General features: G+C 39.2%; 1 protein-coding gene and 1 long non-coding RNA gene across 3 annotated transcripts; one reads left to right on the top strand and one right to left on the bottom strand.

The window, feature by feature from the left end:
• Positions 1-29,641: 29,641 nt before the first annotated feature.
• On the bottom strand, positions 29,642-41,181 carry ISL1 (ISL LIM homeobox 1). 2 transcript variants are annotated; one of them, XM_025388131.1, is made up of 6 exons: positions 40,606-41,181; positions 39,581-39,770; positions 36,573-36,832; positions 34,375-34,661; positions 32,924-33,091; positions 29,642-30,864 (listed from the first exon to the last, which is right to left on the bottom strand). In XM_025388131.1, exons 1-6 carry the CDS (start codon positions 40,631-40,633, stop codon positions 30,748-30,750), a joined length of 1,050 nt encoding a protein of 349 aa, XP_025243916.1. In that variant the 5' UTR covers positions 40,634-41,181; the 3' UTR covers positions 29,642-30,747. The 2 variants fall into 2 exon arrangements, with proteins under 2 accessions (XP_025243916.1, XP_025243917.1); XM_025388132.1 differs by lacking the exons at positions 39,581-39,770; positions 40,606-41,181 and adding an exon at positions 37,687-37,851.
• On the top strand, positions 40,973-50,523 carry LOC112626237. The gene is made up of 2 exons (XR_003119846.1): positions 40,973-41,331; positions 45,219-50,523. It is a non-coding gene; the product is annotated as an uncharacterized LOC112626237 (long non-coding RNA).
• Positions 50,524-72,089: the final 21,566 nt, after the last annotated feature.

The following is a 72,089-nucleotide window of genomic DNA, read 5'->3' as shown; positions in this document are numbered from 1 at the left end:
TGTTCAAAAAATGTTTTATTCATTTTTTTTGTACATAGCTCTTAGAAACCTGCTTATCTGTTTTCCACGCTACAATAGACTAAGATTAGCAAAGTGAAACATTGGTAGGGGAAGGCTCAGAGCACCGATCACTTTGGCTGGCACACAGTGGCACTTCTATAATTGTTTATTTGTTATCATTGCGACTGTCAGCTAAGAGCAGGACATTTACAGTCACCTTGCCTCAGCCAGGTGCTTGAGGAGGCACGATAAAAAACAAATTGTAAAGAAGTAATCATGAACCTCAAAGCCAGTATCATGCAAATAAAGCCCTACACATTTATGTAGACGTTGAGGAACTCAGAATATTTACACACAATAGGAGTGTGTTCAGTGTATAAAAACCAATGGATCTAGGCTTAGTCTCCAATCAAGGTCTTCCTCTCATAAGCTGTGTGAGCCTCAGAAAACTGTTTAAAACTCACTCTGTAACCTCAATGGCCCCAGCAGATAAAGGGAGATAACAATAACTACTTTGCAAGGTTGTTTTGAAGACCAAATATATGTGTGAAGTGCCTAGCACATAAGTGTATTTTTTTTTATTATACTTTATGTTCTAGGGTGCATGTGCATAACATGCAGGTTTGTTACATATGTATACTTGTGCCATGTTGGTGTGCTGCACCCATCAACTCGTCAGCACCCATCAACTCGTCATTTACATCAGGTATAACTCCCAATGCAATCCCTCCCTCCTCCCACCTCCCCATGATAGGCCCCGGTGTGTGATGTTCCCCTTTCCATGTCCAAGTGATCTCATTGTTCAGTTCCCACCTATGTGTGAGAACATGCGGTGTTTGGTTTTCTGTTCTTGTGATAGTTTGCTGAGAATGATGGTTTCCAGCTGCTTCCGTGTCCCTACAAAGGACACAAACTCATCCTTTTTTATGGCTGCATAGTATTCCATGGTGTATATGTGCCACATTTTCTTAATCCAGTCTGTCACTGATGGGCATTTGGGTTGATTCCAAGTCTTTGCTATTGTGAATAGTGCCACAATAAACATACGTGTGCATGTGTCTTTATAGCAGCATGATTTATAATCCTTTGGGTATATACCCAGTAATGGGATGGCTGGGTCATATGGTACTTCTAGTTCTAGATCCTTGAGGAATTGCCATACTGTTTTCCATAATGGGTGAACTAGTTTACAATCCCACCAACAGTGTAAAAGTGTTCCTATTTCTCCACATCCTCTCCAGCACCTGTTGTTTCCTGACTTTTTAATGATCGCCATTCTAACTGGTGTGAGATGGTATCTCATTGTGGTTTTGATTTGCATTTCTCTGATGGCCAGTGATGATGAGCATTTTTTCATGTGTCTGTTGGCTGTATGAATGTCTTCTTTTGAGAAATGTCTGTTCATATCCTTTGCCCACTTTTTGATGGGGTTGTTTGTTTTTTTCTTGTAAATTTGTTTGAGTTCTTTGTAGGTTCTGGATATTAGCCCTTTGTCAGATGAGTAGATTGCAAAAATTTTCTCCCATTCTGTAGATTGCCTGTTCACCCTGATGGTAGTTTCTTTTGCTGTGCAGAAGCTCTTTAGTTTAATTAGATCCCCATTTGTCAATTTTGGCTTTTGTTGTCATTGCTTTTGGTGTTTTAGACATGAAGTCCTTGCCCATGCCTATGTCCTGAATGGTATTACCTAGGTTTTCTTCTAGGGTTTTTATGGTATTAGGTCTAACATTTAAGTCTCTAATCCATCTTGAATTAATTTTTGTATAAGGAGTAAGGAAAGGATCCAGTTTCAGCTTTCTACTTATGGCTAGCCAATTTTCCCAGCACCATTTATTAAATAGGGAATCCTTTCCCCATTTCTTGTTTCTCTCAGGTTTGTCAAAGATCAGATGGCTGTAGATGTGTGGTATTATTTCTGAGGACTCTGTTCTGTTCCATTGGTCTATATCTCAGTTTTGGTACCAGTACCATGCTGTTTTGGTTACTGTAGCCTTGTAGTATAGTTTGAAGTCAGGTAGTGTGATGGCTCACGCCTGTAATCCTAGCACTTTCGGAGGCCGAGGCGGGCAAATCACGAGATCAGGAGATTGAGACCATCCTGGCGAACATGGTGAAACCCTGTCTCTACTAAAAATACAAAACATAAGCCTGGCATGGTGGCGGGCGCCTGTAGTCCCAGCTACTCGGGAGGCTGAGGCAGGAGAATGGCGTGAACCCAGGAGGCGGAGCTTGCAGTGAGCAGAGATCGCACTCCAGCCTGGGTGACAGAAGAAGACGCCGTCTCAAAAAAAAAAAAAAAAAAAAAAAAGGTTTTCTCTTTTTAAGGTTTTACATTAAAAACTATAAGCCTCAATGATCCAGAGACTTTATTCAGGTAGAATTCTTCATTCTTAGAGAATGTTAGACAAATATAGCATTACTACCTATGAATTAGAAACACATACACCATTTTTAAAAGCATTGTAAACACAAGTTAAAGGCAAATATTGGATTTTAGTGATTATTTCACTATATATTATATATATATAAAATCATCAAGAGGTACTCCTTAAATATGTATAATTTTAGTAGTTAATTCTACCTCAGTAAAGCTGGGCAACTTAAAACATAGAAAAACATATACGAAAAAGGATTCATAACCTTAATATGTAAAGCTACCCTAAGAGTTAATGCAAAAACATTGTGGAACAAAATTAGAATGAATGACAACTGGTGTATATATGTATATATATTACACATATACATTGACTAGGATGTGGGGAAATAGGCATTTTTACACACTGCTAGTCTGCCTGTAAGGCAGGTTCCCAATTTATATCAAAAGCTTCAAAATGTTTATTCTTTCATCCAGTAATACTAAAGAACATATTGAAGAGTTAATACAAAAGAATATTCACCTCTTATAGACTGAAAATATCATTGTTTGTGTTCAATTAATATGAAAATGGTTAAATGAATTGTAAATGACGGCTTACATTATGTAGTATATATTAATTTATACAATTAAAGCATGTACACACATGGTCCAAAAAACATGATCATAGTATAACGTTAAGGGAAAAGCAATAAAACATGTATTGAATATTGAACATCACAATAACAGTAGATAAAGAAGAAAGCATACTTTAAAAATCTACATGCACATATAAAAATTTAGATGAAAATTATATGGACATGTGATAACAATTATTTTGAATTATTCTGGGTGATTCTCTATTTCTTCGTTTTGCCTATTTTAATTTTCTGCATTCTTTACCTTTACCACATAGCCCTTTTACAATAGAAAACATAATGGAAATGAATGTATATTGATTTGTATATAACCTACTTATAAACAATACCATTTATTAGAAAATGTGTAAAGTATATCTTCAATAATCTTATATTTACATATTATTTGTAATTTTCCAAACAATATTGTCTTAAGACCGAGTGACTTGAACAAAGTCATTTCACAAATAAGGGAGACAGCTCTATCATAAATGGAATTCTTCTTAAAGTCCATGACCCTTTCTGCTATACTGAAAGTTGGCTTCCACTTAATCTCTGCATGGCAGTAAAACAAGTGAACTTAATATTAAATAACTATACTATCACAAGAATTCTATTCTGGATATTTTTAGAGCTATCCAGCATATCATTATTTTTCATTTAATTCAGTTTTCTTCATGACAAGTTTGGACTACAAATTCTTTTCAGAGTGGAAAGTTCAAATTAAAATATCAGTTGTGATTCAATGAAGATGCTTTACTTTCAAAATATTTAAGACAAATATTTTCATTAAAACCAAGATGATTGGATGATAGAATATGTAAATGTTGTGGTAAGTTCTATCATTTAGTAAAAATATTTTAAGCCTCACTACACAAATTATGGAATTTTATATTGCATAAAAACTTTAGTCTCCAAAATATACATGTGCACATGCATATTTATAGAAATATTTAAAACATATGTAACAAGTTCAAGGATCTTATGCTATAGTTTGTCAACATCCATGATAAACAATCCAATCTGTTGACAAGCAATCTCCAATAATTATTGACAATGATAACATCCATTACACTCTGTATTCTAATGCAGCTCTCAATGATGAATTGCTATGGATTTTGTTACATTTAATTTCTTTCCATATCTACATAGGAACTCCTTTAGGGTCCTTTTCCTTTATGCTCCCATATGCTCACTTTAGTCTAGGTTGAAAGCCTCCAGACACACAAAATGAATTTTCTGTATATCTTTCATTATTCAGAAAAATTGCACAATTTACAATACACCCACCACCCTACCCTCCAAATGGTTGAGCATTTAACAAATAACCTATGAAAGCCAGACCTCATAGGCAAGTTTCACTTGAATTTACTTCACCCCTAATTGTGTACAGATCTCTTCAACCATGGTGCAAAGAGCTCTAATGGTCTACGGGAAGAGTTTCACACAAATTTTATTTTACCTCCCCTTCTTCCTCTGCCTAGGACCTATAAAGATCTCTGACTCACCTCTCTCAGCAACATCTCCCCTTGTTTCACTCTTGTCTAAAATTTTCAGTAAGGATGAGAAGGAAAGGACTTCTTTAGTTCTTTCTTCTCTGGGAATTCTTGAGTACTCTTTCCCAGACCACAGGAAGCTAAATCAGAGTCACATAGAAGTTGATAATGATGTCCTAAGCATTGCACTACTTTTCTCTCTTTTCTTCCTCCTTTTCTCTTTTTCTCTTAGCCTTCATCTTGATTCTCCAGTTCACATAAACACCACCAACCCTTCTTGAGATCCATCCCCCACAATATGGCCTAGCTTTAAAAGAAATAAAGGAGGTCTCCCAATAACACACACTCTAGGTCATTGCAGTCACTGCTGTGTGTGTGTGTGTTTGTGTGTGTGTGTGTATGTGTGCCTTTTTAAAAACCACTCAGTACCACTGATAGAGTCCATCTCAGCCGTACATGGCTTAGCAAGCGTATTGTATATGTCTTACTTTTAATTGGTTTTATTATACACCAAAACACAATTATACATAAGCAATCACAAGTTTATTCTTTTTAACAGATTCAACCCAGTTGCCAAAATGCTTAAAATCAGGGATTCTACTGAATTCAACCAGATGTTTTTAACTTAGGCATGGCAAAATCAGAATTGGACAGACCCATGAAAAACCAAAGTAAAGACAGTTTTGGCAATACCCAATTTTAGAAGGATTATCTAAGTCAATCCCCAATTCAAGTAACAATCATTATAGCGTACTTAGATTTTAGTACTAGTCTAACTTTATTGTGTGTTACAATAGCAAAATAAGATGAATTGGGTGAGAACTCAGGAAACACATACACAAAAAATTTAGAAAACAAGGGGAACATGTAAAATAGGACATAATAAAAAGAAAATTACCAAATGAAAAACCAGAAATATGGAATAAGTGTTTAATGAAATGTTCAAGTGAAAAATTAGTAAAAGGATGTTTTTGGAGGGTATGGAACTCAAAATGGACTATGTGGATGAGAAACATTTCAGGGAAGAACACGAGAAAGGACACAGAAGTAGAAATTAATAATCATATAAGGTTCTGGGAACTAAAAGCTATGAGGAGTCACTGAGTTCATTCACGTATCTGTTTCATACACATCCCACACCATGGGAAACTGAAAGTGGCTACAAATTCTTCCCTCTCCATCAAGAGCTAGTCTCTCTCTTTCTACATTTCATTCTTTTTAAATTTTTGTCAGTACGTAGTAGGTGTATGTATTTACATGAGATGTTTTGATACAGGTATGCAATGTGAAATAAGCACATCATGAAGAATGAGGTATCCATCCCCTCAAGCATTTACCCTTTGAGTTACAAAGAATCCAATTGCACTCTTCAAGTTATTTTAAAATGTACAATTAAGTTATGATTGACTATAGTCACCTAATTGTGCTATCAAATAGTGGGTCTTACTTCTAACTACATTTTTTTGTACCCATTAAACATCCCTACCTACCCTCCAGCCTCCTACTGCTTTTTCCAACCTCTGGTAACCATCTTTCTTCTCTCCATGTTCATGAATTAAATTGTTTTAATTCTTAGATGCCACAAATAAGTGAGAACATGTAATGATTTTTTGTTTCTGCGTCTGACTTATTTCACTTAACATAATGATTTCCAGTTCCATCCATGTTGTTGCAAATGACTGGATCTCATTCTTATTTATGGGTGTATAATACTCCATTGTATACATGTACCACATTTTCTTTTTCCATTCAACTGTTGATAGACACTTAGGTTGCTTCCAAATCTTAGCTATTGTAAACACTGCTGCAACAAACACAGGAATGCAGATACTTCTTTGATATGCTGATTTCCTTTCTTGTGGGCATATACCCAGTGGTGGGATTGATGGATCATAAGGTATCTCAATTTTTAGTCTTTTAATGAACCACCAAACTGTTCTGTATAGTGGTTGTACTAATTTACATTCCCAACAACGGTATACAAGAGTTCCCTTTTCTCCATATCCTGCCAACATTTGTTACTGCCTGTCTTTTGGAGATAAGCCATTTTAACTGTGGTGATTTCTCTCTACCTTTTACATCAAAGTTGTTACTGTTGTGGTCCTTGGGCCAATCAGCAAACAGAACACAATCTGAGATTTGAAAAACACCTGCACGTTACCAGCCTTTTGCTATAACTGTTGTCCTGAGACCACCACCAATGGAGAAGAATACAAGCTATCCGCTGGAAGATGAAAGATAAAAGACCTCAAGGGAGAGAACTGAGATGACACAGACAACCATCAGACAGCCCCCCAGGCAAAACCCTGCCAACTGCCCGTGATGTGAGGCCAGCACTTGCCACCTGCCCAAGGACACCTGAGTGAACCCCACAGACACCTATGGAACCAGCCTAGACAAAGAAATGCGCCAATCCACAAAATTGTGAACTAAGTGAACGGTTGTTGTCTTAAGCATTAAGTTTTGGAGTGTTTTATTTAACAGCAAAAGCACACAAAACACACACACACACACACATTTCAGTTTTTTGTTTCCTTATTCAAAATTACTGCCATCCAGTTAACTAAATAAGTCTCCAAACTGATCATCCACTTTTCAGTCTTTCTAATCCCCTTAACCACTGCTATTAGATTAACTTGTCAAAAAATAAATAGAATTTTGGTCCTCTCACTCTTCTGATTTCAAACTTCAAATAAGAATTCATCCACTCATTCAATATTTACTGATCACGTGAAATGTACCAGCCACTAATCTAGATGTAGAAAATATAAATGGTGTAAAAAGTCCCAGCTCCATTAGACAAATATTCTAGCTCATCATTTTCTACAGTAAGGAATCTCCAATCTGACTTCTTGTAAGAAGGGAGAGATTCTTACAAGAAGCTGGGAGAGTTTTATAATTATTTACTGAAAATAAACAATAAAATGATAAACCATACATTGTTTAAATAGTGATCTATAGAGAGAGGAAGCAGATGGGAGGAACAGACTTGATTACTCTGACAATAATTTGTTTTGCAAATTTAAATTTGGAACCCTATAAATATTCTATATGTTATTATAAAACAAAATTAAATTTATAAATTCATCTCTAAAAATGAAAATAAAATAAAATAGATGAGCCTTGACATGTAACCAGTTGGTGTAATCAGAGAAATGATTCAAAGTAACTTTAAGGCAGAGCAAATTGGCTGTCTTCCTCTAGTGGCATATGCACTAGAACAAAAAGAATTTTTTATAAATACTTTCGAGTGGTAAGATAATTAGAAAACGTATTATTAATACTGTTAATCTAAAACTTCCATTTGTGCATTGTAGGACAAAGCAAACGTTTCATTATATAATCTCATTCTAATATTCCTAGTGTCACTGAGAGCTGGGATTCTGGAGAAAACCTGGAAAAAAGGAGATACCAAAATAAAACCCTACAATGAATTTGAATCAAAAGTATTGGATAAATTTTTTAATTAATTTTTAAAAATTTGTGGGTGTTCATATTTATGGTGTACATGAGAGTTTTGATACAGGCATACAGAAACCCACATTTATGAATGAGTAAAATAATTAGAACACTGAGCACTTGATGATATTTAAAAATTATTGTTTTATAATGTGTAGTAATGGCATTGTGGCACTTTAAAGTCTGTACTTAGAGATACATATTGAAATGTTATGGATGGAGTATTATAATCTCAGAGATTGGCTTCAAAATAATATAGAAGGTAGGGGGAGCTGTAGCAGTACAAATGAAACAAGACTCGCCATAAGTGTCTAATTATTGAAGTTAGGTGATGGGTGCATGAGCATTCACTATATTGTTCTGCCTACTTTTTTATATGTTTAAATTTTTTTCATAATAAAAAGTTTAAAAAACATGTATTGATACAAAGGCCCCACCCCCAGAGATTCTAACTTAATTGGTCTGGGACTCAGGTACTGAAAGGAAGGATGGAAGGGTGAAAAGAAGGAAGGAAGAAAGAAGGAAAGAAGGAAGGAAGGAAGGAAGGAAGGAAGGAAGGAAGGAAGGAAGGAAAGAAAGAAGGGAGGGGAAAGAAGGGAGGGAAGGAGAAAAAGAGCAAGCAGGCTCTGTGTGTGACCCTACTGCACTGTTTGGGCCTAGAACCATTTGCCTACACTCCAGTCATTCCATTTTTTCCAGCGACTCGGGAATGTTTGTACTTCTCAGTGGTTCTATCAAAATTAACTGGGCTCCATGTTAAACATGCTGATTCCTGGGCCTCACCCCAGAGTGACTAAAACAGACTCTTGGAAGGTTGGAGTGAATCCTGGGAATATGTACATTTCATAAGCCCTGTGGGTGATTCTGCTATAAACTCAAGATGAAAACCACCCTTGTGCTCAACGGAGCAGGACTCCCATTGTTCCCTGCCCACAACCCTAGCCCTATCACTCTCGTGCCTTTGTCCATTTTATTCGTTCCTTCTCTACCTGAAATGTCTTCGCCTTATCTTTATCTAAATCATGCCTGCTCTATAACCAAGTTCACAAATCACTCGTCCATGAAGCCTAATCCCTTTAGGGAAGTGATTCCTTCCTCCTGCTAACTCAGTTTTTTCCCCTGTGCATAGGATGATATCTGTTTATATACAATGCTTCAGCTCCTTTACTCAGCAAGAAGCTGCTTTAGGTCAATGGGCCTTTTTTTTCATATTTTTGTAATTTAGGCATTGTTAAGACATATGCTGAATCTATGACTCAATGAAAATATAGCAGTGGATAGCATCCAGAATACAATGCTTGCCCATTACATGCTCTTCTTTTAAGCGCTAGTTAACATAACTCCACACCATCCTAAATAGGCAAGGAAGTCCCTCTCAGGGAAAGACGGTAGTGAGAGGAAGACGACTCAAGATAAATGACTATCAACATTTCTCAAGAATCAGCTAAATCAGCTATAAAACCTTAACTACTTTCTAAATCAAAATGCCACACTTACCATTTTTCCAAATGAAAGAAATTGGTTTAAAGAAAAATATTCCAAAGTACTATTTTACTTATAATAACTGTGTCCAAAAAGTGTTGAGCATCCTAAGAGGTTATGTTTTATAAAAACGTAAATAAATATGCCTTTATGTATAAGCGTACTTCCATTTTATAAGGCTTCTAAAGAAAAGTGATATATTTTTATAAACACCTCTACTTCAGATTCCTAAAGGAAAAAAAAAAAAAAAACTTTAAACTTTGACAGAGAGGTTTATCGTTATAAATTAGTGGATAGCCCTCACTGAGTGCTGACTGTACACCAGGTGCTATGCTCAGCAGTTTACATCATTCTCTCACTTGGTCTTCTCAACAACATTCTTATGAGTTGGGCTTGTTTGTGGTTTATGGAGGAGAACAGGGGGATCTGGAGGGGTTGGGTAATTGCACAGTCATTGAACTGGCAGAACTGGCATCAAGGCCCTATATACCTGATTGTTTCTACAGACTTCTGCTTTCTTGGCACTCTGCTGTCTATCAGGAATAAAACCACCAAGAGCTGGGGAAGTGGGCAGGGAGAAGGAAGGAGGGTGGACTAGAGGATGAGGGACAAGGTGAGCTGAAGGCTTGGCTGTCAGACAAATCTCAGTTTATATCTTACTCTTGTCCCTGTATGCACCTCTCTGATCTTCAGCTCCCTTCTCTATAACAATATGGGCCATTTGGAGCTGTTTTAAGGAGCTGTGTAAGATGATGCATGTGAAGTCCCTGGCTTAACAAACTAGAGGTATTGGTAATAACAGCCAGTGTCACCAACTTTGGCATTGTCATGAGCTGAGGGTCCTTGCATATTTCTTGTTACTGGATTATCATATAATTCAGTGAAAAGCACTGACTGATTTTTCAGCCTGTGCAGATTCTGCTGAAGTCACACAGATATCATCTAATTTGTTGTTATTCTTTGGGGAGATTTTGTATCAAATATTGTAAAGCATTAGGTATAAAAGAGAGTGTAATATTAAAAATGTTTCAAACTTTCATCTAATTCCAAACCCATGAGTTAAGTAGCTGTCAGTAATCGTACTTCACACAATCTGTCATATAGGTCAAATGATCCACTCTGTGCACAAATCATGCCCAAAGGAACATGGCCCTGGAAGAGTCAATACAGTACACCTGTCACAATTAGCCTGTCTAGCAGTCCTTTTGCAGCCTGCTTTGCTTCACCCAGGGATAATGGTGGTCATTACTTTCCTAGAGCAATCCTTCCAAAAGGCTCAGGCCTGACAAGAAGGAATGGTACTGAGAGGGCAGTGGGACACTCGGCATACCATTCCTCCCTCATCTCTCTCTCTCTAATTGGATTGATTTTTCCATAAGTGTGTCTGAGTAGGGATATACCTTTTAGAATATTTAAATTAGGGGGAAAAAAACCTCTTCTACAATCCGTCTGTACCATCCATCCAGCAGGTACACATGGAGTTTTCTGGAGTGGTCTGAATCCATGATTAAATTCTAGGAGAACCCAATACTTAGATACATACACTTTTCTGCCTTCAAACTGGGGTGGAGTTTGAGTAACTGAGTTGGTGGTCAGAGGTGCCAGGAGAGAGATTAGCATTCTTGATAAACTATTACCTTGTTATTGGTCAATTACACAGATATTATTTGTAGAAAGAAGTTTACAATATCTACATTGTTTGTGAGAAACATAAATTATTGACCCAAATAAGCAATTTTTTATTTATTATATTTCTGTGTATAATCTTTAGTCTGCAGGGGGGGAAATGCTTCACTAGCACCTTCCTAGTGATATGAATTAAAGGAAAAAAGTAATAAAATTAATTGTCTATTTGTAACTTAGAAATAACTACAAATATTTTGACAGAATGATTCAGAAATCCATAGTAATAAGCATACTTTCTTTTCCAGGAAAACATGTGGTTCTCATACCTCCACAATGGTTGAAAATATTTTGCTCTCTGGGGGAATCTTGCACATACTAATTTACAGAGATACTTTTATTCTCTTTTTATTCACAGAGAGCTAGGATTGAAGAACCTATCTTTTTAATGTAGTGTGAACATTTCTTAAAACTTAAGATCATTTATGTTTTTCTAAAAGATATGTTTAGATGTTTACACTTTAAATAATATAGCTATTTTTTACATAAATACAGAAGATACAGGATACAAATACAATATTAAATGTACAATCTTGCTATGGAGCCAGCACTAAAATAGGATTTTTATTGTTAAAATCTTCCTAAGAGCACTCTGCATTGATGAGATTAAACTGCTGTGAAGTCTGTTTTATCCATCCCTGAAATTATTTTGTCAGTTTCTTTAACTATCTAAGTATTTTTTACAGGTTAGAATTAAGAACCCAAACCTATCATTAGTAGTCTTATAAATTCTTAGTAGAAAATCTGTACACCAAAGAAAGGAAACAGAAAATTTCTTCTTAAGTAGAGGATGTCCTACGACTTCAAACAATGAATAAATAATGTAAATTATACACTTTTCAAAATTTACATTTTCTCTACTAGAATGACAGAGGGGAAACATTATAGCCAAATATGCAAAGAAACCTCGGTCACGCTTCCAGTACAAGGGCTTAAGCTTTCTTCGGTGTTCCCGCACCATTCTACAATGGTTGCTGAGTAACATTAGCATAATCCTGAATTATTAAGAAAATTAGAGGTCAGATTTACTTTACAGGAGAATTCAACCTATCTGGATCAGGCCTGAGAGGGTCATAGCATTCCAGATGTGTGCCTGGTGGTAGGTGTAAAGTGCACCATATGTAGAGAATGTGCACAGTAAGGGAAAAGACAAATTACCCAGAGCTATTACTGTCATTAGTTCCATCAGCCCGGGAAGCCCTCCCACGGCATTTTCAGTGTAGTGTGTGGAGCAGGCCTGGGGCTTATCACATCTCGCAGGGGGTCGTCTTCTGCTGGGCACAGTCACATAGTTTGACATTTCAGTTAAAAAAAAAAAAAAAGTCTAGGCCCTCATTCTCCATACAGGCCTCTGTTTCCCAGCTTCACAACCAGTGGCAAAAATAAAGGGAGAGCCAGTCCACTGAAGGCTGCAATCATTTATCTGATGGCAGAACTGCTAGCCTTTCTCAAGGTGCACACTATTCTTTCACATAATCAGTTTTAAGCCAGGGACAATAAGCCTCTGCTACTACATTGTACCAGAAGCTCCTTTGGGGGTCGTTTGATTAACTTTTTGAATATTTCACCATAATTAAAAGGTTAGGGAACTATCCCACAAGAAATGTGATGAAATAATGAAACATGCACAATAATGCTAGATGAAACATTGCGTTTAGACAGTACCATGGGAACCAATGAGAAACGCTTAAGGGACAACTGATGTAACTAATTATTTGCTAAAATTCCTTTAATGTTGCATATTCTCCTCAGTTAAAGGAAACTACAAAAGTATTAATATATGTATATAAGCATTCTTATGAAGGAAACAGTGAAAAAAGAAAGAAATCAAATGTAAAAACACAAAGTATTTCCCACTTCATCTTTAGGGAAAAACATAAAGATTTAGCATCCATCTCAACAGACAGAAAAAAGAAAGATGCAAAGAACACCAAGTAAATTCATTCAAGAGAATAATGCGTTTCTCACACCTTCTTAATAATATTAATAACAATCGCACGTATAGGGTTTATTGCATAGTAGGTACACATCAGATTTATCCTGCAAGCATTTATCTTGCATGTGGAAACTGTGGTTCAGAGAAACTAAGTAACATGCCCAAGGTCAAATAGCAAGTATTCATATCCCAGACTGCCTGACTCCATGCCCTTAACTTCTGCTACAACCTCTCTTTCTCTCTCTCTTTCACTCTCTCTCTCCTCTCTGTCTGTCTCTGTCTCTCTCTGTCGTTCTCTCTGCTGTTCAGAATCTTTAAGTCCCAGTGATAATTTTGAAGTAGCCCTCTTCTCTGTTTCTTGCCTTGACCTTAGCCTCTAATAAAGCAGTACAGATTTCATCTGGCATTGGAAGGTCTGATATTTACTCATACTTTAGTTCATATCCAGTAAATAAATATTTCAGTATCTTCTATTCATTGTGACGGTACAAAGATTGTGAGATACAAAGCTGAAAAAAAAAAAAACATTTTGGGAACCTACAGACATGTCAGGAATACAAATATGCAAACAGCCAAATGCAGTCTGTCACAAGAGCACATGACCTATGCTCCTGAGAAACTGGCATCTGAACTGAGAAACTAAAGGATGACACAGGAAAGGCAGATGAATGCTGCAAGGTAGCAAAAAAATCTCTGTAGACCATGAAAGGGAAAAAAATAAAAAGAAGTTAAAAACAAAAGCAAACAAAACCAAAATAAAAGACCATGGTACATTCCAGAAACTTGAAAGTGATCCATTTAGCCAGACTTAAGAGTGCGATAATAACCATCAGAACTTTTGTAACTGGAACATTTTTAAAGACCTGGAGGGTTTGCTTTTCCAGGAAAAAATGATTAAAGATCTCAAAAGCAACACATAACACTTTTTAGGATTTGCCTTGTTGCATGTCAACAGTAAAAACTGCCTTAATGAGACAGCCATTGCTATACATTGAGCTCTGCAGAGTTAAGTGCCAGGACAAGTGAGAGGTGGACAGTCCCTGGACAACTCTTCTTCACTGAGAAAAAAATAACTAAGCATGGTCAAAGGAGAGCCTTAGAAGCCAAGAGGCAAATGTCATCATATGCATTCCTCATGAAATCTTGCCGGGAACAGCACAAGAAGCAGCACTCAGATGTTTCCGTCAACTTCCCAGAATTTTTTAAGAAATGCTCAGAGAGGTGAAAGACCATGGGTTCAAAACAGAAAGGGAAATCTGAAGATAGGGCAAAGGCAGACAAGGTCAGTTTATGAAAGAGAAATGAAAACAAACATCCCTCCTACAAGGGAAACAAAAAAGAAGTCAAGGATCCCAGTGTACCCTATAGGCCTCCTTTGGCCTTCTTGTTCTCTTCTGATTGTCACCTCAAAATCAAAGAACATCCTGGCCTATGCATAGGTGATGTCGCAAAGAAACTGGGAGAGGCGGAATAACACTGCTGCAGATGACAAGAAGCTTTATGAAAAGAAGGCTGCAAAGCTGAAGGAAAACTAAGAGGATATTGCTGTATACTAAGCTAAAGGAAAGCCTGATGCAACAAAAAGGGGAGTTACTTAGGCTGAAAAAAGCCAGAAAAAGAAGGAAGAGGAGGAAAATTAAAATAAAAAAGATGATGATGAATGATGAATAAGATGGTTCTAACAGTTTTTCTCCTCTGTCTATAAAACATTTAACTCCCCCCTGTATACAACACCCTCCTTTTAAGGTAAAAAAAAAAAAAAACCCTGAAATCTAAGATTAAGATTTGTTTTTAAACTATTCATTTTGTGTATAGTCAGCACACTGCTGAATGTGTCTTTAGATAGACCTGTCCTGGTAGCATTTTTAATAGCCATTAACTTTGCCTGGTACAGTATGAGCGTTGTAAATTGGCATGGAAATTTAAAGCATGTTCTTCTTGGTGCACAGCACAAATTAGTTTTATATGGGGATAGTAGTATTTTCACCTTCAGTTGTCTCTGATACAGCTTATATTAGGAAATAATTGTTGTGCCGTTAACAGAATACTACACTGTGATTGCAAAAAACAAAGTTACAGTTCTTGCAGTTCTTTTGTTGACATTCTGAAAGCTCCTAAGTAAGTATGAATTTTATTTTTTTCTTTTTGAGATGGAGTCTCACTTTGTCACCCAGGCTGGAATGCGGTGGCACAATCTCAACTCACTGCAACCTCCACCTCCTGGGTTCAAGCGATTCTCCACTCATGTAGCTGGGATTACAGGCCATAAGTCACTATGCTTGGCTAATTTTTGTATTTTTGTAGAGATGGGGTTTCACCATGTTGACCAGGCTGGTCTCAAACTCCTGGCCTTAAGTAATCCACCTGCTTTGGCCTCCCAAAGTGCTGGCATTACAGGCATGAGCCATTGCACCTAACCAACTATATATAATTTTGTATTAAAATAAATAAATAAAAACTGCTTTTTGAATAAGCACATCTAACTTAAGTGTTGCTGTGCAAATTACTAATGCAGTTAACTTAAATAATTGCTGCTTGTATCCACAAATTCTGTGAGGCCTTGGGCATGTTATCTTGACTAGAGATGATTTTCCTGTTCTGCAAAATGGAATACATGTATGTCTTAGTTTGTTTTCTGCTGCTAGAACAGAGCACCACAGACAGGTAATTTACAAAGACAGGAAATTTATTTGGCTCACAGTTCTAGAAGTTGATAAATCCAAGAGTACAGAGCTGTTATCTGGTGATGGTCATCCCATGTCAGAAGATATCACATGGTGAGACAGAGAGAGGAAATTGGGCCACATTCATTCTTTTTATCAGGAGCTTACTCTCGCTATTACCAATCCTCTCTTGCAATAACACCATTAATCCATTCATGATGGTGGAGCCTTCATGACCTAATCCCCTCCTAAAGGTCCTGCCTCTCAACACTGTCACAATGGCCATTAAGTTTCTAACATATGAACTTTTGTGGGACACATTCAAACTGTAGCAACCTATCTTACATGTTTGCAGATGAGAATGAGAAACAATGTAAAATTATCACCTAGCCAGGGGCCTGACACATAGATGATAACCATTAAATGGTAGCTATAGTAGAAGAGTTTAGAAAGTCAAATGTCTTTAAATCTCAATTTAGTGACAAGAAGCAGAAAAAGTCATTTTCTCATTTGCTTCATACTTGGTCCTCAGTCCTGACTGGTTGTTCAAATATGTGAATATTTCACTAAGAGCAGAGTTTAATTTTGCTAATGATTCCAAAGCCTTCCTGACTTTCCCCTACTTCATGTTTGTTTGTGTTTTAATAAGAATATATGCTATGGATCAACAGCTTCAAGTCAAAAGTCTTGACACATTCAAGATAAGAACTCTAGGGACAGCTAGGACATTCTTAGGCTAGCAAAAGGTGCCCCAAAAGTTCTTGTTCACTCTGTCTTCTAGCTACCCATCGGGCTTATGAGTGGCTTACTATAGAGCTAATCAGTTCAATGCCAAGAGGTCTGGGAAGTCTTGTAGAAAGTCCGACTGTCATGAATTTATCTAGGCATCCTTCTGAGACAGTTAATTGTATTATGCCTTGTAAAACCTAGACCTTTATTTAATTCTACAACTTTCCAGGATACGTCGTATATGTATTCTTGCTAAGCAATAGTGAATAATTAGGACCACCACCCTGAGATAGTGAGTGATGAGAAAGAAAATGATTCTCATTAACTCTCAAGTTTAAAAATACATTTTTTATATCACTAATTTTGAAGAAAAATAGTTTTTTTTCCTTTCTAGAAGAACACCAGTTTGGTGAAAATGAATGTAGTTTGAGTTGTTGCATTTTTTTTCCCCCACATATGGACAACCAAGATGTGTCTTTGAAAACAGAGAATTAATATCACAATATCAAACTAATACAGTTAGAAGAGGTAAACTATTTTTCCATTATTAATATACTTTGTACATGATGTGCATTTTAGAAATCGCATGGGTGAACACTGAATGATAGCTCATTCAGAAAAAAATCAAGACTTAGATTAGAAGACTTTTACATGTCAAATGTGGATTCTACAAGGAACGGAATAATTAAAATATTTATAATTATGGAAGTACTCTCATTTTTATTGCTTTGTATAATTTTAGCATAATCAAAATTAGAGCTCAAAGGAAAAAAGATGGAGTCCTTATCATTCTGGAAGGAAATGGTATTAAAGAAGTCACGATAACCAAACATTTTTAAAACTGAGTGTTTTCAATTAGACTCATCAAATTATTTTGCTTTATCTTGACACACTTATCTACACTACTCTTTATGCATTTTCTTACCCATCAGATGGGTTTTTCCTTTCTATGTGCTCTACACTGACCCTCAAAAATCTTCAAATAAATCTTTTCTTCTTCTATTCATGTCCACGTTTACTAGAGACTTTATGATTTATCTTCTTGTATATACTCTAAAGTATTGGGTGGTGAGTCACTAACTTTTAAAAGTTATTTTGAATTACAAATAATAGCTAACCTAGTGTGATTGTATGTGCTACTAGGTTTAGTCTTTACTTCCCCCAATGAGCTTGCATTCTAGGGTGCACCTATAGTTGTAGATGCCCTATCATTTTGCAAAAAGCAAAGAACTAAGAGAAACTATACATTCTTGGTAGGTATCCATCCCAGGAGAGGTAAATTATAGCAGATAGTATTACTGATTTTCTATTACCATGGACACCTCAGCAACACAAAATGATACTTTACCCTCTGATTGCCCAGTGTTATCAGGCTTGCAGAGTATCAGCTGGATGATATGTCGCAGTACAAAATATATAAAAACTTTGCTTCTTGCCACCTGAATTTCAAAGGCTCAACAGATTAAAAACTTATTGTGGTTTTTAAGTCTGTTGCTTGTTTTCAAAGACTTTGCAGCTGAGTTTTTAACAGTATGGTAATATATAGTTCAAGGAATATAACCTTCTGATGAAACACCACATATTTTAGCCTAGTGGCAACGAAACCAAGCAAATTGCTAACTTCTTAAACAGTTTTACAACATGCCAACGGACATTTCTCTTAGATTTTTGCCTAGACTCTTGTAATTATTGGATAATTGCCTCTCCATATTCACTTTCTTTTGACAGCTTAGTTCTAGCCTCTGGGAGTTTAACATCTAATTGGTTTGTTTGCTGAGACTGTGGAATCTTGAGTCTTCTTGAACTCAGCAAAGTCAGACAGCCAAAGGAGTTAAAAATATTTTAGTTAGTTCTATCCTCTGGAACCCATCCAAAAGGGTTAATAGAAGTACCAGCCTTTGGTACTTCTTCAGTCATTCTTCACAAGCCTGGTAACTAGACTCAGCAAATGTTTGGTTATTAGAGTAGAGCTCTATAGAATCACCTCACTCAATAAATGTCCAATAACAATAGTGAAGAGTTAGATGAACTATATTTAAAATATTTTCTCCCTAATTCCCCTCCTAAATCTGGCTTCCATCTTTGCCTCTTTATGGTATCCAATGACCTCCATTCAGCCAAGTTCAAAGGCATTTTCTCTGTCCTTATCTTCCTTGATCTTTCTGATGTATGGGGCACAGCTTTTCATACCTACCCCTTTGAAGGCTTCTGGCTTCAGTTCCTGAGACATTTCTATTGTCTTTTATTTTTCCTCATCACCACCCTGATCTCTTCACTTATTTCTCACATTTATGTCTTTCTTTTTTTTCTTATACCTTTCCAGTCACTTTTCTTTCAATGTATCTTGGAAGAATTACTACATTACTTGTGTCTTTCTGCTTTTTCAACTTCTTCACGGATTCTTTTATTTTCACTGTGATATAAGAGAATAACTTCCAGATACATAACACTGATCTATTTCTTTATATACAGTCTTAGATACAACAAGGGTATATCAAAACTCAAAGACACAGCTTCAATATATTAACACAATTGATGCATACACATTTATCTCATTTTCACTTTTTTTGAGCATTCATCACCTCTTCAAAGGCCACCTCCTCAAAGAAGCATTACTTGATATCAATCTCTATATCCCCTTCCTCTGAGTGACTTTTCCTTATAGTGTCTATCCCTTCCCTCATTATAGTATGCACTTATTTGTATGTTCTTTGAATGCACCACAAAAATCTAAGCTCCATGAAGGCAGAACTTTTTGTTTTGTTCACTTCTATATAACTAGCACATAGAATAGTGCATGACACATAGTAAACACTAGAGAAAAATTTGAATGGATTAATGAAACAGTGAGCAAGTAAGTAAATCCACATTTCCTTCAGATGCTGTAATTCACATTCAGAACCTCTGAGTTACCCTTGACTTCTTAATGCTACCTTAATGCTTTAGTCTATATCTGGCTTAGTCTAGGCTAGCGAAATGCAATAAATAAGACACAATAATTCAGTGGCTTAAAGAAACTAAAACATATTTCTCCTTTACAGTTTGAGCTGAATGTTTCAAGGTGGCAGGCAGCTCCACTCCCTGATGTTATCTGGGACATTGGTTATTTCTGTCATGTTGATCTTCTGTATGTATACCTTTGCGAGTACCAGCTAGTTGAATGGAAAAAGAGAGCATAAAGGAAGCATACTCACTATCTCAAGACCTAAGTCTAGAATGACCCATAGTACTTCTTTTGTATTAATGCTCTAGTGATATAGGATTTTTTTCACATCAAAAAACAAATCTGTTTAGATTCCATTAGCAACATGTAGTCATGTGACCCACCCAACTAACTGTAAGGGAGCCTGGCATATGCAGCCTATCCATATGCTTATAAAGAAGGGAAAAACAAATTCTGATGCACAACTACCAGACTCCCCATATGAGTCAGTTCCTTGGAATTTGTCTCAGATCAATTTCTTCCTTTCTCTTCATGCCACCCCATGCCTGAACCACTAGGATCCTTCACTTGTTATCTTCCTGGCCTTCAGTCTTTCATCTTACCGCCCTATTTCATTTCAAAAGCCAAATAACTTTTCTGAATTATAACTGTGACTTTTAATTCCTGGCCTCAAAATCCTGTGGCTAGCAATTCCTACCTATAACAAGTTCAAATTATTTGGGATGAATTTCAAAATTCTCTTCAGTGATCATATCCTCCACAACTTCATAAAATTAGGCTCTAAAAATTGTTAAAGTCCAGCACATTTTACATACACAAGCTAATGTTCATATGGCTTTCTCTCCTAGAGTTTCTTAAAGTGGAGACTTAAATTTTCAGTTATAGAACATCACCGTATATTTTTCTTCAAGGCCCTGTGTATAAGGGGCTTTTTGAACAGTGTTTCATGATGTAACTGAAAAGTCACAAAATAAAACTGCAACCTAGATTTGATGTAAAAAACAAATCTATATTACCAGAGCATTAATACAAGCAATTATTATAAATTTCCTCAAGCAACAGTTTCTCTGTAATCATTTTGCAAAGCCCGTCTTTTTAAGGCAATGGTTCTTAATATGTGCTCTGGGGAACTCTAAGAAGGTGTTCCTGAAATATTTTCAGGGAGTCTGTGAGGTCAAAACTCTTTTCAGGATAATGTTGAGCCATGCGTGGTAGCTCATGCCTGCAATCCCAGCACTTTGGAGGCCAAGGTGGGTGGATCACTTGAGGACCGGAGTTCAAGATCAGCCTGGCCAACATAGCGAAACCCTGTCTCTACTAAAATACAAAAATTAGTCAAGCATGGTGGTGGGTATCTGTAATCCCAGCTATTTGGGAGGCTGAGGCAGGAGAATAGCTTGGACCCAGGAGGGGTCAGTGAGCCAACATCATGTCATTGCACTCCAGCCTGGGTGATGGAGTGAGACACTGTCTCAAAGGAAAAATAAAAAGTTAAGACCTCATTTGCCTTTTTACTTTCATTCTTTCACAAGTGAACCTGGAGTTTCAGAGGCTACATGATATCACTATAGTTTGAATGAGGAAGCAGATACGAGAATTCAATTGTCTTCATTTGAGTCAGATATTTCAAAGATTTGCAAAAGTAGAATTCCATTCTTCACATTAAATTTTTTTATTTTGTTAAACTATGGTTATTTTTATTAAAAAGTTGTTTACATTATCATATAGTGTTATTTTTTATGAATTAATATTTGTAAATTATTTTAATATATTATATGGTACCTACTCATAGATATAACTCCCATAAATGAAACCTTTGAGGTCCTCAATAATTTCTTTCTTTCTTTTTTTTTTTTTTTTTTTTTTTTTGAGTGGTAGCAAGGTTTATTGTGAAGAGCGAAAGGACAAAGCTTCCACAGCATGGAAGGGGACCCAAGCGGGTTGCCACTGCTGGCTAGCATGGCCAGCTTTTATTCCCTTATTTGTTCCTTCCCATGTTCCGTTTTTGTCCTCGATAATTTCTAAGAGTGTAACGCAGATTTGGGAGCCACTGCTTTAAGGTGATAAATTATAGTTTTGCTACAGTTTTTGGCAACCATCCCTTTCCCTTTCATCTTCTTTCCTCACTTTCTAGAAGACTGGAAATCACTGAAAATGTTGGTAAAATAATTTTCATTATCTGATCTAGCATAGTCCTCACTCGAGTCACCAAGGACTTCTTTGAAGTTCTGCTATTACACATATGAAGGAAAAACAAGGAAACTAAGAGTTGTTCTGAAAAACAGGTACAGAGGTCATTAGGAAAACGGGCTCTGGTGGCTCTCATGCATAACTGATGACTGCGAAGTTCTTTACAGATAGAAAAGTGTTACGCCATGGCAGAAACAACCACTATGCACCTCTCACTCTAGAAGAAACTGACTCCTTTCTTGATGTTCCCTATAAGGAATTAAAAGTCTGTGTAGTGCTTCTAGAATATTTTAGCTTGAATAACCAAAACAACATTGAATGTGAACAACATTCATCATTTATACTCTTGGACTATCACTCAGTTCTATAATGTTAGAGAATCTAGTCTAATACCAGTCACTTAGCTTTGCCCTAGAGAAAACTCTAGGCCACAGCCAAAGGCTGCCACAATACACATTAGGAATTCATATGTTTATCCACAAGACTGATTTCACATAATTTATCACTACTACAAAATGAAAACATAAACAAAGCATCACTCAAATTCCAGTAAATAGTTCAATGCAAACAACTTCATATGTGGTTAAGTAAGCAGTATAGAGCAACTTTGGTTCTAGATCTCAGCAGCAGAGAAGTTACATCATCTACCTAGTAGCAGTATTTATGAACTATCAGTTAACTAAGGGGTTACTCCTAAAATTCTAAAATGTGAGAACAATATTTTCAGGCCTTTTTCCGCCCCCCCCCTTCTATAATGCATTTGTCTTTAAAGTCAATTTCAGTCCTACTGGAATAAGCAGTTTCATATGCTTATTTTCATTTATTAGACTAACATATTCCCACGGCCTAGATGGGATCAAAATTACTTCTTAGGTGGTTTTAGCCCCAGCATACTTGCTACAAAGAAACTGCTGGCTGAAATATCTCCAAGCCCTTTTTTGCACATGACAGACAAGGACATTTTCCATTAACATTAATGAGACTTATGAGTCCTTCCTGATGGGATAACAGAACTAAAAGGTAAGTTTTTATCGGCAGTAAAGCATCCTTCACCCAAGTGTTCAACTTCTAGTAAATAGATAGAAATTTGCCCATGTATAAACTGTTAACGTGATTAATGCCTTTGAAGTTACAAAGATTTTAAGATTACATCATAGTCTTAAAATATGAAATGTGCTTGATACAAAAACAGAATTCTAAGTAGCAATCTCCAAAATATCTCCATATGTTACGGAGGAAAGTAAATGAATTATTTCAAAATTTACTAAAAAGTTTTATTCTTCAGAAACTGCCAATCCATATTTTCCACATGTAATCTTTTTAGATATCAGCCATTCCATGTTAGTGAAAGTAAACTGCTGTATTTTAAAAACAAAATCACTCATTTTGTTTTGTAAATGAAACACTGTTTTTTAGGTTGCCAGCCTATTTTTAGTTCAACTATTTCTTTTTGAGAACTGATCTCCCATAACACAAATTCTTGGACTACTGAAATAAAAAATTAAGTAACCATCAGTTATGCTTTTAGAGTTGAATATGAGATTTTTACTACTTGGGCCCCCAAATTTTTCCATACTTAAAACACACTGTTTCAAAGTATATATTATTTTTACAAATCTAATTCATTTTTTTTTTTCTGTTTCTTCCTAATCCTTCCAAAAATCAGGTATAAATTTTTTTGGTTAAAACTACTTGTAGAGTAAACCTCCTATTTATAATTAATAAACCAAATTAATAGTTGTTCTAATAAATAAGAATTGAAAATTTTAAGACAAAACATGTCTTTACCTAGGTGCAGGCAATTTTTTTTTATGGACGGAAAGGAAACTTATTTAAAACTAATCGAGAATGTGAGTAATCAAAATTAGGAAAAAAATAACAGAATAGAACCTGCACAAGTAACATTTGGCAAATCATATCTTTACTGTGTGCATTGAACAAGTTTACTGTTTGTTGTTACAGAACTCTGAGAAAATAGATAATACTTTTTGAAAGAAAATTAAAAAGCAAAAAGTAAAATCTTTCATAGCCTTTAAAAGTTAATTCCCACCATATTTTACTTTATCATATTCAGTGGCCTGTCTAGTATTATCTCTACATACCTGCTAACTTTAACATGTTTCAAACAACACATTGTATTTGTGACAGGCCAAAATAAACAGTAACCTTTACCCATGAGAAAAAGAAAAGTCTGTGCCTGAGTTATTGCTAAGGATTGTTTTCTGAAGAAAGAAATAAATATTAATTTAAAAAATCTCCCCACAGAAATTCTTCAATTTCACAAAACCTGTGTTTTGCCTTGTTTTGTCGTTTTTTTTTTTGTTTGTTTGTTTGTTTTTGTTTTTTCCTTGTGACCCACAGCTGTGACACAGAAAACAGGCAAGGAAAACACGAAGGTGTGGATTTTGGGTGTCACCAAAGCTGGGAAATCTGGTGTTTGTATTAACACCACGTTAAGATCATAACCAAATTACTCTCACCTACATCTATAGGTAGTTTTCAGACAGAGGCAGTATTACCTATTCTATGCCAATCTCTCTCTTTCTCTCTGTCTGGCGCACACACACACACACACACACACACACACACACACACTTGCAAACTAGAATAGTCAGTTCTCAGATGTAACTAGAAACCGCCTTTTCTTGAAACAACAAAAAACAAATCCCATAGGGAAGGGCCAAAATTATAAACAACTTAATCTCAATTAATTTGGAATTCGAGCCACAAAATCCTTCACTATAAATCTCCAAGCCCAGCTATTTGCTTCTCCAAAATGGGCTTTACAAAATCTGTCCCAATAGTTCCCTTGTTCCCAAGTAGATAACACTGCCAGTCTCTTTGTGATGGCAGCTGGTTAGAGAGCACCAAGGCTTCTATGATGTCCCCTGTAAAGTGGTCACGAAAACACTGGAAAGTCACGCCACTTGTTTATACTCGTGGGGAAAGGGCGATGGCTACGCAGGGACACCTTGTCTAAGATGGTAACACATCCTTCTCGGTACATCCGGGGAAAAAAAAAACTCAGCTTATTACTGAACTAAATGTTTTTATTGACTGCCCTTGAGTCAGAGCCCACTGACCCTGCGAACCATAAATGGCTTTGGCGCAAAACTGTCATTTCCAGGCGCAAGAGGAGATACTGGATTAGTCAAAGACACCTCGCCTAAGCTTTCTTCCACTGTCCCTCCACCCTTCCGCCTCGGGCTTTGGAAGCAAGAAAGGGACTGCAGTAGGGTACCTCTCCAGGGGCCTGAGGGCGCAGGGACAGAGTTGTGCGCAGTTACACGCGCGGTGCTAGAGTGGAACGCGCTGCTCAACGTGGGGACCAAAACGGACCGGCGCTGGCGCAGGCTCACACCCAGCGTCTGTGGCTGCAAAGCGGCCAGGTCGCCGAACCAAGAAGACAAATGAATGTTATGCAGCATTCTCTATTAAACAATAAAGTGAGCTGTAAAGTCTCAGGTGCTGTGTTTGTTGTGCAGTCTGCGTCGAGCGGTGGCTCAGGACCCGGGCGAGCCGAGCAGAGTGGGCCAGGGAGCGCCTCTTCGGCTGATTCCAGGGAAAGATAAGGAGCCGCCGAGCCACCAGCTCTGTCTAGACTCGCGACCTCACAAGTCAAGCACCTTGTTTGGATTAGCCCTCCAGATCTGCGAACCTGATCAACTTCTGAAAGAGAAGGGCCCAGAAATACCCTTATTTTTCTCTCTCGGACCACGTCGATTGTCCCTGCTTTAAGGGATCAAGGGCTGACTTGCCCGCGGAAGCGGCGGGGCTGGTTAGACTAGTGTCCCGGTCCCCGATTCCCAGCACTTCCCACCCCTAACCTGAGTGCGGACAGGCGCTGCCCTGCCTGCTGGACTCCGGCCACCCACCTGGGAGTAGAAGCACTCGGACAACCCGCAAAATTAAGCAGCTAATTCGGTCAAATCCACAAATAACATCACTTCAAAATGAACACTAACTTTTAATCAATGGAATGGAAAGAGGATTCCAGGCAAGGAATAAGCAGCTCTAAGGCTAAGCAGAATGTGACATGGCTTCGGAAAGGGAGGGTCCATGTGTCTTTCTTCCCCACCTGGCGAAAAGCAATCTTACCCCACATCTTTCTTCCAAATCCAGGTGGTCTCTTTGGGGGGCTGTGTGTGTGTGTTTACATACACATATAAATGATATAAAGAAAAATATAAGTATGTGTATATATGTATGTATATATGTAGGTATGCACACACACACATATATATAATTTTCTTTTTAGAACCTTTCGCTTATCAATGCTGAGCGCTCTTGCAGACAGATAATTAAGCAGAAAGATTTGCAAAATAAATTTTTAGAAATTAGAATCAAGGAGTCGTAAGTGCAGTTCCGGGAAGAGACTGGCTTCCTTGAGACACAGAAACTGGCTTCTTGGAGCCAACAGCTTAAGTACCATAAAAATTAAAGGATGTGATAGTAACAATGCTCACAGCAAACACTCAGCAGCCTTCCCTGCCGCCCCTCCCCCTCCTTCGCTCCCTGTGAACCAACTTCTCTGTCTACACTTCAGAAGTCTCTGGGAGGTGTGGAGAGATCCTCCATCATGGCTTGGGACATTGTAAGCTGTGAAGTTTATGTTTGTGGCGCCTGGGCTCAAACAGCCATTCAGTGGCTTGCTCCATTATCAAGAAAACAACAATCAGAAAAGATCAGTAAACAAAATCGGCTGCCAGAGCCTTGAATTAACTACTTGCATTTTAGTTTAAAAATACCAACTCATACTGTACAAGTTACTTTTCATTTTAAATAGTTATTGAGAATTCAAGATGTGGGGCCGTTTTTTAAGAGAACACTTTTAAAATAAATACACAAAAATTGCTCCCTCCTTTTTCTTCTTGTGCTCCCCCCCAAAAAAAATTTGCCCTGTTGCGACGTAAATCTTTAGTTGTTGATTAGTGAAAAGGAAGTAAATATTCCTAGAGAAATAGAACTCAGGCATCGTTTGGATGATGAATCTCACTTACAAAAGTTGACTAAACTGAACTTTACCAATAAGAAAATAAGTACTTTCTGCTTAGACAGTTCACTTGTTTTAGGAATGAGATTACAAACCCAAAGTGGCTGGGTGCCATCCAAACATAGCTCTTTAAACTTTTTTCTTTTTTTTTCTTTTTTTTTTTTTAGAAAAAAGAAAAGGCTAAGTAAAGCCACATGGGATTTACAACAGTTACATTTCATGAGATCGATCTTATGACTTAAAATTCAAGGTGCTAGGGAAATACAAAGCACTTCCAAGGTAACCTGAAAGCACACTGTCTTTTTAGCTAGTTTCAAAAGGATAAGATACACCAGAAGAGAGGTCAACATTATGAATTTAACAAGTTGATCAGGGTGAATAGCAGCCAAGCATCACAAAGTCATCTATTTAATCTTGAACTCCAAGAAAGTTGTCAATGGGCAAGTGGGTACACATACCCACACAGAGTTATGAGTAACCAGAAACCTTGTTTCAAAGGAGAAAAAAATCTTTAAATATGATTCTAACTTAGAAAAGAACTTTTTTGATTTGTAAGAAAACCCAAGTTCATTTGATGAATGGGATAGAGGGAAAATAGGCTGAAATGGAAGACAGTATTGTGCCGAAACTCTAGGGGAAACAATATCCTGTCTTTAAGACTATGTATACTGATATTAATTTTCTGATTTGAGGGGAGCATACTAGATGGTTTTAGCTGCATTAAATTTTAGCTTGCAGAAGCTGGAGGAAATGAATCATAATGTCCAGAAGGAAGAATTCAGAGTAATAAGGGAGGGACGATCAGAGATAATAACGAACAAGAGGAATTTCATTACAAGAGCAGAGCTCAAAACTCAGTCTTCAGAGGTGTGCAGAGAAGAGGAGAGTATGCAAGAGATGATTTGCGAACAAAATGACATCTCTGCTACACATTTTAGAGTGCAGGCTGAGGAGTCTAAAAGGGGAAGGAAGACACACCTTCATATAAAAAAATGAAAGAACTAGAATGCTATTGACTCATTAGTCCATTCTCAGCCACCAGGCAACAAATATCTTGAATCTAGCAAGTGAAACCAAATCATTCATCACCCCCTCCCTAAATTATTGTGGTTAAATTCAAGCAATGGACTTCAGAATAGACTGACATCTATATATGTAAAACATCACTGCTGCCCACCAAAACATGTAAACATATTCTTAATCTTAGAAATCAATTCGAGGAGGAAAAAGCTTCACAAAGATGGGTGCCTCCCTTAAGTACCTCTATTGCATTCAAACCCTAAAGAAAGTGTTTTCCATCTCTAGTCCCTAACATTTTTGAGTCCACCAGAGGCTATGGCTGGGGAAGCGGGTCCGGTGTTTTCCAAGTAAGGAAGGCTTGGACTCTCAATAACTTTGCAGGCATGACACCAATATTCACATTGAACCTGCCCTCCTTACACATGCATATTAGTTGCCATTTCAGCTATGATGGTGAGGAAAAAGGAAAAAAGAGAACAATAGAAATAGTGAATGGGAAGCTAAAACAGTAAAGTCCCTTGGCAAGAGATTAGAGGAGGGAGATCTGAGTTAAAAACAACAACAACAAACAAACAAACAAAAAACCTTTCCCGAAGAAGATCCATGTGAGATAAGACACAACTCTTGTTTTTCTCAGCAGAAGGCTGCAAGCCATTATTACCACCGGCCAAATTATTACCCCTCTGTCAAGAATTAGACACAACAATCAAAGTAATCAACGGGCATGTCTAATGCACTGTAACATTTTCAATGCAAAGTTTGTTTTCTCTCTGCCCCCACGTTAGAGCTTGCAATTAACCCGTTATGTAGAACCAACCCAAACAAAAGCCTAATTGAGGCTGGCTTCCAGACTTGCGGCAGGTTTGGAGAGGGTGAAAGCAACTTGAGAGCTGGGGGGCATAGCCTCCACCTCACCCTATCGAGCCCGGAGGGGTATGCCACACGACACACGATTAGGGTACTTTAGCTTTCACATTTATTAAGAATTGTCAGGTACTGAAAACGGCATTACACTCGCGCATACAAATGAATGCAGTTTCCAGAGTTAAAGCATCATCCTGGGGTGGGGGTAAAGGGAGGCCAGGGAACAGGGTGGAGACCCAAATCCTAATCCGACGCCAGCAAACGAAGAAGCACCAAGAAGCCCAATTTCAGGCAGTGCCATTTATCTTTTCCAGGGTTCTGGCTCTAGCACTTGAACTATTGCTGGGGGCGGGGGGGGGGGGAGTGGCGGGGAGCGGCGGGGGAATAGTCTATCCCAGAGAGCATGCCCGTGACTCTGATAGCTGATGGGTTCAGCAAAGCACACGACGTGCTACCCCACCCCATAAAAGGTGGTTTCCCAACAGAATATATGCCGTGTTTCTCCCCATAGCCAGTCATCTTTCCCAAGATTTTTGAAATTGGACTTGCGGAAGGGACAAATCGGAGGTGGGAGAGGGGAGAAGAGGCAAGAAAATGCATACACTGACTGCTCTGGGAATTGCAGAGCATACTCTCTTCTCTAGGCCTGTTCCTTTTGCACAAATACAGCAGCATTTCTCAATCGGCTGACAGCCGCCACTGGTAAATAATGGTCATACCTCACTGGCTAGGCAGAAAGCCTCTCTTTTACCAAGAGCTTATATATTTGACATACAGGTCATTTCAACAATCCCAAGCAGGAGCCTTTGGTATAAATCACTTATTCTAAAAAAATAAAACAGTGACTCTGAATCAAAAGCCATTTTAAAGAAGACCATTTTCCTATTTGGGGTAGGTGGATGGGTGGGGTACGGCAAGGAAGAGATTGGGGGAAGGAAAGAGGGGTCAGGACAGAGAACAGCATCTCATTTTCACAAAACCAGTAGCATTATCATAGCTGAGAACTAAGGGGTTTCCAACCAACTTTGATCCAACTATTGAAACCCAAACTTGCAAACTCAACCTTAACTATTTGCAATACAACATCACTCCAATTGTGTGTCAGTTTACTCCAATTCACATGCAGTCCTTACTTTCAGACATTTGAATAGCTTGTTTGTAAACATAAAAGAGGGACCCTGGATCACTGTGTTTATTTATTTATCTATGCCAAATGTTTATTAGTGAAATAGTCCTGAAGATATAATTCTACATATGGCGCTTTGATTTCACATAATATTTAAGAAAAAAGACAAAACACACAGAATTAGACATATAATTCAAAGACCACCATACAACCTTTATCTTTTTTTTTAACTTCAGCAAACAAAAAATGTCAAATGACATGAAAAGTGGCAAGTCTTCCGACAATAAATAATAAATTACTTTATAATTTTTGCAATGCAAGAGCAAACAAAAAAATTTTCCTTTTTTTCCTTTTTATTTCCATAGAGAGAAAAAACAGTCATTTAAACCAATAACTATACACATCTTTGGGGGAAAAGTTCTTGGACAGACACAAGTCAAACACAATCCCGAGACGCTTGTGGCAAAATAGAGGTAACCTTGTTGCAATGCTTTATAAGTTGGTTTTTAAATCTGAATTCAAAAACCTTTAAAGTCGCTTCAGACTTCTTGATAAAGGATGGATCTCAAAAAAAGGGGGGAGGGGGCAAAGTAAAAAATAAACCAGCTACAGGATAGGCCAAGAGACCCAGGATTTCAACTAACCCCTTGTTAAAGTCAACTTAAAACATCGCAAACCAATGCAGCTCCACCCTTCTGAAAGGACTCTTTCAGCCAAGGAGGCCAGTCTCTCTTCCTGCGCTTTTGCTGGAGCTCCTGTTTGGCAAGGCAATGACAGCACCATTCAGATTAGGATGGACTAGAAAATTTTCTATTTTTGTTTTTCTCTAGATGTGCAGTGAAATGAAAATGCTTTTTTTGAGATCCTTGAATATAAATCCTTTACGTTTTAAAAACGTCTTTTTATTTTTCTCAGTACATCTAAGATCATTGAATAGCATATACTGGGTTTTGCGTTTTGTTGTTCAATTCTAGTAAAATCCCATGATTGTCTTCACAGTGTTGCTACCATATCACCTTGTCATTAAAACAGACTTCGTGCATTTCATGGAGCATTCATTTCTTGATTCAGTTTTCATTGACTGGGTTGTTAAATACTTTCATTTCAGAGTTCAACATTATAATTTCCCACTTTCTCCAACAGGGAAAAAAAAATACAGAATGAATGTTCCTCATGCCTCAATAGGACTGGCTACCATGCTGTTAGGTGTATCTGGAAGTTGAGAGGACATTGATGCTACTTCACTGCCAGTGGAATTAGAGCCCGGTCCTCCTTCTGAAAAATTGACCTGCATAGAAGGTTGAGAAATAAATAAAGGACACTGGAATAGTATTCATAAAAAGATTATAAACTCATCATATTGTGTATGTAGAAATGTTTGTGTAGATAGATATATAAAGATACCCACATAGATAACTGAATTTTAATAAGCTTAGAGAAAGCCTAGAGGAGAAAAACTTGAGAAGAAATCCTCTCGCTTTCCCATCTTCCAAAAGATCTCTGTTTTAACTGAAACTGAAATTCCAACATTATGTTACATTAAATTATTTAAGAACAAATGTGTTTCCCACTGTAAAATGGCATCACAACTCTACTATGCATGCTCAAGATAAAATTATCCTGCTGGCTACATGTTGCCCTGGGAGTAGGCGAGCTCTCAGTCTCTAGGCATCAAAGACTCTCTTCTTCAGTTGAAAAATCCGTTAACAGGCTCAGATCCTTTGACGGGAGATTGAGAGAAGGCTCCACAGAACAAAGATTAACTCCTCAGCAGGCTCATAGCTTGGGCATTCTTCCTTGTTGGTCCTCCTGCCTTTTGGCCTTTCTCTCTCTCTCTCTCTTTACATCAGGCTCTTCCTTCCAAAATGAGACCCATATATTATGACATCATCCCATTCTGATTCCTTCTTTTAACCCTAATATCTGACTCCTTCTTAAATATCTGACTCCTTCTTTAACCATAAACACATTGTACTGCTGTTGTAAACCTTCTCTAACCATGCACACCCCTGCCTCAGCTTCCCTTCCACAGCTCTCATCTGACACTAAAGTTTCAGAAAGTGCAAACATTTGGCTGCCCTGAACCCTCCCCTTAGCTTCCTTCTGTGATTCAGGTTTCGTTCAAATAACTCAACAGATTAATGGCCTTAAAATAATTTTTTTTCCTAGTTCCAGAGCCTACATTTCTTTCTACAGTAAATTTTTCCAATATGAGATTAAGGGACTTCTAGCCTCTGTACCCACTTAGCATTTGCAAACACCAGCCTGGGGCCAAGCCCTTTTAACCACTTGCCTCTGGCCAATTACCTAACTGTTGACATTGAGAAAGCAAATACCCTTCAGGTAAATATGAGGGTAAAAAGCTAACCTCAACTAAAGGTTCATTTCCAAAAAAGGGAACAAGGTTTCGGGATACATCTTTACATTTTATGAAACAAGATTCTATAAGGCTGATTACTCTTCAAGAAAAAAAATCATATATATATAAATACAGCATATTACGAAAGATATATATTTATTGTTCTTATTCATCTTGACTCTTTACGCCTTTTGTAGGCAAAAAGTGAATTAATTTTCTCTTCACTGGATGTGGAAAACATGTTAAGGTTTTCACAGATTAAACACTTTACTTCTGATTGGTAGAGCTCATGTCCCTTTTGCTATACATGGTACAAGGTATGTGTCTCTATGACATTTGAACTCATACACTTGAAAACGTTTAAATGATTCTACATTTTAGATTAAGACATTCCCAGCAACGGATACCGTAACAAAAAGTATTGATCTATTTGAATAATCTTTATTGATATATTTGAAAACCGCACCCAGACATGTGGCTGCTGTTTATTGATAACGACACTGATTATGTATTATAGCATTGATTATGAACTACAATCACCTTGATTTGGGTCCTTATATATCCCATTCTCTAGATGCTCAGGAAGGATAAACTTACTAATTGCTGATTGAAATGCCAAGATGATTTCCTGAAGTCCTGGACAACTCTAAAATTCTAAGATGTATGATTCTCCAACACTGTACATCTTCTGGCACATGCTACCTAGAGTTAGGTACCTTGAAATTAATCCTTCAAAGAAGTCCTGATTGATAGAAAATTCAACCTATATGGTCAAATTATGCAGTCTCATAAAAAAAAAAAAAAAGATGCATAAGAGGTTCGTTTTCCTTGCATTTGTCTCCCTTCTCTTCATTACCCATCTCCTTGGTTTCTCCCCAACCCTGAGCCCAAGAAGGCACCCTCCCCACTGAATCTTTCAGTGTGTGACAGTTAAACCAGAGTCCCCTGTTGGGAATTCAGCCTCTTCCATCTGGGAGCTGACACTTACCAGTTGCTGAAAAGCAGGCTGATCTATGTCACTCTGCAAGGCGAAGTCGCTCAGTACTTTCCAAGGTGGCTGGTAACTTTGTACCTCCACTGGGTTAGCCTGTAAGCCACCGTCGTGTCTCTCTGGACTGGCAGCCACCATGGGAGTTCCTGTCATCCCCTGGATATTCTGTGAATAGGCCCCCCCCCCACCAATCCCAACATGTTAATGAGCAAATTCCCTCCCTCCGTTGTCTGCACAGGCTAAGCAAATATACCCTGGTATTATCTTATCTATATAGTGGCCTTTATTGACTCAGTTAATCTGCTGTACCTATGGATATTAGCTAGAGTTCAGTTTTGTTTTATTCTGTTTTGTGTTTCTGCCTCTGTGGGCTGGACTATTAGGTCTGCATGGACCTTATTAAACCAAATTCTACTTTAACTTTCTTCTTCCCCCTACCTTCACAGCTCAGCCCAATTCCTCCCCTCTGCCTTCTCAGGCCATAGCTTCCCAGAACTAGAAAGCTGAGGTAAGCAGGGTCTCCCTTCTGCCTCTAGACAGGGTGGTTTTCTGGGCAGTTTCAGTAAGCTGCAGATTTTTTCCAAGTAGTTCTCCTCAAGGAAGAGCCAGCCCCCGACTCCATCGCCCCCAAAGCATTTGGATCTGGTTCCTATTGTGCTATTATGCACTAACCAACTCAGAAAGTGCCCTGGCCCAGTCTTGGCCAGCCTGCCAAGTTTAATGACAGCAGGTTTTATGGCATTTAAAAATAGGGCCAAAGCAGTAAAAGAAAAAAAAGAAAGAAAGAAAAGAAACTCTAGCTTAACTTCACCAGGAAGCCTGCAGAGTGGGTGCTTCCGTGGGCTCAAGATAACAGTGGATACTGGTGCGAGTCTCTGTGGAGGCCTGGGCTTCACCTGGAGCAGAGGGTGCTCTGGGCATGCGGGTCACCTTGGGGGAACTCCTCAGCTTGAAGGCGCACTGTACCTTACTCAAAAGTACAGTGCGCCCTGGGGGCTCACAGGGCGACCTGCCCACGGAATCCCTGGATGTAGGTAGGAACCCAAGGTGTTAGTATCCCTCCCTCTTCTACTGTACGTGAGGAACTGACGATCTGAAGGTTGGCAAAACCCGGGCCAAACCTCGTTGCCGCCCGCCCTCGGAGGGGAGGACGGCGTTTCTCCGGTTCGCAGGTACAGGCGACGAGGAAGGGCATGAGCCCACCCACAAGGTTGGGACCTGGCTGCCGCTCCCCTGGCGTACAGAGCCTCCAAGCTTCCCCACTCGGAGCCGGGTAACCTCTCCCCCAAGAATGGGTGGGGGTGGGGATGAGGGGCAGTCCCGGCCAAACTCCTGCCCAGGAGCAGGATCGAAAACCGCGCGCCGGCCAGACTGGGCACCAGGAACGCACCTCGCACGCCGCATCTACTTCCCCCTCGCATTCCCTGCCTGGCCCCAGAGCCACTCACAGTTTTGTCATTGGGCTGCTGCTGCTGGAGTTGCTTCATCATGATGCTTCGCTTCTTGTCCTTGCACCGCTTGTTTTGAAACCAGACCCGGATCACACGGGGACTGAGGCCCGTCATCTCTACCAGTTGCTCCTTCATGAGCGCATCGGGCCGCGGGTTTGCGGCATAGCAGGTCCGCAAGGTGTGCAGCTGCTTCTCGTTCAGCACAGTCCGCACGCGGGTGGTCTTCTCCGGCTGCTTGTGGACATGGGGCCGCAGGGCAGGCTGCCTGGCGGAGATGGGCTCCGCTGCGGGGCAAGGAGCGCCATGAGCGCTGGGCTGGCCGCTCGCTCGCCCGCCCGCCTTCGCTTGCCCGCCCGCCTGCGCTAGCTCGCTCGCCTGCCTGCCTGCCCGCCCGCCCGCCCGCCCGCTCGCTTGCTCGCCCGCCTGAGACACTCCAGGACAATGGCTAGTGTTTGCAGCCTCGGCACACAAAGCAGGGGGCGGCAGAGGTGGGGCGAAGAGGGTGAAAGGGAGAATAAAATCTTCCTCTCTAATCTGCAGAGGTCAATGCTGAGTAATCCCGGGCCGGAATGCAGCACCCGCCCCTCCTCGTGTCAACAAAGTGTTAGCCAAGGGAAGCAGGTTTAAAATCTGTCCCCCTGTTCGCAGCAGGCATGGCATTTTTCAGCACTGTTTCTCCTCCTTTCTCACGTTTCCTTGTGCCCAGACTGGGTCCCAGTTACATTGATTACCACCCTCTCCAGGCTCAGAATTTTCTCTTGGGCCAAGGCCACAGAGGGCACAAGGAAGAACGCAGAGCACTTCAGTGACAGCCATAAATACTACACGAGCAGGGATTTCTGCAAGGGGAAGGCTGAGAACTCTGCCAGCACACCTTGAACTTCAGTCCGAGAGGACAATCATGTCAAGGGGCTGAAGACTTTCGCTATTTCTGCCATATCTCCAATCCTTGCTCTTCCTTCGTATTAAATCTAAAGTAATACATGGATGTTCCTGAGATGGGCAGACTCCAAGCAGTAGAAAACGGAAACTCTGTTGAGCTGCCTAGGCTCTAGATAAACGGTGGCTGGGATACGTCCTCCGCCTCCCTCCCGGTATTTTAGCTTCCTCTGCGTTTCCCGGCAAGCAGAGTGCAGGCTCCACTGAACAGGAGCACCACCCCTGGCCTTGCCCCGGTGCACACTAGTCACAAATCCCCCTGAACAGAATTCTTAGAGCTGCCAGAAGGCAGAAGGGCAAGGGAGCGCTATAGTTTCCTCACCTTCAGTGTTTAGTGGGAATTTATACTTTAAAACTGCAAAGGAGTCGATCTACTCATGACAGAAAGTCAGGTTTGGAAACACTGTCCACCTTCTTACCCACGACTTTGGTCCTGACCAACCTTACCGGGTTTCCACTCCTCTTCCTTGGGAATGAGTCCTCTTATCTATATGATACACATCCTGCACCTTCTACAACCCCCTAGTGTCAGGCCAACACCTATGGGGTCAATTTAGAGCTACAACCATGGGCCTGAAGATGAAATTCTCACCAAATCATATAGAATGATTTAAAGAAACAGGCTCCTTTAAAAGGCAATTACTGCAGATTAGCTTGTTGACAGTTTTAAATTATAGCTCTGTGCAATGGCCTGCAGTTTTTAAAATTGTATCTTTTCAGTCTTGGTCTCTCACAAAAAGATAAAAAATTTAAAAAATTTTTCGACCGTGAAGCAACTCACAAGGAAAAAGGATTTGGGAGACTAAATGACTTCAGGCCACCTAAGCTTCCTTCATTGGGTTAAAGGATGAAGCTCCAGGGACCCGGGGCTCCGCCCCTTTAATTAGGCAGCAGGAGAATACCTGGCTGAGAGCTGAAGCCCGTTTTCAGCAAGCCAAGGTTTGGAGACCAAAGCGAACTGGAAGTAATGTTTGGACGTGTGTATACACGTGTACATAAGTGGTGTACATTTATGTGTAACCATATAGACACACAGACGGTGTAGGTGTGCTCGGGGAATCAAGGGAGACAGTGAGTGCACTGAACCTTGCTGCAAAGGAGCAGAGCACAGCGCAAGCAAATTGCATACAAAACACTTCATTTAACTGCAGGCAAACACTACCACCACTCCTGTAGCTACCATGGTTGTTGTTGGCCGCCGGCACACAGGCTGGCTTAACCTGGCGCCTCCCTACCCGAGCCGGGCAGAGGAGTACCTGCCATTTGCAGTGGCCGCGCTGGATGCAGGGGACTAAGCGGGTCGCCAGCGCCCAGACTGGCTCTCTCCACCACATCGTGGTCTGCTCGGCAGAAGAGACCGTCCTCCCGAAGCGCAAATTCGTCCCCAGGGATGAGCTGGCGGCTGCAGGCCACACAGCGGAAACACTCGATGTGATACACCTTGGAGCGGGCACGCATCACGAAGTCGTTCTTGCTGAAGCCGATGCTGCACTTGGCGCATTTGATCCCGTACAACCTGTGCAGGGCGGGGTGTGGGGGGGAGGCCCAGAGCGGGGAGAGAAGCACAGGAAGAGGGGGTCACTTCAGGCGGGCACTTCCCTGGCCCAAGATCCCGGGCAAGACGCCCCAAGTAAACAACATTTCCAAACAGAAGTTGGGAACAGAAGGACAGAAATGAAACCCTGCTCTCTCCCTCCCTGTCTCTCTTCCTTCCCCCATCTCTCTTTTCCCCTTCCTCCCTCCTCCCTTTTACTCCCCTTTCCTTTCCGATGAACCTCTGTCTTAGGCGGTAACTCTTAGTTCAAAACACCTAGCCTGTACCACGGAAAATGTATTGGATTCCAGACTCGGGCTGCTGCTCTAGCCATCAGTCCCAGGTTGATCTTGCAGATCTCGGCAGGAAGGAAGCCAGAAAGACTCTGGTGGCCACCGACAGCCACACTTTCACTTCCCTATCCCCCAAATTCTGCTGCTAGAAATGTCTAAAACTGCAACACAAAGTCCTCCTTCCAAGAAAAAGGAGGTAGGAGAAGGGGATTGTTACCCCACTAGGTTTGCAAACATTCACAAATAAACAAGCAGAATAACAAAATGAAACCTCTGAGCATTTCCACATCTCCTTTTGCACAAGTACTTTCCAGTCTTTCTCCAACTATAGACTTTCTTCAGGCAGCAATGTTAACAGAACATGTCCTCTTCATTCTTCCTTGTATTACTATTATTTTTTTAAAAATCTGTGTCTGTTCCCTCAATCTTTTTCAAGTTGTTGAATCATCTACCTCTATTTCAATTTTCTTGAAAACCATGACCAGACTGAAAAAATGCAAAGACCCACTTCTCAGGTCTTTCTCACTGCTGGCCTTTCCTTACCAAGGGACAATCTTTATAGGTTCCATCTAGGCTGCACTTCCCTGGCCCCTTCTCCATCTTTCAGGAATAACAGAACCTGGGGCATTCCTACAAACAGAAAGAATGGAAGAGAGAGGACAAGATCCACATAACAGGAGGACGCATACTGCTTCTCCAACGAGAGATGTGGAAATCTAACTGTTCAGTCTGTTCTGCTTTTACAACTACAAGATTACACACACACACACACACACACACACAGAGAGAGAGTTGAGAGAGAGTGGAGAGAAGGTAAAAATGATTAGGTCCTTCTACAAATGTGTATATCCAGAAGTAGGCACATGCAAACCTGTGTGCAATTGAGCAAAATACTATTTCCACAGGAGTAAAGATACTCCTGAAGTGGACTCTCCTTCTCTAGAATCTTGCGTTTACACACCAATCTAGTAAACCATGAAAACGCTCATTTGTCAGAGGTTAGAAGGTGGATTCAAAAGTTTTTCCTCCCTCCGCCTACTCAATGTGAGATCTTCCATTTCATAGGGTGAAGACTTGACTTTGGCGGTGACCACACAATTTAGAAAATCCCTCCCCCTTCCTGTACCCCGACTTCCCTTACTTCCTTTCACTCCCTCTCTAAAGTATTAACCTCCCCCAACCAGGTTAATTTTATCTACCAAGATTATCCTCTCCGTGTCATGATTTATAAAAAAGAAGAAAAAAATGCTGGATACTAAGTGAGCAGGAGCAAACTGTGACTGTATATTAAATCTTAATTAAACTTTAATAAAAGCTCTCAAGCTTCAGAAACCATTTGCCTTACAAAAGCTAATTAATTACTTGTTAATAGCCACCAGACATTTAAAAAGTGATATTTTGCTATTTAACATAATAATGATGGTGATATCTCTTCTGTTTGTTAATAAAACACATACAATTTTCTTTGGAGACTCTACTGGCTTTCTAAGGCAAAAAACAAAGTTTCTGATATATACACACAAGTCAGAGAAAACTTGAGATTAGCAAAGCCTGATGCAGAATAAATTGGAGGGGGAAAAAAAAAAAAAACCTCTCCAAAACAACAAAACCAAACTCAGAAAGTTCCTATGTGGTTTCAGTCTTGTCAATTTGGACAATTCGCTCATTTTATCAGTTACCAGATTTTAATGTGAGAAAGGAAGCTGTTCAATTATCTAAATATACCAATTGTTCGTAGACAGATGATGGGCAATTTGATCTGCTCTAATTCATCAGCTCAGATAAGATAAGAAAGAAGAGACAGTTAGATGTCACCAAAGGGTTAATATTTAAAAAGATTAAGTTTCCGGTGTTTTCTGCAAGGAATATTTAGGTTGGTTTTAAATTTTTCTCAGAAGGAAGTCTTACCCAAAAAATAAAAGGAGCAATACCTGTACTCGCTCTTTCAAAGTACATTTGTAAATATGCTTCGGTCAAACTTTTATTTCACCTATTGCATTGATGTCACCAAAAAAATTTGTAAGTTACTAATTTTAAAAAGGACTAAAACAAACAGAACACTGCACTATACAATAAAAGTCGACCCTATTTTAAAGTTAAAGACCCAAACTTCTCCATCTTTTAAAAATTTTGTTTTGTAAGGGGGAGAGTGAAAGAGGAAAATAATTTGTGCATCATAAATTCCAAGAGTAATTAAACAAGCCTCAATACCCCAGAATTATGAATACCACTGTTAAGGGTTTTTGTTTTTCTCCACTAAAAAATCAAATGAACAGCATAGCTTGATTTTTGTAACACATGTACAGGGTAACTTTGGCTTGCATGACTCCACAGAGGCAAACTTCACAAAAAGACAAAGCCACACCAAATAATACATAAAGAGTGGGGAGAGTAAGGGAAATCTCACAAAATTAAGGAAGGAGTGTAAATGCCATACCTGATATAATCTCTTTTACAGTAGGTTTTCCCATCCCTAACAAAGCATGTACAGCTCTCGTCCAAATACTGATTACACTCCGCACATTTCAAACATGCCGCATGCCATTCCAAATCCGGAGAAACCCTCAGAATATACTGATCGTGAATCTGATTGCCGCAACCAACACATAGGGAAATCAGACGTTTTTCTGAAATGAAAATAAATACATGATTGACTAAGCGTTTACTTCCTACAGAGATAAACACACTTTTAGTGTCGTTCTCTGTTCTCTTATAGGGCGTACTCTGTGAGGTTTTTTTTTTTTTTTTTTTTTTTTTTTTTAGAGTATTGCACTTTGGGATGGTAATTGAAGTGTGCCATCAAAACCTTAACTCATTTTTAAAGGAGGTGGAATATATGTAAAATGCAGATTGGAATAGTCTACATTTGTACGCCTAGCACGCAATCAAACCCGCTCATTTTGTATTTCTTTTTATCCCCCTCCTTCCTCTTTGCTATAATCATTGGGAAAGATTATGGATAAGTCAAGTCAAAGAAAAGGTTTTGACTAGAAGCGTTAAGTGAATGCAGGGATGTCTATATTTTCCATGAAGCACGCTCTTAAATAGCACATAGGACTGGATATTGTTAGCAAGAGCAGGCATAAATACAGTTGTCACTCTTTTGCAAGTCTAATGCTAATTCACATCTCTGGGTATTGACTGTGCAGGCAAACCTTTGCAACATAATAACCTTCTCGGAGAGCTCAGGATTCCCCAGGAGGAAATCACCGCTTAGCACCAAAAAGCTAGGGTTTTGGAGGGTACACAGGCGAATTCAAACACAAGGTACGATCAGTTTCCCGAAGATAAGAACCGACAGTAAGCATGCAGGCGCGGCGGCAACAAGAAAAAGCCACCTTTTCTCTTTCTCCAGGCAATGACTCCAACTCCAAAGAGCCCTTGGCACCTCAGCCGGTGCCTGAGAGAGAACCCCGCACAAGAACAGCACACCGAGCCCCACAACGTAAAATAGCCTCTTACTTTTTGGTGGATCTCCCATGTCTCCCATATCTGTAAGAGGGAGTAATGTCCACAGTGAAATGGTGGTTGTACAGTTGGTGAACAGCCCACAGAGAGGATGCTGGAGCTGTGGCTAAGTGGGAAATAGTGGCCCCTGGGGTTGCCAAAGCTGAAAGAGCCGCTGCTCGGCTGCGCAGCGCCCTCGCGGATCTGGGAGTCCAATTTAAGCCGACGGAGTTGGTGGAGCGGAGGCGCTGCGGCGGCGGCGGACTCGGCGCGGCTCGGGCACCTCTCTTCCTTATCTCTTACTCAAACTTCTCTGCTCCAACTCAGCTCCATCGCCATTGGTCTGACGCAGCGCGCGGGGACGTCAGGCGAGCGCCGCGCCCATTGGCTGCAGGGCGCCCGGCGCAGCTGTTCTGATTATCATATTTCAGTCTCGCAGCCGCTGTGCGCCACTGACCGCTCGGCGAGCTCGCGGGAGAGGATTAGGGCTCCCGAGGCAACTTGCTCCGGGCTCAGCCCGTTCTCCCCCGATGCTCGGGCTGCCGGGCTGTTCTGGCTCTGGCCTCCCTCTCCTTCACCTCCTCTTCCTTCTGCCCCCTCCCGCGTTCCTTCCCGGCCGTGCCGTCTGCGCCCTCGCCTCCTGTCGCGCTACTCCTCCGCCCTCCGCTCCTGGGGTCCCCGCAGTCCGAATGGCAGCGTTGCGCGCGGGGCTCACTTTCTGCCGCTCGTGGCGAGTGGCTGGTGGGTAGGTCTACCTGTTGACGAGGTCCCTCCCGGGCTCTAGGAAACGGGGGGAACTTGGAGCAGGGCGCTTATCTTGGTTTGGTCCCACGCCGTGGCGCACATCCCCAGGGCCTAGCCCGCCTTGGCTGCTTGGGAGGGGGAGTTCCCTCCAGAACTGGCTGCGCTCGGCGCGCTAGGGGAAGAAGAATTGGAAATAGGATGATTAAACCCAGAGGAACTGTTTCGTGACTGCTACACCGTAACTCCGTCTTCCCCGACCTCAGATATCTAAAAACGTGGGGTGGGAGGAAAAGCGCTTCTTGCTGTTGCGGACAATCAGGTTGGAACGCACGGGTAAAATGAAGTTGACTCCGCGGACTTTTTGTCTTTCAGACCCGCGAGGTCTGCTTTTCAGTTTAAACTCTAGAATTGAAGTTCACTAACCCTAAGCCAAAGAGCGAAAAGATCTTTCAGTAGTCTAAAGTTTGTAAGGTTTTTATATACTGTCCAATTCCTCTCTCTGCTGGTCTCCTGCCCTTTGTTTTTAAGCAAACTTGTGCAGCTAGCTGTGGTGTTTTGATAATTATAAGGACAAGTCTCCATGACTGGAGATTTTTAAACAATGCATTAGTGTAAGGGCGCGAGTAGGGAGGGATTTATTACAGAACAGTGGAAGATCTATTTCACGTCCCTAGGCGTTGATATATAATAATTTTCTCTCAGGAAACTACTTGGAGAGAGAAGATTGTTGGGTGCAACTCGCCGGTAACCTTTTTCAATCATTCTTACGTGTTCCCATCATCTCTTACAGTCTGCCAAAGACAAAGTCACAGGAAGGCCACGAAGAACCCCCGCGCTTCCCCCAAAGCTTCTAAAAAGCCATTTCTTATCTAATGGGACTGCCAGTTTTATCTAAAAAGGCCTACAGACACAAACCATAGTAGGCTTAATTTCGGTGTCTTGTTGCCGTGAGAAGACCCGGTGTGTTAGGAAACTCCTTTCTTTGTATCTTTCGCAAAATCTAACCCTTGATAAGAGCTGTACATCCTGGCCGGTCGCATTGGCTGAGCTTGAACGGGTAATGCCTCTCCAAAGCAGAAAGGGAATTTAAGATGCAAAAGTTTCCTCTTGACCTAACTGAGGCTTTCTTCCCCAGGAACTCGTTTTGATTTGTTTTGCTTTTTCTCAAGGAGGATTTCAAATTGGATCTCTTTTCCCTTCCATTTTTATTATAGGTTATTTTGTAGCGCGTGTATGAAAGTGAAAGTTGAATAGACCTAGGCTGATAAGTTTACCAGTTGTGTGTGTGTGTGTCTGTTTCTAGTCTCTGGTATTAAATGTATGGAGCCTTTTGTCAAGCTGTTTTTGCAAAGCTGATGCTGATAATCTCAACACGAAGCAAATCTTCCCAGTATTCGGGCGTGTTTCCCATATAGATAAACATGTTGACCCTAGTAAAAAAAAGATAACCACCACAATGCCAGAAAATGGAGAGTTTTACCCAGTCATACTCTATCATGCCACGTTTATAAGATGGAATTAAACACCAGAAGCTACCAGAAGCCTGATGACTTATATTTGAGATCCACAAAGCACCCTCACTATCCATCTTCCTTCAAACCAGCCCCCACCTCCCACACATAGTGTGGTATTTTAACTCCTGAAACCAGTAAGCTATTGCATTACAAAGAATTACTGCAGATGATAGCAATTCCAAGTAGAAAAACTGGCATGTGGCTTGGGGGAAACCTTTAGTAACAGGCAATTTCACCTTAATGGTGAAGACAACATTTTCTTCTTTTCATTCTGCACCATTGTTGTAAACAAGTATTTTCTTAGTAAGTTCCTAAACTGATAAAAGCAAGACGCATTGTGAAGATACCCGCATTAAAAGGAGACGTTTGAGGGACCCCCACCATGATGGACATGCTCTGAAGTTCAGTGCATGTATCATGATACATTTTATATTAAAATCCAAGTTAGAATAGCAGGCTTTGTAGTTTTACCTCACCTTGAAGTTCTAAATTGATCATGGACTATTCTCATTTCCTCAGCTGATTGCTGTATGTGGATTTAGTACATCAAATATATCTGTAAAATTTTGTTTTCTAGAGAATACATAAAACTGATTAGCAATTTTTCCTTAATACTTGATTACAGGAGCGACCTCTTGTGTTCAAAGGGAGGATTAGACCCTGTCCTCTCAAAAATGGACTCGTTTTGACCTTTGTATATTGTTAGGTCGAAAATATATCCTTGAAAACGGCAATAGTGTGAATCTCTGGTTTGAGTTCCTTTACTGAGAAAAAGAGGAGTATGAGTAGTTATTAAGTATAGTCCCCATCACCTCCAGGCTGCCTCAATATATCCGACAGTGTCTTTCAATATAAAAGGGATACTGAAACGTAAGTTCCTCTGGCGTCTGTGGCATCTGCCCATGTGCACTCGTATACAACTTCCAAAATGTGGCTGTTAACACTCAACCTCCTGGTGGGCTCTTAGACCTGTGTTTTTGTATACTGTTGCTTTCTCTGCTTTCATTACAATTTAAACATTCCACATCAAACTTAATGTCAGATACAGATTCCTGAACAAACATCATGCTCCCAAGCTACCTTCAAAAATCTGAATAGGTTTTAATTCCAATTGAAAGGTAAAATTACACATTTAGCATTTATTGATCTCCCAATAACTTCTGGCACATACAAATGAATTTTAAGTTGGTTCTTTGGGAAGTCACAAACAGACAGCTTATTCCTTCTCATTTAACCAAGATTGGGAAGGGAAGAGGGGCTTTGATCAGCTTTCCAATGAAGGTATAAATTTGGGAATTTGTTCCCAGGGAGATGATGCTATATGTTTAGCTCACATCAGAATCAGGTTTGAAAGAGAATAACAGTTACACTGCTAGTTTCACTGAGTAAGGTATTCAGATGAAAATATATATATACCTGAAGGGTTTATATTTTCTGATGTCCACAATCGTATATAGTTTGGGGGCCAAAGTGAAACAGGAACATTTTATTTACCTCTAAAAATGGATATTGAGTAGATGCATATGTATCCCTTTTCCCGTTTTTATCTTTTATGTGTAGTCTCTAGTCATGTAGAATAAGGCTATATAAGCCCTCAGTGTCTTTAATCATGTCCAAGGGTCAGATAAAATTATGTGCGTTTTAAAGGAGTTAGGATTAACTATATTCCACTGGAACGGGGTGTGGGTGTTTAGAACCAATTTGCCTCTCTTCCCCTTGGTGGTGGTGGCTTATTGAGGAACAATCAAGAGAATCTGTGCTCTAATTTCAGAGAAAAGGAAGAGATACCACTGGGTATGAAATGATTATCTCTTTTTCTTTCCTTTTACTTAAAAAAACACTAAGCAATGATAATAAAGGCAGTTGTTAACAACAACAACAAACCTTTAGTTGTGATTCTTATTTTGATGCCTAGGACTCCTGCTGCGATTGTGGTTTTGTTGAGTGTCAGTTGCTTTATTAACCAGTTAAAACAGTCTGGGTGAATTAGCAAGAATTTTCTTTGCACACAGAGCTTCCTAGCCTTACTTTCTGGGTTCAGGTAGTTGTTTCTGACACTAGCGTTCCTGGTATTTCTTGGCAGATGACAGGCCAGAAGGCACTGTTCTTGTGCGGTCTGTTGCTCGGTTCTCAGCCGAGATAGAATTTCATGCTCCCGGCATCGCATCGGGGCAGCTGCGAAGCCACAAACCTCAGTTCAGTCCTGAGCCTGCGATGGTCTGCAGCTGATGGCAGGGAGTTCGGCCGAGCGAGGACGGAAATTTGGATTCTCCCTTTAAAATTGTGCTTCTGAAAGTATTTGCTATGACTTATCAAAAGCGGCCGGCAGTGTCAAGTGAAACGTTTTTCTTGTTTCCCCCTGCCCCCTAGAACTCCTAAGTGACCACGAAAGACGATTTTTAACCGAGTTCTGCTGCGTGGAGCCCAGGTTGGTGCTAGTGAGTGCAGTGTGCTGACCCAAGTTGTGCTGGGCCAAGGACGTGCTGACCCGTACATCTGGCAAAGCCTTCATTAAATGTATCAGATTCTCGCGGAAGTGGTTGCAGTCCGGAGAGTGAAATAGTTATCTCTCAAGTCCTGAGCGGTTCAGCTGAAATCTACATTTGCCCTGAATCTAGCAAAACACTCATAGGTCCTCCTGAGATCTCGGGAAACGTGGAGCAAGTTACCTCCATCTAGTTGATCATTCTTTCTGAAAGGACGGACACCATTTCCCCCACTGCAATCGTGTCCAACGGGCAGCTCAGAGTTTAGCGCCAAAGAGTTGATTTCCCCCACCCGCTGGAGATTTACTGGGAACGAGCGGGGGAGGGGAGGCGAAGGTACCTTGGAGGAGGTCAAGTGGGGGAGGAGGTGGAGCAGCAGAAAATTACCAGCCAAGCAGGGGAGGGAGTTGGAAGCCCGGAAATCTACCAGGATGCGTCAAGTAACCTTCCTTTAAGTCTCAGAATTCAGCGCTGGAAAAACAGCCTCATAAGGTGTCCTGGAAAGGAGTCCTCGGGTGGGCTGCGGAGGTGATGTCAAGAGTTACAGCTACTTTGTGAATTAAACTGACGGCTAAGGCATGTCGGGACAGTTCAGTGTAAGCTGAATGGTGCGTGGACGGGGGCTACTTTTAAAAAGAGATGGGGGGCAATCATTGCTGGCAACTACCAGTATATTCTGCGCGTAATAGTAGTTTGGAAGCTGAAGAAAAACCCCTCAAATCCCAGTAAGTGCCCAGTCAGTTCGAGAGGGATTTTAGAGACAATTTTGAAGGTCGCTGTCTGCTCCGACTCCGTGGAGAGGAACAAGGGTGTGAACTCTGGCGCGGGTGTGTTTAGAATTATCTACGACTTAAGATCCATACTGTTAAAACTCATCACTTCTTTGTGACTTCACATTGAGAGAAGAATTTGCCCTGCCTCCCTACCTGCTAAAGGCCGACTGAGAAAAGAAAAGGGGCCCAGGAGACGACCCCTTTCAGAAAGAACGTCAGTTCATCAACTCGACTGAGTTATTCACTTGCTCCCCAAAAGGTCAACAATGCCTTCCCTTCCCAGCCTCACTGCACAGAGATCAATCGCTTTACCCGAGGTAGCCTCTTATTCAGGGCTCAGGAACTCCTGTCTTAAGGTCCTTCTGGGGCTCAGAAACTCTGCTATATGTTGTTTCCAAGAACCCCACCTGTCTGCTTTCAAGCACACACGTCGCTGGAAATTTAACCTAACCTGAGTCCAGGGATGAGAGAAGTGGTAAACAGAGACCCCAATCGTCCCTTTGGCCCCCGCCGTTTTTCAATTTGCCAGCCTTCTAGCTAGATAGCCCCCTAAGTCAGTGTTGCGAGTGAAAGGGAATTTTTCTATTTCATCTTCCCATTGATCGAAGCAGAAAAATTGAACCGAATCCACGCCCCTTGTCCTGACTAGAGGAAAGGAGAAAATCATCCCGCAGGTCTCTTTCAGTCCCTGGATGGCGAGCGCAACCCCTGAGAGTCCACACTTAGTTCCTTATTGTGAATATCTCGCTACTCACGTTCGGGACCAGGGCCCCTGATGGCCTTGCTTGCCCGTAGGGACGCGAAAGAAGAGGTGAATCCGATCGCTGGCCTAGAGGATAGTGATCAGAAAACCCAAGGATTACTAAACAAGGGGCGGCGGTGGCCCTTCCTTATGGGGTTGGAGTGTGGGGGAGCTGGGGTAGGCTGCAAGACCCTCCAGCCTCCTGGATGCAAAGAATGAGAAAGAACGCGCAGCCTCCGGCAGCCTGCTTATAAATGCAACCTTTCGGAAGATGAAACTCGCAGTCTTAGGTTGTCCTCCTTTATGTCCATGTTCCAATCATCTGGGCTTTCCTCGAAATGAATAAAATTGTGGAAATGAATGCATGAGAATATCACTTTAATTGTTTCAAACTCATTGTCAAGTCACCTTTTCTGCCATCTGCCAGAGGTTCAATTTGCGCTTCGTGTCTACATTCCAGAAAATTGTAAGGACGTTTCCTCTGCATCTGTCTGCCTTGTTGGCAGCGTACGGAAACGATAACTGCACAGTTATTGGTACAGAATATTTTCATGACTAATTTAATTCTAAATATCACTCCAAAATACAGATACCCAACTTCTTAGTTGCCATTTTTCAGGTTTATTCACTTTGTGTTGCAAATGTTTGAATTAGAAAACAAGAGAAATCTCCCCGCAGCAGAGATGCACTTCTGTGCTTTCCTGTCAGGCGCAGAACCCACACTGGGTGATTAGCCAGAGGGGCGGCCTCCTTTGTTGATTTAAGAGTTCACCAGGCAAGATGGAACAATTATCTGTTTGCCTCTTCTTAACCATCTATTGTTGACTTATTTCTGGTATGCTTCCATTGTACAAAATTCGATCCAAAAATGAAAAATAAATCGTAAGTTAAAAAGGTAATAATGATAATAGGTCTACTTTAATTTTACCTGGCTTTGTTAATAGTCTATACCTGACACTCATATACAGGGGAGATGTCGAAAGTATATAACATATCATGTATGTATAATTATATATGTTATAATTATATGCTAATGATACCATCGTTTAACGTTACAAGGTAATTCTATAGAAAACTTAAAGTTCTATTTTTGATATATATAACATCTTCTTTACAGGAAAATAATTGTCAGGCTTAAAAATGATATTCAAGGGTGCTTTTATCAAGAGAACAAAATCTGAAGCTTCATGAACTAAAATCCTATCAAGCAACGTGGTCCATAATTAGGTTGCTTTGAGTTAATGATAACATAAAATACTCTTGTTTTTGTAACTCTGTGTGCACAAAATGCACATTTTAAAGTTGTGCATTTCAGTGTGTGTTTTACCACTTATTTTTCTGAAATCTTGAGTCACACCATTTCAGCAGGAAATAAAACCTCAATCAGTCCTAGACAATGTGTAAGGAATAACTACAATTTAACTTTTGTAGCTTAACAATGTTGTGCTGATCTTTAAATGCAAATATTAATATATTGAAATTAATATGAGTAGATAATTTCATCACCTCCTAATTTATAAAAAATGTAAAGTAAAAACAAGTATAACAAATTGCTTTACTTTCTGTAATGTCTATTTAAGGACCTATTACCAAAATATAGTAATAATAGGATTCATATATGTGTAACAAATATGTAGCTATCACTCTATTATTGGAGAGTGACTGAACTCTGACTCTAAAATGACTGAACTCTAGTTATAAACACATTGAACTATCATATGATGTGTGCTATCACTTGAATGTTGCTAAATTGATGCTATGCTATATTTTAAGAATCTCCCTCCTCTTTCCAGATACATGTACTAGCCCAGGAAGATCCCTGCATCTTGAACAGTAATGCTAAATCAGAAACTATGTCGTTACCCATAACTAGAATCCTTCTGACTTTCACTTAAATATCAGGACCTAAATTATTTTATGTCTCACTTCAGAACGTAGTACAATGTGCTATTTTATCTTCTTGACCCAGTCTTTGGATTTATTCTATACTCTCCGTGTTATAAGCTGCACAAACCATTGGTGACAGTGAGAACCACTCTGTGTAGTTTCACTGACTTTGGATTGTCATGTAATGTATGAAAAAGTGTAAGTCATATCTTTTAGGTCTTGACGATGTGTTTCTTCCAATTCTGAAGTGTTAGTGTAGTTGTCCCTAATGTCATGTGATATGTCTCTTTGTTGTCCTATACCTGAGCCATAGCAGATCTGATGTAACTTTGGATATGCCATGTGAGGGCAAGCATTTTCTTTTGGGTTAGGCCATCAGTGAGGAAGAAACATTAGTAGAGCTCTCAGAGCAGAGGCAAATGTAAGTGGATGGAAACAATTACACTTTTGAATATAGTATTGGAGAAAGAATTGAGTGTGGGTGACTTTATCAACCATCAGAAGAAAGAGTGAAAATAGGTGCTTGGCTAAGATGAGAAAAGTATTCAATTTTGAAAACAGAAAGGAAAAGCTTATTTAGAAAAAGAAAACATGGAGTAAATGTCAAGAGGAACATAAAGAGATGGGGCATGGTAACCCAGTTCATTCTGATAGAATAGGTATTTAAGGGCAAAACCCAGATCCAAAACAGGTAGTGGATGGAACTAGGGAACAGTAGATTCATAATTATTTTAACTTGGCATTTAAAACTTTAAAATCTGAGTTGAGGGTTTTTTTTTTAATGGTAGAAAAGCAGCGTATTTGGCAGTAATTTGAAAAACTTTTGTCGCATCTTTAGTCGTACTAGACTGTTCACCTTTGTAAACTCACTATCGGTATACTGTCAGTACAGAAAATACAAACTAAAAGTACTAGAAACATCATAATACGGATTTCTCTTTTTAATATAACTAGGTTTATCTAACAATAAGATTCAGGATTCGGAAAGGAAAAAAGACCAGGTCTGAGAATAAATTTTAAAAAATGGTTTCAAAGTTTTCCAGAGTTTTGTTAGCCATTGTCTTTTCTGCAGACTTGGTTATATCAGAAAATGTAATTCAAATATTTGCACTGCTTACTTAAACCACAATAAAAAGGGAAAGATGTTGTGAAAACACTGCCTCATGCTCAAATTTATGCAAAACAACTTGAATGGCTGCCAGCAACACTGTTGTTATGTTAGCAGTTCTGACCTGGCTTCACATTCTCCTAGATGAGTTCTTCTGATGTGAGAAGAATGTAAACCCAAACCACAAGGGAGTATTCATTGCACCTATGCACTTGGGAAGAGTTTGGGTGCCCAAAATGTCAGAAAAATCAGATACAGTTGTTCTCTTAGAATCTATTCTGGAGGTCACAAGGTCAGAATGCACATGTGCATAAACCAACATGCCCATAAAAGCCTGATAGGAGGCAGCAGTGCCCCATAAAAGGTCACACCCAGCCAGAATCCAGCAATGTTTGAACAGCGTCTGTTATGGAAAAGAAATATGAGTCTGACAGCAGCAACAGCAGCAGCAGAGAAAGATGGATTGGGGATTAATCATGGTAAGATACTGAGCAAAAGAGACAACAAATTCTACCAAGCATGAATCCTTCTCTACTCACAGGTTTCACAAAATACACTCTTCAAAATACAAGCTGGTTGGCCAAGGTCGGGTTGATCTTTGCTAGGCTAAAAGCAGAAGCTGCTAAGTGTTTCCCACGGCAGATGGAGAACACCTAAGGATTTTTTACTGTTAAAAAAATAATAATTTGTGTTTCAACAGTGAAATACTCCTGATAACACATGTGATCAAAATTGCATTCTCCCTCAGTTCTCATGACACTCACTTTGGGGTAATACCATTTTTAAAATATTGGTAGCTATTAGCCTGTGGCTTTCCAGGACCTTACTTTTAATGTATTCCTCTTATCTTTCTAGATTTAACATTTTACCTCATTTCATAATCTCCCCTCATTGAGATCATTTGTATAAGCAAAACATGTTACATGACAGTCTTTGTAAGACTGAATAGGCGCCACTAAATTGTGCAGTTTAGAGGGCTCTAGGCAAGGCCACCCAGACTGAAATAGTAGCCCCTCTGTGTCTGTCAAAGCATCTCAAATAACTCTAAGAAAGATTTACTACTTTGACAATAATAAAGACTCTTTAGTTTTCAGTTTAGTTTAGTTTGTTGGTTGTTTTTTAATTCTAATGCCAAAGCTTTCTATAATTGATTTTTCCTGCTTCGTTACCCATTTGTACCATTATGAAGATTTCCATAATAAGCATGTCAATAATAAGAAAAAAGAAGGAAAGGAGTTGAAAAGGAAACAAAGATGATAGGCCTAAAAGTAAGTGATACACAATGGAATACCATTCAGCAATTAAAAGGAAAGAACAATTGATGCATACTTTAACATGGGTGAGTCTCAATATGCTGAGTAAAAGAATCCGGAACAAAAATGGACACTATAATTCCACTTATGTAAAACTCTAGGATATACAAACTAATGTTTGACAAACTGATAGTGAAAGAAATCAGATCAGTGGTGGCTGTGGGATGGAGTAGGTAAAGGGCAGAGATTAAAAAGGGGCTGGAGGAAATTTTTGGAAGTGATAGACATATTCCTTATTTATATTCCTTATTTTGATTGTGGTGATAGCTTAATGGGGGTATGCTATGGTAAAACTTACCAAATTATATTTTAAATATGAGCAGTTCGTTGTATATCATTTATACCTCAATAAAACTATTAAAAAAGAAAAGAAACTGCATTGTGTTGTCCTATTCTTTGTTATTGTTATTAGTATTATTACACAATTTTTACAATAAAGTTTTGGGGAAAGGGCAAATACGCAGCATCGCATTTATGAAACAAGGTACTTGAAGGGAGAAAAAAAGGAGTTTAGCTCAGCCTAATTGGTGTTTGGTTGGTGGTTACTCGGGAACACCAATCTGAATTTTCTATTGCCTAATACTACAATTTTAAGCACTTTCCTATCTTGTAATACTACTATTTAGGATCCCAAGATAGGCTTTCCAGAAAACATCTCTATATTTTACTTTTCCCAAGGTCAAATTAATTCTATAATTCCTAGCACTCTGTGAGTATTATTTTTTTCGACACATCACTTTATAATTTGTTTACATATAGGGTTTACCACCATCTTCCAAGACTCAAAAAAAAAAAAAAATTTTGAGGAGAGAGTCCATATCTGAACCATTACTGTAAACTATTGTCTCTACAAATTTTTGGTGAATTATCAAATGGTCCCCCAGCCAGATAGTTGGGCTCCTGCTGCCTTTGACTGAAATTCCTCAGACATCAACTACTGGTTCACCCAAATGCTCACCTGAACAAACACACCGTTTCCTGGGTACCCTTTTCTCTTAGCCCATGAGACCCTGGAGTCAGCCTGATCCATATCTGAGCTCTTCATACCCGTTGGGCACTCCCTCTGACACTTGGCTGCGTACCAAGGCTTTCCAGACAGTTTCGCCACCTTCTCTTTCTGACCCTTGTGAATGAGGCTCCAGTATGTCCATATCCCAGTCCTTTTTTCTCATAAACTTAATTTGCTATGAGCTGACTTCAGTATCTGATTTTCAAGTAGTCATATTGGCTCTATAGTAAATCAATCAACCACAGACTTTTCTGTGAGGCAGAGGGAAGGGAGAAGGGAAATGACTTAATTGTAATGTGTTTAAATACAAGATTTCTTTCCGTGTTTTGGATTTGGGGTTTAAACATCACTGATCAGGGAAAAGATCAGTCAGTTGCTTTGTGGATCATATTTGTGAGTCCTTCCACAGGGCAGGACATGCACCCAGTGAGGGAGCAAATAACTTCATTAAGGAGAGGGATGGGTATGAAGCATTTAGGGGCAGAAGAGCTGGAGCTAGATTAAGAGCATTAGTATTGACTAGAATCCTTTCTTTACACTCTGATCAGAAGCACGCAGCTGACATGTCTTGTAATATATTTCTGTGTTTGCTAGAAGCATTCTGCTTTGCAAATTTTCTCTTATCAGAAACTTTTAAAACAAAAAAAATGGCATTAAAAGATTGATGTGAGGAAAATTTTTCCTATTTTTTTCCTCTCTGAGGAAGAGATTGCTATTTGTATAAAAAATGTCCTTGTTCCCTTGACTTCATTCTTCCTTTCTAATATAATCCTGATATTTGTGTTTGTTTACCTATTGGCTATATTCCCAGCTAAAATACTCTGTTTTCTAGCCTCTCTTATAGCTAGGAGTGGGGCTTATAAATACAGGTTGTCATGTGAGTCTTCGGGGAAAACTATTTACAAGAGGGACAGACAACTGACACAAACTTCTCTGACGTTTTTTTCTTTCCCTTCTTCTTGACTAGAACCCGAGTATTGTGGCTGGAATTCCATCACTTTCTTTTCACTTTGGGGTGACACTGAGGATGGAATTCAAATGCAATGGGTGTTGCCTGGATCACTGATTATTTTCAAGAACCATCATATTGTCTCTGGACTGTGGAATTATATATTGCTGTATAACAAGTTACTTCAACTTTAGCAGCTTAAAACAACATCCATTTATTATCTCAGTTTCTTTGGGTCAGAAGTCTGAGCATGGCTTGACCAGTGCCTTTGCCCAAGGTCTAACAAAACTATCATCAAGGTGTTAACCCGGCATCATTCTCATCTGGAGTCTTGACTAGGCAAAGAATCAGCTTCCGAAATTACTCAGATTGTTGAAAGAATTCTTTTTTTTTTCTTTTTCTTGCAGTTGTATGACCGAGGTCACCATTTTGTTTTCTTGTTGACTTGGTCAGAGACTACTTGTCAACAACTAGTTTAGGACCTTGATCTCCATAGTTTATAACATGGCTATTAGCATCTTTAGGGCCAACAGTAGAATCTTTCTTTCTTCAGGAATTTTGCTCCTCTTTTAAGGGATTTCACCTGATGAAGTTTGTTAACCCAGGATAATCTCCCTTTTTATTTACTCCAAATCAACTGATTTGGGACCTTAATTACGTCTGCAAAATCCTTTCACTTTTGCCATACAAGGTAACCTAATCATGAGAGTGACATTCTATCATATTCACAGGTCCTGTCCACACTCAAATGACATATGTATAAACAGGAAGTGAGGCTGTTGGAGGCCATCTTTGAATTCTGCCTATCACAATTCTTTACCTGTGGACTTCCTGCACATTAAGATGATAAGCCCTTCCTTTCCTTTACCAAAGTAGATAGGCACATCTCTAATACCTGCAGCCAAACAATTCCTGTTACAAGCTCTGGAAATGTAAGGAAAATAATAGAGTAAGATATACTCAATTATTTCCCTTAATTTTACAAATTATTTCCTTTATTCTGGGAACGTAAAGGAATAATTGAGTCAAAAAAAACAAACAAACAAACAAACTGATTTCAGTCTGGGAGCAGTGGCTCACGCCTGTAATCCTAGCACTTCGGGAGGCTGAGGCAGGCGGATCATTTGAGGTCAGGAGTTTGAGACCAGTCTGACCAACATAGTGAAACCCCGTCTCTACTAAAAATAAAAAATTAGCCGGGGCATGGTGGTGGGCACCTGTGGTCCCAGCTACTTGAGAAGCTGAGGCAGGAGAATCACTTGAACAGGGGAGGCGGAGGCTGCAGTGAGCCGAGATCTTGCCACTGCACTCCATCCAGCCTGGGCAACAGAGTGAGACTCTGTCTAAAAAAAAAAAAGAAAGAAAGAAAGAAAGAAAGAAAGAAAGAAATTGAGGCGAGGTGTGGTAGCTCACACCTGTAATCCCAGCACTTTGGGAGGATGAGGTAGGAGGATTGCTTGAGCCCAGGAATTTGAGACCAACCAGGGCAACATAGTGAGACCATCTATATCTTAAAAAAATAACTTAAAAAAGTTAGCAGGGCGTGGTGGCATATGCCTGTAGTCCCAGCTCCTCGAGAGGCTGAGGTGGGAGGATCACTTGAGCCTGGGAGGTTGAGTCTGCAGTGAGCTATGGTTGCGCCACTGCACTTTAGCCTCGGTAACAGAGTGAGACCCTGTCTCAAAAAATAACAATAAATTTCAAAAAGTAGATTCAAAAGTGAAGTCTCTTCTTCAAATATGCCAATATGTCTTTACTCCCTCAGGGTAGGCACTGTTAGCCATTTTTTTATTATCCTAGCCCAAAAAGGACAAAAAGTGTGGACTTACAATACAAATAGGTATATATTATATATAATAACATACATAATTGTATATTCATAAACCTTTACACATCTCTATGTACCATAAATCAAATCATACAATACATAATATTCTGGTAAAGTTTTAACATATGTTAATGACTCCCAGCCAAAGACCACCAGGAATTCACCTGCACTTGAACAAACTGGGTTCCTTGTTCATTGCCACAGGAGAGACTAAACGTCATGGGGTATTGTGAGTGTCTGAGTAAGAGGGTATTAGGATTTAGAGAATTTGTGCTTTGTTTGGGTGATTTGGGGAGAGTTCAAAGAAATGGGGGTTTGCTCACTTTGGGTTGGATGCTATCAGGAAATGGAGATAATTCTATTATTGAGCACCTTAATAAATCTTTTCCAGAAGGAGGAAAGACTAGAAGGAAAATAAAACTGTAATTGATAAAGCAGAAGCAATCACTTAAATTAGCCAGGAGAGCAAGATGTTTGGTATTTCTGTGGTTTCTACAGTGACCTTGTTTTTTTCTTGTGCTTAGACAAAATCATGAATCATCTATTTTTTTGTATCACTTCTTCAGTCACAGAGTCACGTCGTCTCATGCTGATATTCCCTGAGAATGTCTGGTCCAAGAGGAGAACATCAAGCCCTGGCTATGATAGCCAGGCCTACTCCTGATAATGCTGAGACCCAGCTGTAAGTGTCAGACCAGTTCCCATATGTCAGGGGCTGTTTTTATTTTCATCCCAAACAACATCTCTGATGAGAAAAAAAGAAAGATACAAATTATATGATATATTGCACTGCATTGGGGATGGAAGAATTATAAATTGTCCATTACACATATAATTCATATTATATAGGGTCATACTGTGGTTGATAATTCCAGACTTTTTAAGGTACATTTCAATGTTGTGCAAAAAATGTCCTTTGTTAGTGGGAGCTATATATATATTCTCCTATCAACATAGGACATGTGTTTCATATATGCAAAAATGTACACACATATACATATAGGAAACACGTTCTCTATGTATTTTATATAAATATACTTTTAAAGAGACAGCATAACTATGTCTAGAAAATGTATATAACATACATAATATGTATACTTTTTAAAGAGAAAGCATCAACTCTCACATTCTGAATCAGTATGAAGTTAGAGTTTGTAGAATTTATCTTGATTAGTCCTTGTTTCAAAATTGTATAAAATAAACAACTAGCTGCTGCTGCTAATATCAACATTTTCTAAAAATATGTTGAGTACATTGTGTTCTTCTAAATATTTACCTTTTAAAAATAATCTCAGTAAGCTATACTTTTGGAATCTTTTTGGGTGGGCAAATAAATACTTCCAGCAGAAACAAAATGAAGAACAGTTCCACTCTCCTCTAACATTTACAGAGAAATTCTCTTCTTATCTAGTATTCTAAACGTTCTTGGCCCAAAATACATTGTCTATAATGATTTTCTCTCTAAAATTGGAGCAAGAGATATTCCACTCCAGCAGCTAGAAAGAGGCCCCTTCCAAACTTATTCTGAAGTTCCCACTGGAAAATGTATGTATCTCACATACCTAGTCTTTCAAGCAAGTGTTATAAATCTTGTCTATACAGTAATTAGAGTTATCTGAAAGGGAATATAGGCTGCTTGTCTACATTAGTTAAGATAACTTGTAATTTCTTGGGAAGAAAATTCAGAAAATGAAAGTTATCTCTGTATGGAATTCCAGTATCCAAAGGATGAAATCTCTCACAAAATTTTCCATGTAATATGGTTCAAAAAGGTGTAATATAAGCATGCTACTCCACCTTATTTCCCCTCTGTAACTCCTGGAAAGATGCCACAGAACATGCAGTTTACATCTAGTCCTTGCTTGACATTAGTAAGAAATTACCGTTGATCAGCTTAGCAGACAAAAGAGAACCAAATTCACCGTTCCGTCTTCCAGTCTTTGTTCTTGACAGGTGTTCTATCCTCTTGCCTTCCACAGTCTGTAAACTGGAATACTGCTTCATGTCCAGTTCACATGGCAAATTGAAAGGAAAGGAATGACTCTTGAGAAGGCAGAATGAAGAAGCAAGTTGATTTTTCGCATCCTCCTCTTCTTAATATGTCCTCTATTGCTCAGTCAGGTACTGTGACCAGGATGCATGAGGACCCCGCTGAGGCATCTTGACAGTCTCTAAACTCTGAGGAGAATTTGGATGCCCCTGCTGGTTCCAATAGAGCTCAAGGGCCCAAAAAGTTGGTGGTGGGGGAGGGGGATGGTGGGCAAGTTCTCCCTCCCAGCCCTGATTTGTCTATTTAAGGCTTGTTCCCAACATCTATCAGATCAGGCTGTTGAAGTGCATTTATTACTCTCAGGTAATGTCTCTGGTGGGTTGAGGCAGCCCCATGTCATTTAAAGTTTGGTTGGTTTCCCAGCACCAAACCAGAAAAAGCATTTTGCAGGTAATTGCTTCATAAAGAAGCAATAAAGAAGCAGATTTCACAAAGGCAGAAATGGAAAGTCTACTCCTAAAGAAGGTTAATATAAGTCTTAGTGGCAATACAGATGAGACATAAACAAAGCAAATTTTCTTTTTCTACTACTGCAATAAGTTCCTCTACCATTAAATATTATATTTCAATATACATGGTTGATCTGCAAAAATAAGATAATTGATGTGAAAATAATTTGTAAATACAAAGCAGCTTAGTTCTGTAAGCAGTATAGTTACAATAGTAGTGATAACATTATTACTATTATTTTACTCTTGTTACTATTACTGGTGGTAGTGATAGTCAATTCCTGTTCAAATGGCCAAATGGCAGAAGACTTAAGAAGGGGAAATACACTAGAGATTTAATTGTTAGTGACTTGCTGATGATTTATTCTAGCTCTGTAGAAATATATATATTTACTATTTTCTCAGTGATCCTAGGAAAATAATATAAAATATTATATCATATTATGTATAATATGCAAATAAATACTAATGTGAACACATAATCACTAATGTTGTACGTGTATAAGTATCAGCCCTGGTGTAATGCATAATATTATATGACAAAATTTTAATGTAGACTCCACACACATTAAAATAAAATACACATCAAGTTAAAATGGAGTTAAACCTCATATCAAAGACATCAATTATCATATATTTTAATTAGAAACCTATCTTTAGTTGCTTTGCTAAGCACAAATTATGTATTATAATATTGTGTAAAATGTTAAATTGACCTTAGAAAGGCAAGCATTCATGCTTATTTGTACACTTCGAGCATGTTATGTAATATTTTACTAATGAGTACCACCAATAAATCTAAGGAAAGCAGCTCAGGGTAGTTTAAACAAACGATTAGTGTAGACAATATGGGCATAAATCTTTTCTGCTCTTAATATACCTGTAGAGATAGGAACCTATTTTATAGGTAAATGCAAGTGCTAAAATTATAATCTTAATGTGCATATTTAATTGACTTTATATTGTCACAATACTTTGACTTAAGGCATTTAAAAAATATGCCTTATCTAGAGAGTAAAGCCTGTTCTTGTACCTTCATTTCAGTGAGAATGTAGAACTGACTCTATGGTGTCTCTTTATGTAAGCCTCTGTAGCATTTCCAGGAGCAATAATGTGTATTTAGTCATCCACAAATCCTGTTATCTTTTGTGATATTCATTCATGAATAAGGTAGGAAGAGGCGAGTGGAGTTCAGAGTTGAGGTAGAAGCTATAGCAAAATGGTAACCTAAGACAATTTTAATTCGTGTGAAAAGTCTCAAGCCTACTTTGGCTGTATTTTCCGTAGTCTTTCACCATATGCCTTAGAGCAGAAGTTAACCTTTAGGTTTTGATATTTGAGAGATGGAGAGATAACTCCATGATTTGTATGAAATACAGTTATTCAACCAATTTGAGGGAATGGTGAATAGTTTTAAGGATTATGATTTATTATTACTTTACCTAACTTATCTAATTCAATGAAGTGTAGATGTTTGTGATTTAAATACATAATAAAATATATTTCCTTCTATTGGCAACTTTGACCCAGTTCTTTCAGGGCATAATTAGGTTGGTCTGTCTATATACAGATCAACCAATTTCAAAAGAGCTGGATGTAAAGTGACAGTCATTTTCAATATTTATTTTCGTATGAGAGCAAAATCTCTAGAAAATAGACTTTTAAGAAACAAGGTCTCATTCTGTCATCCAGGCTGGAGTGCAGTGGTGCAGTCATAACTCACTTCAGCTTTGAACTCCTGAGCTTGAGCAATCCTCCCACCTCCCACCTCAGCCTCCTGAGTAGCTAGGATTACAGGTGCACACCACCATGCCTAGCTAATGTTTAAAAACTTTTTTTGTAGAGACAGGGTCTCGCTATGTTGCTCAGGCTGGTCTCTAACATTCCTAGCCTCAAGTGATCCTCCCACCTTGGCTTCCCAAAGTACTGGGATTACAGGAATAAGCAACCATGCCCAGCTGACTAAATATTTTGATCAACCCAGATAGTTGCATTGCATTGATATAACTTTTAAAAGCAATTATAGTAAGAGTTTTGATAGACTGCACACAAAATAAATGTGCAGCTGATGGGAACATACATTTGAAAAATTATATTATTTACCTGGCTGACTAAATATTTTTGATCAATCCAGATAGTTGGCATTGAATTGATACAATTTTAAAAAGCAACTATGGTAATAGTTTTGATAGACTGCACACAAATTAAATGTGCAACTGATAGGCACATACGTTTGAAAAATCATATTCTATTTACCTTTCTGTAATGATCCATTTATCTAACCATTATCTGATCCATTTATATTGCAGTAAATTGTGTAACTTCATAAAGTGTCTCTATTCTTCTTTATACCTTTGCTAATTAATAAAAAAAGTACCTATAAAACATATTTTTTGTTCTTTGAAAACATTTTTGTAACTCTTTTATAGATGTTATTTTTATATGTAAATATGAACAATCATAATTTTTTTAAATGGTAAGATTCAATTTTTCTGAAGTGGGGGCAGCTATGGTTTATTTTACTTTATTTTATTTTTATTTTTGGAGACAGGGTTTTCTTCTGTCACCCAGACTGGAGTGCAATGGCACAATCTTGACTCACTGCAACCTCCACATCCTGAGCTCAAATGATCCTCCTGCCTCAGCCTTCGAAGCAACCGGGACTACAGGCATGTGCCACCATGCCTAGCTAATTTTTGTATTTTTTGTAGAGACAGAGTTTCTCCATGTTCCCCGGCTCGTCTCAAACTCCTGGACTCAAGGGATTCGCCCACCTCGGCCTCCCAAAGTGCTGAGATTACAGGCATGAGACACCTCACCCAGCCAAAGGGCAGCTATGTTATAACTCAGTTTGAAAGGTGAAAAAATTAAAAATTGAATTACTGATGAACCATTGTGCTGTCGTAAACTTCCTTAAGCTTTGTATTCTTTCAGAGTACCTTAGGGGAATTTCAAGACTCAACTCATTGAGTTTTAAATGAATAGTTATGAAAAATATATTTTATGTTGAATCAGTGGACTGGCATCAAAGAGACAGCACACTCCAAAGGTTTAATAGAGGACTATTAATGAAGGAATTATGTATTATATTACATATAATATGTAATATATTCTATATATGCCCCAACAGGGCTAGGGAAGCACACGAGACTAGCAACAGTGGGGAATTCTGAGTCCTGGCCTAGGATCCTGAAAGCTGGAGGAGAGAGGATGGTGTTATGAGTGGTGGCTGTAGGGAAACAGTATCACTACCAAAACTGCAGTGATCTAAAGGTAGCAAAAGGATAAATACCATGGCCTCTTTCTTCCAGCCTTCCCATTGCCTGCCAGTACCTTCTATTCATTGATCTCAGCTAGAAGCCAGAGGTCAGCCTCCTGTGGCACAGACCAAGTCAGAAGAGGATGGAAGTGGATCTGCTGAATCAGAGAAAAACAATTAGTGTTAGTTTTTTATTTTTGTGGTAACAAATTATCACAAGTTTAGAGGCTAATATCAACACAAGTTTATTATACAGTCCTGGAGATCAGAAGTCCTACATTCAAGAGGTTGGCAGGAGGCTGTGTGAGCAGTGGCTCATGCCTGTAATCCCAGCACTTTGGGAGGCCGAGGCGGGCTGATCATGTGAGGTCAGGAATCTTGGCCTGGCCAAGATAGTAAAACCGTATCTCTACTAAAAATACAAAAATTAGCTGGATGTGGTGGCTCATGCCTGTAATCCCAGCTACTCAAGAGGCTGAGGCAGGAAAATCACTTGAACCCAGGAGGCAGAGGTTTCAGTGAGCTGAGATCACACCATACACTCCAGCCTGGGTGACAGAGGAGAGTCTATCTAAAAAAAAGAAAGAAAAAGAAAAAAGAAGAAAACAGATTAGCAGGGATGCCTTCCTTATGGAAGCTCAGGGGAGAATTGATTTATTTGTCTTTTCCAAATTCTAGAGGCTACATACTTTGCTTCACTTTTGACTCCTTCCTCCAATCACTTCAACTTCTACTTCCATTGTCACATCCTCTTTCACTCTGACTCTCCTGCTTCCTCTCATAAGGACCCTTCTGATTCATTGAGCCCACCTGGGTAATCTCTTCATTTTAAGATTCTTAACTTAATCCCATACATTGCAATGCATGGTAATATATTCACAGGTTTTGAGGATTGGCAGGTGAACATCTTTAGGAAGCGAATTTTCTGTGTACAGACCACAGATCCCAACTAGCTATGCCTATGAAAGAAGTTGACATCTCTGCTATAGGGAGAGTAAAACTAAAGACTGTTCTACATTTTACAGTTAAGAAGGAATTGCTTTTTATAATTTGAAAAATATTTTCTTTTCTGAAGGATGCAAAAATTATTGACCCAGTGTTCCACTGAATTTTAACTGTTGTATATATTTAGTCCTTTATGTTCGAATGCTTTGTAAAGTTGCCACTTTCCAAGTTACCCTCTCCACATCTCATGGCAAGAATACTTTAAGATTTTTCATAAACTGACTTGGAAAAATTATAACTGCTAGGTTTTATTGAGTTATTATGATTTTCTACCCACTTTCATATGCCATTTCTACAATATCAATAAAAATTAGATACTATTAGCAATAATTTATTTTATTTATTACTATTATTATTATTCTTATTTAGAGACAAAATCTTGCTCTGTCATCCAACTGGAGTGTAGTGACGCGATCATAGCTCACTGCAACCTCAAACTCCTGGGCTGAAGTAATCCTGCCACCTCAGCCTTCAGAGTAGCTGGAACTAAAAGTTCACACCACTGTACTGGGCTATTTTTTTAAAAATTTTTTGTAGAGATGGGGGGCGGGTCTCATATGTTGTGCAGGCTGGTATCGAACTCCTAGCCTCAAGTGATTCTTCTGTCTTGGCCTTCCAAAATACTGGGATTACAGGAATGAGCCACTGTGCCTGGACAGCAGTATTTTAAAGATGTTGAGGCAGAAGCATAAGTTAAGTAATATGCTTCAGGTAGTGTAACTAATGTGTAATGCGTGGATATGTTACTATTTTCTATTTGTTTTCCCTAGATCAACTTTCCACCCTTCTCTGCCCTCCTGTGAGAGGCTGAACTATTCACACTGTCTCAACCACATTCTCTTTTCCCCTGGCTTCTGGTTGGCTTTAGCCAATGGGACATATTAACAGGGTCTTAATGGTGAAAGAAGAAAGAAAAGGAGTGATTTTCCCCTATCCTACTGCCACTTCCTGTTCCTTTCCTGCCTTGCTAGGGAGGGTCTGCTTCATTGTACAACCATAGCTCTTACTGGTGCCCATTCCACTTCTACCACATTCTGGTAACACCATTTCTTGAGTTCTTAGTGGGTCATAATGGCTTCCTTTTTTTTTTTTTTTTTTTTTTTTTGAGATAGAGTTTTGCTCTTGTCACCCAGGCTGGAGTGCAGTGGCTCGATACTGGCTTACTGCAACTTCCACCTCCCGAGTTCAAGCAGTTCTCCTGCCTCAACCTTGCAAGTAGCTGGGATTACAGGCACCCACCACCATGCCTGGCTAATTTTTGTATTTTTGGTAGAGACGGGGTTTTGCCATGTTGGCCAGGCTGCCCTGACCTCAGGTGATCTGCCCGCCTCGACCTCCCAAAGTGCTGGGATTACAGGCGTGAGCCACTGCCCCAATCCAATGGCTTCCCATTTTTGCTAGCCCCATGTTTCTTCACTATCCTTTGTTGTTTTTCTCAATCTTCCCAACACCTCTGCGAATAATTCCTTCCTTAAATTATTTCCAGTTTAACTACTTTGAACGTGCATCTTTTTTTCTCCCTTTGGAAGTAGTTGCAATTTGATTAAAAGGAAAATTGACTTTATAACCTGAGCCCTTAATCACTCCAATATATTGACTTGAACAAAAACATATCCCCCAAGCAAATGAATTTATAGCTTGAAATAAATTAGTCGCATGTAGTCAATTGCTTGTATACTTGATTTTAGTTACTAATTTTTTCAAAACAATGACTAACTGAATTAAGCCAGTTTTACAATTTTCACTATGTGAACATAGCATACTTTATGTTGTGTATAATGGGTATATCAGTTAATAAACCTATCTGTAAATGTAAGGCCAGCTCACCCTTGTTGTCATCCTGCCATCACTAAGCATTGTTTATAGCATCTTATCTATCATTCTCTGATTTCATCCTTTGCAGAGAGTTTGGGTGTCATTCATTAACATTGGAATCTCATCAAGTTGTCCCTCAGAGAAAGGGACTCTCACCCATCACAATATACAGTATACATCTGTTCTTTTACAGGTTTCTTACCACTTTCTAAGTGGTGCTGATGTCTGTTTCCTTGACAACAAGGTAGGATGAGCACTGAAATGATACCGAGTGCATGTCAGGTATATTCGCAAAGTGAGTTGTAGTTGTTCAGAAGAAATACATCAGAGTAACCTTGTCTTCTTTTGTGAGCAAAGATGCTAATGAAGGAGCTTCACATTGCAGGTGGTTTCTATGGAGCCAGTAGCCAGATACACATGACACTCAACACTGGCCTATTACATTTTTACATTTGTTTACTACTACTGTTCATTTCTCTTCCCCTAGTTATTTCTTAAGTACACATCCTGACCAACTAGTTTACTACTTGGAAGCTAAGCAAACACTTGATCTATTCCTTTTTGATTGTGGGACACAATTAAGGTATAGCCTGAACATCTCCAGTGGTCTTTGTATCAAAAACATGTAGTTCAAAAATATTATAACAGTATAATAATTATTCTGGGATATCGCAGCCTTCCTAAGCAGTTGTTCCTGTAAGTCTAAATTACAACTTCTGTATTGATAAACCTCTGATGTAATAAGATCTTAAAACTATTTATGAATCATAAAAAAGCTATTAGATTGTTTTTATAGTCATTGGATGTTAAATGTATATTGACGTGTTCTAATTATTTGAAAGTTGTTAATTCAAACATGGTGAGTTTGGAATATCTATTAAGGAGAATACGATTAGCTAACACATTCCTTTTCCTGATCATGACAGATAGAGTTTACTCTATTTGATTAATGATCCTCCTGAAACTGAAACATCTGGGATGCTTCGGTTAAAAATTAAATTATATAAATGATGTAATCTTTGGCTACAATTATGGTGTATGTGTATTAAGGATTTATAATTTTAATTCTCTTTAATAGTAAAGAGATTTTCCAAACATTTAAGGATGTTTTCCAAAGCATATAACTTTTTAAATACGTGCTTAATGGGTTCATATACAAAATTGAACTATGAAGATAGGGAGTGCAATGATAGATGCTAGAGGCTGGGAAGCACAGTGGGAGAGAAGCATAGAGGGGAGGGAGTGGTGATGGTTAATGGTGCAAACATACAGTCAGATAGAGTGAATAAGACCTAGTGTTAGTGACACAGTAGGGTGACTATAGTTAACAATAGTTTATTGCATATTTAAAAGTAACTAAAGGAGTAAAATTGGAATGTTCTTAACACAAAGAAATGATAAAGGCCTGAGGTGATGGATATCACAATACCCTGATTTGATCATTACACATTGTATCCCTCTATCAAAAACTCACATATGTCTCATAACTGTGTACAATTATTATGTACCCACAATTAAAAATAAAAAATTAAAATAAAAAATTAAAAGAGGCATACCTACATTCCTATTGGAAAAAAATGATAATTGATTCAGGGAACTTACACTTTTCTATCAATTAAGCACATTGAGGATATAACTAAGTACACATAATATAATATGAATTTCTTTCACAGACTATGAAGACTGTGTCTCTTTTAGTTGTAAATAAGGGCTTATATTATCCAAAGAAATATTGTATTAATTCGCTGTTAGTAGATGTCACAGTTTTTTAGTTGCATAATTTAATTGCTATTTATTTTTATAAACATGAGGTATTTCAAAGAGCTGAAAGATGCAGCACTAAATATATACATTTTGAAGAACTTAAACACAGAACTTTTCATTTATCCAGTTCTACGCACCAAACACAAGCAAATACATTAACAGGAAGAAACAGGCTAAGAAAAAGGCATATATATATATATATAGAGAGAGAGAGAGAGAGAGAGAGAGAGTAAATTTCTTTACCAAAATTTCTTAGTTCAAAAAGCGATAAAGTAATATCTACTTAAAACTTTCACAACTCATTTTCATACAAAAATGTAAGTATCAAATTTAGTTATGTATTAGCGTCATACTAAGGTATACAGGCAGTGTAAGAATTAGCACACTACATAACAGAGATTAACAATATATTTGTATACAAAACATGCTACTCAAACATTGAGGTATTATTACAGTTCTTAGGTATGAACTTCCAACCTAATACTGGCCGCAAAAGCCACCTCTCATTACCCAAGATGTATACAAAAGGCGGATGTGTCTATGGTGTTTACAGAAATGTTCCCCAGGGGTATCCAATGGCAAACCCCTTATGTGGTATCTGCTGGAACTTAAGCACCATTATAAAAGAAGGAATGACTTTCTGTTGTTTGGAAACTTGGAACACACAAGGTGACTTCAACAGCCCAGAGGTTCCCAACTGTCACAAACTTCTACCGCTGACATGGAGGTGAGGTGGAGGAGGCCACAAGGCCACCCAGCATCCTGGGATGCAGGCTCTCTGAGGTCCCCTCACACCAGTGGTCCTGCTCCCCAGCCACAGCAGAACTTGACAGGGAAACTATTTGAAAGTAAACCAGAGATGTCACAGTTTGAGTCCCCTCTGAAGCAGACATTGAAATGGAAGATTAATATGAAGGCATTTCATTAGAGTGTTCTTTGGAAAGGAAAGGAGGCAGGATTGGACAGGGAGAGAATTTGGGCCATGTCTTTGTTGATACAAATGCAACAAAGGCCTCAGCCAACCTCTTGGTAGCTCTAAGCTGGGATGGCCCTTTTAGGTTTTCCCAAATTTTGAAGAGGGGTTCTAGCCTTTACAGCCCCATGTTTACTAGGCATTGGATTTGGGCTTCTGTGAGAGGTAAGGCAGTTCTCTTCAGCCAGTGGTAATTCTAAAAAGGGCTGAGCACCAGTCTGAAAGCCTTCAACAAACTTCTCAGAAGCTGGAGAATCATTTTCTCAGTCCTGAAAGGAGAATTTGGGCAGGACATCACAGCATCTCTGACAATCCAACCCTTGAGCTACTTGACTCCACTTGCTTCATATATGTGGCTAATTGGTTTCTTCATTGTGAACTCTAGGGGCCTCTTTTCTTCAGGAAAACCAATAAGAGAAAGTTTAGTGGAGGATCCACAGCCTTTGCTGCCGCAGCTGGTCTCAGGGCTGCCATTGAAACAGCATCTCCCTTTCCTACTATCTATTTTAGAGTGCCTCATGTTCAGTTAGCAACCCTGCTAGTCTGGATGGTTATTTAGTTGGGTGACCAATATCCTCACCTCAGGGGGGTCCACACTGCTGGTTACCGTGCTCTTTTGAAGATACTGCATTTGTCCATTTGCCATTGACATTGGACAAGGGGGTGCCAAGAAATATTCCAGCTGACCACCTGAGTGCCAGACATATTCCTTCTTGCCCCCATTGTGTAACAGCAGCCCTATCTCCTCTTGATGTTCTGAGTTAATTGCTCCCTCCAGGCTGAAAATTTTTCTTTTTGTTTGTTGGTACCTCGGTACAAGGAATACATAGTGTCCAGGCAAGAGTTGTAACTTAAAGTGCAATGAGACTCTTTCTGTGTTCCCTGGTGACAGGATTACAGAGCCAGGAAATGCGAATTTCTCAAGTGAGTCACTGAGAATGATGGTAGGCAGGACTACTCCTGCTTCTAGCATTTGATTCCAGACCTGTGTATTCTATCTATTGGGATCTTTGCACTATTTAATAGTAATTGATTTAGTGTGTATATGTGTCCTGAAACGTAACACCTGTCTTTGGAGGGCATCGTCCCTAAGCTAACACCTCAGCTGTACCTGTAATAGGCCATTAAATGCTCTGTGGGGATATCAGCTACTGTGGTGATAGGGTCAGTAGATTTTATGGTCATAGCAAAGCTATCACACCAGCTTTGCTATAAAGTGGGCCCATAGGTCTGATGCAAAGTTATAGGAGATGATGTGCCAGCCTATCAAACATTTTGTAAGTCCCTGGAGAGCGGTGGCTAGTTGAGGCTCTGTGGATAAGAATGTCACATCCACAATTAGAATATGTGTCAGTTACTGACAAAATAAATCACTGCCCCTTCCTGGGATAAAAAGGATCAAATGTAATAGACTTGTCACCAAGTGGCCAGCTTGTTTCCTCAAGGGACAGTGCCATATTAGATACTTAGTATTGGTCTTTGTCAGCAGGTTGGAATTTTGCAGCAGTAATGGTTATTAGCATTGGTGAATGTGAAGCCACCTTGCTTAGTCCCTGCTTAGCAACCATTCCTACCTCTCTGGCTATTCCATTTGTGCAGTCATTGTACCAGCACTGTCATGGTTGATGACAGATGTTGACTCATATCAGCTGGCTAAATAATTCTATGTGTCTGGTTGTTCACTGTACTTTCTATGGTGGTGGATGTTCTCAGGATCAACAATTTTGGGAGGAAGAAATGAAGCAGGATTGAGCTGAATTGGCTGTAGTCACAATAGGGCCTTAGGTGACCCCAGGAGGGGCTTGAAGTTTTAAACCCATTTATGCTTAGTGTTCCATTATTGGTGTTCCAATAATGGAACACTAAGCTTGTGGGAATTATTTACATCCTACTGCTCAAGGTCATTTCCAGGGTCTGATTTTTCACACAAAAATGTTTGCAACCTCCAGCATAAATGGATTAATGGCTCTTCAGAATTTTCCAGAGTTGAGAAAAGAGAGCTTGACATTTATAACGCAGAGTCAATGAGTCATTGGGTTTGGGCTGCTCTGGGAAGGGGAGCATAACCTTAGGTAAGGTGATTCTTTTTAGCCCTTTCACCTGAGCTCCCAATTAACCTGCATTATGTATCCTAATACGTTTTAGATAGATGAGAATGGAATCGCTTCCATTGAGGATTGGGAGCTGACTAAACAGGCCAGAGACCTATGCTATCTGACAGACTATTTTTGAGAATTAGTTTCGTTTGACAAGTTCCTGGCCACCAGTTGTAAAAGAATTGGCCATTCATTTCCTGAATGTTGATAATCATGTACACAGGGAACACTCCCTGGTGCAGCTTAAACACTTGACTAAAGACTCCCTCGTTTGTTTGATCTTATGAATATGCTCGTCTGATCTGTTTCTAGTGTATCTTGCTTAAAAGGTTACTTATCTTGCTTCCTTCCAATCTCAGCAAATCTCTTGAAAAAGTCCTGTTGCAGTTATGACCTGATGTGATTCTAAACATATGGTCAATTCTAGTTGTCACCTGGAACCACTAACCAATGACCAATTCATTCTATGCTCTCTTAGTACAAAGAACTCATTTATTGAAAACTAAAATTATATGCATTGTTCTTTTTTTGGAGATGGAGTCTTAGTCTGTCGCCCAGGCTGGAGTGCAGCGGCACGATCTCGGCTCACTGCAAGCTCCACCTCCCGGGTTCACGCCATTCTCCTGCCTCAGCCTCCCAAGTAGCTAGGACTACAGGCACCCGCCACCATGCCCGGCTAATTTTTTGTATTTTTAGTAGAGACAGGGTTTCACTGTGTTAGCCAGGATGGTCTCGATCTCCTGACCTTGTGATCCGCCCGCCTCGCCCTCCCAAAGTGCTGGGATTACAGGCACGAGCCACCATGCACGGCTGCATTATTCTTTGGAATATGATAAGATTAATTTTATTAAAGTACAAGTTCGATCAATAAGGAGATTTGGGCTAGTAAATAAAACTAGAAGATCAAAATGCCTGCTAAACTGTAAGTAAAATATTCAGGATTTTATACAGAAGGAACAAAAGTATATAGCAAACTAAATGAGTCAGAATTAACATATGTCAGCCAGCTGCGGTGGCTCACGCCTGTAATCTCAGCACTTTGGGAGGCCGAGGCGGGCGGACCATGAAGTCAGGAGATCGAGACCATCCTGGCAAACACGGTGAAACTCCGTTTCTACTAAAAATACAAAAAAATTAGCCGGGCGTGGTGGCGGGAGCCTGTAGTCTCAGCTACTCCGGAGGCTGAGGCAGGAGAATGGTGTGAACCCGGGAGGCAGAGGTTGCAGTGAGCCAAGATCGTGCCACTGCACTCCAGCCTGGGCGACAGAGCCAGACTTTGTCTCAAAAAAAAAAAAAAAGAATTAACATATGTTAGGGTACACTTTCTTCCTTCACATGTCATGCCCTCCTTTCAGTTTTATAGGATAAAGACAAGTCTTGTAGGAAGGAGGGGTGATGATGAACAGACACCATTTCCTACTCTTTAGGTTTGGTTGAGAATTGAACTAAGTGTGGATTCACGTTATGTTTCGTTAGTATCTGTGAGGAGATAATTCACAGCTTTTATATCGTAGCAATTTAGATAAAAGAAAGCTATATTCTATACAGTGCTTATACTCTTGAAGTAGATATAAGAATAACTCACATCAGTGTAATTCAAAGTTACTATGAGAGTAAAGAGAAATGATCTATCTCATCTGTTTGGGTATGTAAGGAAAATCTTCACAAAGAACTTACCCTAATTCTTGGGAAAGACCCGATTTCTGCATTCAAGAATCACATGATTGCAACATTTTTAAATGTCATTCATTACCAATATGGATTTAGCTCCCCACTTTGTCAAATAAACAGCCATTACACCATGTGTATATCTGTAACAACTAGATTGAAATATCTTTTCAGATTAAGTACCGCTTTTCAAATCAAAGGTCTTTAAGTTCATGATATTTCACTGCAAGAATGTTCAAACACTCTTCCCAAGAATTTTGGCATCCAGATATAACGGAAGAGCATACCAGAGAGAGGGGGTATGACCTTAAGAGCAGAAGTGAAAAGCCATCAGAACATATTTGGGCATAGTCAGTAGAGTATGGTTGGAGCATCAGATAATTAGCGTACTGGTGAAAGGAAAGGCAAGAAACGTATAGAAACTGATAAGATTTTGGAGGCCATAAAGCCTAAAGCAAATTTAAGCTAAACAAAATTTGTTAGATTCACACAAGAGAACAGTGGCAATGATGGAAGAGGAGATGCTGGAAGTACAGGTTATAAGACTGTTGTAATAGCCTAGATTTGCAATTAAAAGGCATAATCTAGTCTTGTTAGTAGCAATAAAATAGAGAGGATAAGTGGGAAAGAAAGGAATGAGAGCTAACAGAACTTGGTGACTAATTTTAAGGCGAAGTGGACCTTCATGGGAAAATAAATCAAAGAAGATCAAAAATTTTAGCCTAGGTGACTGAACACTATATGAATGCCCACTAATTTAAATAGAACTATTAGGAAGAATTTGGTGTAGAAGTTATGGCATTTTAAGTGGCAACAAAGCATCAGGTGAGAAAGTTAACCAAACAGTTGAAAATATAGGTCTAGAGTTAAAGTTAGAGGCTAGTTTCAAAGACTAAGATTTGGTTGTGAGCTACAAGGAATAACAGTCAAACTAAAGTAAATGGAAATTAAATAGCTTGATCTGCTCATCTCTTCTGATTTGGATCTTGGGATCGTGTGTCTGTAGTTTGAAGAAATTTCCACAAGGTGGTGATGCATTCTTATTAGGTAGTGTAGACTTCAGGTTTCAAATTATTAACAGGAATCTAAAAACAACTATTTGCTTCCTTTTTGGCATCCTTCTGAAGTCATTATTTGATGTGCTATATGAAAATATTATTTACTAACAAAGTATAACTAAATCATTTATCTTGTTATTTTCAAGAGATACCAAGAATGTAAAACTTATTTGGAGTAAAAATTACACTGCTTGTGAAGATTTAGGATAATTAAGGGCTGTCCCAACTTTTCATGAGAAAATAAAATTAGACATTTTCTCAGATTTTTGCCATGATTTGTTATATAATCTCACTTCTGTTTGCTTTTATGACAGGATGCTCATTTGAACTTTTTATTTTTCAGATCAATCTTTCTTTGTTCCACTTGTCTCATATTTTTAAGTGTAAATTGTATTTTCTTTCTGGTTTTGAAAGCATTGTTCTACCCACACTCTAGAAATTCAAATCTTCTTGACAGCCATATCCCACTCACACTTGCTTAAAGATCTAAATAAAAACATGTACTCTTCTCATGTGAATGAGTCATCAGCGAATCATATAATATTACAAATATAGGTTTGTATATAAGTATCCAAAATCTTAACCTCATGTTTTTATAACTGTTTGTGATATTTCTCCCACATTCATTATCTGTATTGAAAACATAGTTTAATGTATCAGTAAAAACTTATAAGTTGCTTAAGAGTCTGATTGAGAGGATGTAGATTGTGTTTCAGTCATATCTTAGCTCTTCTCCTAATAAGATGGTTGTTTAAAATTATTGTGCATTATTCATTGTCTTCTTTACATTGTTAAATGAAAATGTGGGTTTAAGAGATTAGGTTTACTTAAAGGTCCAGAAAAAAACCCATTCATTGGAAGAAAAAGTACAAGTATCAACTTGAATTGAAAGAGGAGAACTCATAAAAGATATTTCCTTGACTATGTTCTTGTCTTCATTTACCAGGCATGCAATGACTTTCCATAAGTGAGAAATTTTTTAAAAATGTAAAGAAATATGAAAAGTGTT

Source organism: Theropithecus gelada, chromosome 6, assembly GCF_003255815.1.
Source record: "Theropithecus gelada isolate Dixy chromosome 6, Tgel_1.0, whole genome shotgun sequence".
Lineage (NCBI taxonomy): Eukaryota > Metazoa > Chordata > Mammalia > Primates > Cercopithecidae > Theropithecus > Theropithecus gelada.
The sequence above is the reverse complement of the archived record's forward strand: the minus strand, read 5'-3'. Positions and strand labels throughout refer to the sequence as shown.

Coding starts and splice junctions, on each gene's coding strand:
- ISL1 (XM_025388131.1), bottom strand. CDS start 40,633: ATGGGAGACATGGGAGATCCACCAAAAA. Junction 39,771..40,605: donor CATGGGAGATCCACCAAAAA/GTAAGAGGCTAT, acceptor TTTTCATTTCAG/AAAAACGTCTGATTTCCCTA. Junction 34,662..36,572: donor GCGGCCACTGCAAATGGCAG/GTACTCCTCTGC, acceptor CTTGCCCCGCAG/CGGAGCCCATCTCCGCCAGG.